Consider the following 66197-nt stretch of genomic DNA (forward strand, 5'->3'; position numbering starts at 1 on the left):
AACCACGGGCCGGATAAAACCTGTTCGCGGGCCTGACTCGGCCGTCGAGCCGTATGTATGACACCCCTGTTCTAAGTCATAAAGTACAAGGTGGCTAACAAGACAGCTAATGAGAGTACACTATTCACCACATAAAGCCCTCTTAAAAACATAAAAAACCCGCCAACAATACTCCTTTTACATTTCCATCCATCCATTTCCTACCGCCTATTCCCTTTGGGGTCGCGGGGGGCGCTGGTGCCGATCTCAGCTACAATTGGGCAGAAGGCGGTGTACACCCTGGACAAGTCGCCACCTCATCGCAGGGCCAACACAGATAGACAGACAAGACAACATTCACACTCACATTCACACACTAGGGCCAATTTAGTGTTGCCAATCAACCTATCCCCAGGTGCATGTCTTTGGAGGTTGGAGGAAGCCGGAGTACCCGGGGAGGACATGCAAACTCCACACAGAAAGATCCCGAGCCCGGACTTGAACCCTGACTACTCAGGACCTTTGTATTGTGATGCAGACGCACTAACCCCTCTGCCACCGTGAAGCCCCCTTTTGCATTTCATGAAATTAATAATAAAAAGTATTTGCGATATTGTTATTATAAGAGCTAAAGCAGACAAACTTTTTAGTGGTGCCGCAAACTAACTTGTGCTGCTATATTAACGTATTTAGCTGGTGAGCTGCTGCATCATCTCTGAGTTGGTAAAAGTAATTCTACAATACAAATCCCGCCTCTCACCTGCGGTTGTGACCATTTATTGAGAGATTGGTCAACTTTGAAATTCAAGTTAGATTTGGAGTTGGTGAGAACGACGCAAAATGACACTCACTCCTTTAAGGCACTTTTTTTAGACCGCCGTAAGGATTATGATTAATTCTTTATCTAAACGGGAAGATATAAACATCCAATCCGTCAGAATTCCATTGAACACAGATATTGTACAGTAAGTGATTGTTTTATTATGTTTGTGTGGAAGTCTCTTTCTTCCAGGTTCTTCGGACCACCAATGCTCCTTTTCAGGTTTTTAGACACTGTTTTATTTAACAGATAAAGTCTCTTTCGTGATTTTCAGCAAGTGTCTTTGGTCTGTCTGTCAGTCTCGCTCTCTCTCTCCTTCATGGCTGCTGCCTTTAACAGAGCAACATGTGATGAGATAAATGCGCCCAGGTGGGCCACCTACGCACCTGTCGCTGATCTCAAAGCTGGTCCTGGCACACCCCGCTTCGCTGCAGGTCTGCAGCCCCCCCCCCCCTATTTGTAGTTTGTATTTCTTGTTTAGCTCGAAACAATGCTGCTACTTGCTGGATCTGCTAATCACTTTGTTTCTAAAACATGTCGCTCAACCTCCGTTACCTCCCTGCTTGACACTCAGCATCAAGGCTTGGAATTGGGGGTTAAATAACCAAAAATTATTCCCAGGCACGGCCACCGCTGCTGCTCACTGCTCCCTTCACCTCCCAGGGGGTGATCAAGGGTGATGGGTCAAATGCAGAGAATAATTTCGCCACACCTAGTCTGTGTGTGAGACAATCATTGGTACTTTAACTTTAACTTAAGTATATTCAGGTTTGAAAATATAAGGTTCTGGATCAACATTTGTGCCAAAGTAGCCTTTGTTGTCTCTACGGGATATGCCATGATTAGTAGTGTTGTTGTTGTTGAAGGGAAAAGCAAACATTGTGATGCGTCTGTGAAATTAATATGTCCACATATGTACGTATGCTTAAAATGAGAAAAATATGTCAATATTACATACTATTATGAATATGCCTATTCCTACTTGACATATACACTTAAAGTGTCTATATAAAACGATGATGGAGGCTTTTGGATGTTTTCTAGAGTGCTCTATTGGCGGTACAGAGCTGACTTTTGTTAGCGTATTTTTACAATTTAGAATCCATAAAAAAAGGAAAACGTGTTCTTGTTTGCAGAAGGATTGATTTTGCAGTTCGTCTTTAATAGTCGATACCTTATTTTTACACATTTGACGGTCAGATACGTTTTAAGTAGTACAGTTGATCAAGATTTTCTCATGGAAATAATTTGACCCCAGAACAGATCAATTATATCGCTATTATTCCTATAGAGAATACTAGAAATCTGACCTGTTTTGCTGTATTTTTCTCCCTGCTCACCAGCGCTCTCTTTTTTCAGGACTACACACTGTTGACGGTGACAGTTTTCTACTTTCGGATGACATCTGAACGGGACAAAAAAAGCTAAATGTAATCCTAGCAGATCTCGAAAGAGAATAAACATTGTTTTCTTAGTCTACATGCCTATGAAGTTGTGTACTGTTGTTGTGTTGAACAACGTCACTGAATCATAATGTTATGCTTTCAATTCACTGCTACAAATTAATGTGTGCAAGAAGATTAGATGAAAGATTTGCACACATGAAAAGATCTTTGTAGCACACCCACTCGCTCTGCAGCGAGAACTAAACAACTCTGACCCACTGCTGGGTCTGGCCTTGAGAAACACCCTCAAAAGACACTCTTTGGCCTTCAGGCCCTCCTCCGCAATTCAGGGGAGGATTTCACGCATGGTTTTGTGGCAGGACGTTCCCAGAACATTACAAGACAAAAGCACACATTATTCTGGCAAACATTATAATTCAAGTTAAGTAATATATAAAATACATCACTTGTTTGTGTAGCTGCTACTCAGAAATATATGAAAAATTGTAAAAACTCGACTAAGATGTCATTTTTTTGATCCCCAAAAAGTTTGATCCCCTCTAAGTCAGAGTGACTTGACACTTCTCATACAGCTTCAATGTACTCTACAAAAAATATATGTTATGGGCAAAATCACCAGGGACTTTGGCACACACCTTAGGGCAGTGGTTCTCAAATGGGGGTACTTGAAGTATGCCAAGGGGTACGTGAGATTTTTTTAAATATTTTCTAAAAATAGCAACAATTCAAAAATCCTTTATAAATAGATTTATTGAATAATATTTCAACAAAATATGAATGTAAGTTCATAAACTGTGAAAAGAAATACAACAATCCAATATTCAGTGTTGACAGCTAGATTTTTTGTGAACATGTTCAATAACAATTGATTTTAAAGATTTATTTTCTTGTGAAGAAATGTTTAGAATGAAGTTCATGAATCCAGATAGATCTCTATTACAATCCCCAAAGAGATTACTTTAAGTTGATGATTACTTCTATGTGTAGAAATATTTATTTATAATTGAATCACTTGTTTATTTTTTAACAAGTTTTTTGTAATTTTTTATATCTTTTTTTCCAAATAGTTTAAGAAAGACCACTACGATTGAGCAATATTTTGCACAGTTATACAATTTAATACATCAGAAACTGATGACATAGTGCTGTATTTTACTTTCTTAATCTCTTTTTTTCAACCAAAAATGCTTTGCTCTGATTAGGGGGTACTTGAATTAAAAAAATGTTCACAAGGGGTACATCATTGAAAAAAAGTTGAGAACCACTGCCTTAGCCATGGGGGACTGACAAAGGTGTGTGTGTTAAATTTGAGCGAGATTAGTTGAACAACATGACTGCCATAAAAGTATGACAGCTTTGCAAGTACATAGCAACTAATTCCTTGACCATTTGCTGAGCGATTCTAAAATTTATAGATAAATAAATGATAAATGGGTTGTACTTGTATAGCGCTTTTCTACCTTCAAGGTACTCAAAGCGCTTTGACACTAATTCCACATTTACCCATTCACACACACATTCACACATTGATGGAGGGAGCTGCCATGCAAGGCGCTAACCAGCACCCATCAGGAACAAGGGTGAAGTGTCTTGCTCAGGACACAACGGACGTGACGAGGTTGGTACTAGGTGGGGTTTAAACCAGGGACCCTCGGGTTGCGCACGGCCACTCTTCCACTGCGCCAAGCGTTTATTCCTAAGCATTTTGACCACAAGGGGGCGCCACAAATGTTATTTCATAGTCATGAGTAGAGGGACGAAATTTGAATTTCAAAAGTGGTACACTGGCAGGTGCACAACTGCCTTCCATGCGGTGGGCGTGGTTTGAAGGTCTGAGATCAGTGGTGTCCAAAGTGCGGCTCGGAGGCCATTTTTGGCCTACAGATCGAGTTTTGTTGGCCAACATCATGTTGTCGGAAAAAACGGTAAAAAAAAAAAAAAGACCTAATGAAATTAGAAAAAAAGCAGAACATTTTGTACAAAATTTGAATTTTTTTTTATAAAATATATATACAGTTGTGGTCAAAAGTTTAAATACACTTGTAAAGAACATAATGTCATGGCTGTCTTGAGTTTCCAATAATATTACAACTCCTATTTCTTGTGATAGAGTGATTGAAGCACATACTTGTTTGTCACAAAAAACATTAATGAAATTTGGTTTTATGAATTTATTATGGGTCTACTGAAAATGTGACCAAATCTGCTGGGTCAAATGTATACATACAGCAACATACATTATCAATTCTGGAGCTGTAGAAAAGGTATTATCAAATCAAATTAGCTTCATGGCATGGCCTAACTTCATGTGACTGATTATGATTGACGACACCTGTTGACTTCTCTGAGCCCGTTTAAATAAGGCGCATGTGATGCAGTCATTAGACTTGGTTACAACTGTGACAATGGGAAAGTCAAAGGAACTCGGCACAGATTGTTTGTAAGTATAAAGCGCATGGCACAGTTTTGTCACTGCCACAATCAGGAAGAAAAAGCAAGCTATCACCTGCTGCTGAGAGAAAATTGGTCAGGATGATCAAGAGTCAACCGAGAACCACCAAAAAGCAGGTCTGCAATGAATTGGAAGCTGCTGGAACACAGGTGTCAGTGTCCACAGTCAAGCATGTTTTGTATCGCCGTGGACTGAGAGCCTGCCATGCAAGATGGAAACCCTTGCTCCGAAAGCGACACCTTAAGGCTTGTCAAGTTTGCTGCTGATCACATGGACTAAGATAACACATCCTGGTAGAAAGTTCTGTGGTTTTATGAAACAAAAAAAAATTACTGTTTGGCCACAATACTGAGCAATATGTTTGGAGAGGAAATAGTGTGGCCTTTAATCCCAGGAACACCACACCTACCGTCAAGCATGGTGGTGGTAGTATTGTGCTCTGGGCCTGTTTTGCTGCCGATGGAACTGGTGCTTTACAGAGAGTAAATGGGACAATACAAAGGAGGATTACCTCCAAATTCTTCAGGACAACCTAAAATAATCAGCCCTGAGGTTGGATCTTGGGCGCAGTTTGGGTGTTCCAACAGGACAATGACCCCAAACACACATCAAAGGTGGTAAAGGAATGGCTAAATCAGGCATGAATTAAGGTTTTAGAATGGCCTTCCCAAAGTCCGAACTTAAACCCCATTGAGAACATGTGGACAATGCTGAAGAAACAAGTCAATGTCAGAAAACCAACAAATGTAGCTGAACTTCACCAATTTTGTCAAAAGTGGTCAAAAATTCAACCAGAAGCTTTTGGATCGCTACCAAAAGCGCCTTATTGCAGTGAAACTTGCCAAAGGACATGTAACCAAATATTAACATTGCTGTATGTATACTTTTGACCCAGCAGATTTGGTCACATTTACAGTAGACCCATAATAAATTCATAAAAGAACCAAACTCCATGAATGTTTTTTGTGACAAACAAGTATGTGCTCCAATCACTCTATCACAAAAAAAATAAGCGCTGTAGAAATTACTGGAAACTCAAGACGGCCATGACATTATGTTTTTTACAAGTGCATGTAAACTTTTGACCACAATTCAATATATATATTTATACAGTGGGGCAAAAAAGTATTAGGTCAGCTACCGATTGTGCAAGTTCTCCCACTTAAAATGATGACAGAGGTCTGTAATTTACATCATAGATACACTTCAACTGTGAGAGACAGAATGTAAAAAAAAATACAGGAATTCACATTGTAGGAATTTTAAAGAATTTATTTGTAAATTATGGTAGAAAATAAGTATTTGGTCAACCATTCAAAGCTCTCACTGATGGAAGGAAGTTTTGGCTCAAAATCTCACGATACATGGCCCCACTCATTCTTTCCTTAAAACGGATCAATCGTCCTGTCCCCTTAGCAGAAAAACAGCCCCAAAGTATTCTTCTTCCTCCAAACACGACAAGTTGAGTTTATACCAAAAAGTTCTATTTTGGTTTCATCTGACCACATGACATTCTCCCAATCCTCTGCTGTATCATCCATGTATCCATTTTGGTATAAACTCAACTCGTCGTATGGTACAATATGGAACAATACAATCAGCAAGAGAGGATGGAGCTAGACCGTTTAGTATTTTATATGTAAGTAGTAAAACCTTAAAATCACATCTTAAGTGCACAGGAAGCCAGTGCAGGTGAGCCAGTACAGGCGTAATATGATCAAACTTTCTTCTTCTTGTCAAAAGTCTGGCAGCCGTATTTTGTACCAACTGTAATCTTTTAATGCTTGACATAGGGAGGCCCGAAAACAATACGTTAAATTAATCTCGACGAGACGTAACGAACGCATGAATAATGATCTCAGTGTCGCCGGTGGACAAAATCGAGCGAATTTTAGCGATATGACGGAGATGAAAGAAGGCCGTTTTAGTAACACTCTTAATGTGTGACCCAAATGAGGGAGTTGGGTCGAAGGTAATACCTAGATTCTTTACCGAGTCACTTTGTGTAATTGTTTGGTTGTCAAATGTTAAGGTGGTATTATTAAGAATACAAAAATAAATGCATTGAGATTGATTCATATGTTTTTAGAGACATTTACTAGGATAATTCTGGGAAATCCCTTATCTTTCTATTGTGTTGCTAGTGTTTAAGTGAGTTTAACTGTACCTGATAGTCAGAAGTGTACGTCCACGGCCAGGTGTTGACGCGCAGTGTCTCAGGGAAGTCGACGGCAGCTGTACGGGAGGCAGAAGCTCAGCTTATATCTGGTAAGTGGCGACTTTTTAACCACAATTTTCTCACCGAAACCTGCTGGTTGACATGTATCCATGTCCGCTGTGATCTATAGGAAAGTTTCACCTCCGTGAATTTTAAACAAGGAATCACCGTGTGTTTGTATGGCTAAAGGCTTAAGCTTCCCAAATCCGTCTTTCTACTTTGACTTCTCCAATATTAATTGAACAAATTGCAAAAGATTCAGCAACACAGATGTCCAAAATACTGTGTAATTATTCCGTTAAAGCAGACGACTTTTAGCTGTGTGTGTGTGCAGCGCTCATATTCATAACAGTCCGTGACGTCACGCATACACGTCATCATTACGCGACGTTTTCAAGAAAAAGGGCCGGGAAATTTAAAATTGCAATTTAGTAAACTAAAAAGGCCGTATTGGCATGTGTTGCAATGTTAATATTTTATCATTGATATATAAACTATCAGACTGCGTGGTGGGTATAGTAGTGGGTTTCAGTAGGCCTTTAAGAACCACTGCACTAGGGTCAATTTAGTGTTGCCAATCAACCTATCCCCATATATGAACATGTTCTTTAAAAACTCACTAATTGCTATTTATCTATAATATAGATAAATAGCAATTATGGGGGCGGTGGAAAGATCTGGGGGGGCGGTGAGGAAGAAGGGGGTGGTAGGGGGGCGGCAGTCCGAAGTCGAAGTCAGAAGTTCGAACGTTTGTTTGACGATTTGTACACAACACGTGCAGCAGGACGAGTCAGTGGACGACGCATCAGGGTCCGGTTACCACACGCCGCTCTGGCCCAGTCAGATCCGACAGCATAGACTACAAAAGCAAAAGCTCAGGTTTGTAATTTCAAGCTTTTAATGTTCAGAATTTTATCTTATAATAAAAACCGCATTCTGGCGGTCAACATCATGTTGAGTTCAAGTCAACATGAAATTGGGGACTCGCCAGAACGTGTGTGAGACAATGAAGGTTACTGGTGGAATGTTTATTTACCATTCTATGTTGCTGAAACAGTTAAAACTGCTAAAAAATAAATTGGTTTACTAAATTGGGTTTTATTTGTGAAATACACATTTGTGTTTAACCTTTCTCTTTTCAAATTGCAGCATACCAGTTTGGGAACCATTGATCTATATGAACACCGTATATTGTACAGTACATATATTGATCCCTTTAGCATTTTTCCCCATCAACAGTAGAGAGGTAGTTGGAGGCGTGGCCGCCCCTAAAGACGGCCCGTGATTGGCCGGCCGCTGATACGCACGTGCCTTACTCTATTTATACGGCTGCTGCTCGCAGAGTTCTCAGGCGCGAGCTTCTGCCTGTAAAATCAGCACCGTGAAGTGTTGTCGCTCCCACAAAACTGTTAAACAACTGACTATATTGTAGAGGAAGATGACGGAGAAAACTAAATGTTTGTTCTTTTTGCTGCAACTTTGCACGGCTCGACTCTTGCTCGGGGTGAAGGGTAAGTACTTAGCCCTCCCACACACACGCACACGAACACACAGACACACACACGCGCGCGTTTTTTTGTTATGGTTAGATACCGTTTAAATGACTAAAATGACTCCTCAAGCTAGTTTGTTGTTTTTGCTGTTGTGTTCTTTTCACTTATCATATCTTAATCCTTCTAAACGTTGTTTGTCATAAAGTCGAGTGGTAGCAGTTTTTTTCTCTCAAGCGACACGGCTAATTTAATAATGTGAGCTTCCGGTCGCGTGTGGATGAGAGGTTTGATGGTCATTGTTTGGCTCGGAAAAGGCATAATCAAACATTGAGTTTTACAAACAAAACAAATAGTCGCATTATAAGTGACATGTATAATCCTTTGTAGTGTTTTTGTAGTATACGGTGTTAGAATGTAAACTTGAGGGAAATTGACATTTTATCGTGGGACCTTTTGGGGTCACATGACCTGCCATTATTCTTGTCCAGTGTTAACGTCATGCCATTGGCGTTTTGGTTTTGTTGTCCCCTGAATGCACCAAACACATGTAGGGCGATGGACCATAAAAGGGAAAAATGGCCTGATTATTCTTTCTCTTCCTCTCCTGACTTCTTTTTCCTCCTCCTCCTCCTCACGCACACAGCTTACAAAACATATGCATGGAATGAAACAATTTTTTTTATATTAATACAAATAGAAACATCAGATGATGTCATTTTCCAGATTTGTACTCATGATCAAATAAAAAACGTTAATAGTTGTACCTCAGATTTAAAAAAAAAGAAAATCCAGCAAAAATACCACAAATGTGGCTAAAACAACAGTAAAAGACGTCAAGCGTTTTTAAAATGTGGTCTTTGGAGAATAATGTAGTCTTTGGAGAATAATAACATGGTTGAAGCTTCCCCTTTTGCGAGGGAAACTGATTTTCTAGAGCTTATTTGGTGGTTTTCTGCTCACCCGCAATTTTTTGCTTGCTGGATGAGCTTAGAATCAATTTATTTAGCCTATGAAATAACTGAAGTTTGCTAAGCAGGTTTGGGAAAAAAAACTTCATTTGTTTTTCTAGAACTGCCCTGCCTTTTGAAACAACACACACACACACACACACACAAACCCTGCAATTTACAATAAACGTCTTATGATGGGGTCAAATTGGGTTTTAAGATAAGAGGGGCTAGTCTAATGTGTATGGCTCATGATTGGTCTCATTTGGGAGCATTTCAAATGTCACTTGTCTCCAAATTTACTCATAGCTTATGGTACTTTTTTCATCTTCTTTTCTAGTTTAGTTATTCATCACTCTACAGTGGAAAAGGAAAGTAAACATCCAACCATCCATTTTCTACCGCTTGTCCTTTTCGGGCGGTAGGTGGCGTACACCTTGGACAAGTCGCCACACCCCTATTAAGATACAATGTGTTTACAATGCAAAACAATTGGAACTGGATATGAGTACCAAAACCGGTACTTTTTTGACCACCGACCGAATCCCGCTGGTCCTACCAGATACTGATTCACCCAAAATTTGACTGTGCCATGTTACGGTACCTGGGTTGCGCATGATTTTCACGCTCTCAAGCACTTGACGATCATATGGTATGGGGGTGGATTAGTGCCCAAGGCATGGGTAACTTACACATCTGTGAAGGCACCATCAATACTATAAGGTACATACAGGTTTTGGAACAACATATGCTGCCATCTAAGCGCCGTCTTTTTCATGGACGCCCCTGCTTATTTTCAGCAAGATAATGCCAAGCCCCATTCAGAGTGCGGGTACTTTCCTGGCCAGGCTGCAGTCCAGACCTGTGTCCCATCGAAAATGTGTGGCACATTATGAAGCGTAAAATATGACAGCAGAGACCCCGGACTGTTGAACGACTGAAGCTCTACATAAAACAAGAATGGGAAAGAATTCCACTTTCAAAGCTTCAACAATTAGTTTCTTCAGTTCCCAAACGTTCATTGAGTGTTGTTAAAAGAAAAGGTAATGTAACACAGTGATGAACATGCCCTTTCCCAACTACTTTGGCAAGTGTTGCAGCCATGAAATTCTAAGTTAATTATTATTTGCAAAAAAAAAAAATAAAGTTTATGAGTTTGAATACCAAATATCTTGTCTTTGTAGTGCATTCAATTGAATTTGGGTTAAAAAGGATTTGCAAATCATTGTATTCCGTTTGTATTTACATCTAACACAATTTCCCAACTCATATGGAAACGGGGTTTGTAGAATTCCATTGAAATGGATGGATTGCACACTTTTAAATAGATGCTGCACCACTAAAAAGTAATTCTTCATTGATGCACATTTTGCTGTAATTCTTTTTTGGGCAGTAGTCTTGTACTCCAAATGTGTCCGATTGCAAGGCCATTTTTTGTGAACTTGCCTCCTTTAGTTCACCTCACTGATTTTCAATTGGTTTTAGCTTTTTTTGAAACCTGTACTTTCTTCTGATGAAGCCATTTGTTTGTGCATTTTGATGTCATGTTGTGTCAGTCAGTTTGGTCCATGAACTAAATTAGCCCGATTTCTCAAATATCCATCCATCCATTTTCTACCGCTTGTCCCTCTTGGGGATAGTTTGGCTCTAAATAGGCATCCTACAACCCATGGAAACACCTTAATCCGATCGTGTTAGGTTTTTGAAAAGTCGGACTAACACACCTAGATAATGAGGTTGGAAACCAGATTTCTCGAAAGGATGTGTGCTGCCAAAGGGGACTTCTTTGTATTTCCCATGTGCCAGTCTCAACACGCGGGATATAACCCGGAAGCAGATACTATTCAATTAAAAACATATTAGGCAACAATTGTAATGAAGAAGGGCTGTTTATTTGCTTTACGAATTAAAAGAACATAACAATTTGAAGTCCATCGATGGTTAGGAAAAAAAAGGCCGATTTATTCAAGAAAGAAATGTGGAATGCCGGCTTTATTCGAACTCCCGGACGAGATATGAATGATATTAAAGAGAATGAAGCAGGTCTTTTACAAGGCAAATAATAAAGTGTACACAAACCTTCACACTGCGTGTGTGCACTTCAAACTGATTTAACAATAACTATTTTCCACACAATTGATAGTCCAAAACAATAGCAAACGTCATCTGGAACAGATGACGTTTGCTATTGGGGCACGAACAGTATTTTACTTTTGAATTTAAAACTCCTTCCATCAATCCACAAAGTCTCATGAATGAACTCCGAGACATTCAAAAGTTTTGTTTCCATGATTCTTTGTCCGAAAACTGTCGCCGGTCTTTCTTTGCTTAGAATCTGTATCCGCTCCAATACGTTCTTGGTAGTCGCTTCACGTTCGTAGTGCAATCTAAGATCATTTGTTGATGCTGTCTGTGATTTAACATCAGAATAGCCATTAGAAGCACCAAATATTTGTAATTTGAGCCAATATTACAGTGGACATCGGCCACAACAGAGCTAGACCCTTGTGACTTTAGCCACAGTTGCCTCGTGTGACATCATAGGTCAACCAGAAAAGCCAAAACATTTATCCGACAAAATAAGCTCCCCCCAGTGTACAGGAGGTACACGGAGTATGACCAATAATCGCATTAGAAAGTGTGCATGGATACTTACATTTCACATATGGGTGTGAAAATCCAAAAAAAACAAACTATTTGAGAAATCAGACTAATTTAGTGCACGGAAACATAGTGACTGTCATGCAAGCAAAAATACTGTTTTGTATTGAAGAACTGAATTGTTTTTTGGCCAAATTAATTTTGGCTGGAGAAAAAAAAAGTCCAAAGAATGATTCTGCTACCACAATGATTCACGGACTGTGGGTATGGTGTTAATATGCTGATGCTTTGTAAGCATGTTCTTGAAGGGCAAGGCCTGGTGAAATTTTTGTGGAGAAAAAAAAAGTATAGTGTCCCAAAAGCATGGAGAAAAATGTGGTTCACCATTTAGGGAGTTTTATGATAAAACACCAGCTTAATGGTAGCAGCTTCACATTTACTGTACAAAGTGATGCAGTATTTAAATATTTGTCTTGAACCATTCGTCCCTACAGTCTTACAGAGTTTCACAGGGGCATGGAGAGTAGGTGCGGTCACAACGTCTGACCTCAGCGTTGAGTCATATTTTAGACTAAAGCCAACACAGACATGTCAGTAAACCTCCTACAGCTCATTGGGAGCTGTGCTGTGCTAAATGTTTACAAGGTGTAAGCTGTTACTGACTAAAAAGCGTCAGTTTATCTAACTGGGATGGAAAATGGTCTTCTTTGTTGAGTTGTTCATTTCCACCAACAAGACCTCATAAGGTATTCAAAATGAGCCCCGGCTGAATATAACCTGACGCCTGGCTGGTGGTCAGCCATGACTTCCTGTACTGTATGTTGACTAAAAAGTGTAAATAGGAACTGTACCTCAGTTTCGTCTTAATGAGAACTATATTGGATGTGGTGTGTTTCCATTTTGATGTCCTGGTTGTATGTTTGATGTACTCCGAGGTTTCCTTGTGTATGAGTGGTGGTCTGCATCAGTGATCTCCAATTTTGTTTCTGTGGAGTCTTGTTTTGGTTGTGTTAAATCTTGGGCTGTATTCACACTGCAGGGTAGGATGTCCAAATTTGGATTTCTTTGAAGGTAAAACATTGCAAAAAAAAATCTTTTGTCTTATGTCGACATCCCACTGGGTGAGTTTTTCCATGCCCTTATGTGGGCTCTGTACCGCGGATGTTGTTGTGGCTTGTGCAGCCCTTTGAGACACTTGTGATTTAGTGCTATGTAAATAAACATTGATTGATTGATTGATTATGTGAATGCAAACTGACCCACATGAGGTCACACGTGCTGCAGTGTTTACGGAAATAAATATGGCTTTACTTCTAGTCTGTTTTACTCCTGCGCATTTGTGGCAATTTCAAGGATTTTGTGCATTCAAAGTCAACATTTTTTTAACCAAATAATTGCACATTGAAAATTAGGAAGGAAAAGGGCAAACATTTTGGCACTCGCAGTTTTCGTGTGGGCGAGCAGTCGGCGGCAGGACTTGTGGAACATTTATGTGAGTTATACTATTTATTTAGAAACTGTCCATTTTGGCAAAGAATTACGACTCATTATTATTTGACGTAGTGGTCGGATGTGTTCAGACTGCAGTCGCATTTGATACGTATCTGGTTTGTACCCACATAAAAACGCGGCCTGGGTCAGATTTCCAAAATCAGAATTGCACTGTTTACATTGACATCAAAAAATCGGATTCACGTCAGATATGGGCAAAAAAAATCGAAATTGATCTGCAGTGTGAACAAGGTTTGCACACAAACAACGTATTAAATCAAACTTCAATTTAAAATGACAGACCTATAACTGTCCCCGTGCTAGCCATGTAACAATTACTTGTGTTAATGATAAACAGCGCTAAAACTCCTGACGGATAGGATAGGATAGAGTTTATTTATCTTACAATGGAAACATTTTGTGGTTGTGGTGCAAATTTTACATTGAGTAACAAAAGTAAAACGAAATAAAACTATAAAAAAACTAAATTGACAAATAATCCACAAATTCCGGACTGTATGCCGCTACTTTTTTCCTACACTTTGTATACCCGGTAGGGGTGTAACGGTACGTGTATTTGTATTGAACCTTTTAGGTACGGAGGAGTACCGAACGAGTTCCACACGAACATATGAAGTAGCCGCCTATGCTAAAGTCTTAACAAGCTGCTCTGCTCCGTTCTGTCTCTGTCTGTACACAGCACCCCGCATTGTCCCTCCCACACAACCATCTGATTGGTTACAACCGTAGCGGTAACAAGCCAATCAGCAGTGCGTATTCAGAGCGCATCTAGCCAGCGCTTTAGCGTCGAGCAGATAGGTCTTTAGCAGGGGAGCAACGGACTCTCCCCAAATTATACTAAACACTTCCAAGTGAACTACTTTCTAAACATCACTATGAGCCGGTTGACCTTCAAGAAACAAACTGCAGCTCAGCTCACTCACAGTGCTGGTTTGAGGTGAAGGCTAGCTAGCTTTTAGCGTAACGTTAGCTAATTTTGCGGTGTGTGCGTGTGTGTGTGCGCGCGTGTGTGTGTGTGTGTTATGGACAGTGTTGATTGAGGTGTGTTGAAGCAGCAAAAAAGGACATTATATCAAATGAAGAGTTTCTGTCTCTGAAAGTGTATATAATAATGTAAGTGCAAAATAAAGCCTACATGAACTCCATGTGGTGGTCAGGGATGAAAAGTCTCGCCTATTGCTATTGTACTATTTTTTTTTTAGCTATAGTTACATTAATCATTAGTAATGTAGCAGCCTAGTTTTGAATTGCAGGGTCCCTGCTATCACATGTTGATACGAATATAACATTTACATAATAAAAATCAACTACAGGCTTCCCAAATGCTGTAATAAATTAGGCATGATGAGTTGACTTGAAACTGTTTAATGTTGCATTTTTTATATGTAGAAGAAAAGTTGTCATTTTACTTCATCCAAGCAACAACTTGAGGCAGTTTAATGTGGATTAACGTGGGTAGAATTATTATAGTGTTCTAAATGTTAAAAGGATCAAACCATTGTTTACAAATTTGGTAAATAAATAACCAAAACATTTATATTTTGTTGTTTTCTTACTGTACCAAAAATGAACCGAACCGTGACCTCTAAACCGAGTTACGTACCGAACCAACATTTTTGTGTACCGTTACACTCCTAATACCCGGCAAATGATAAAACAGTGCGGCTAATTTATGGATATTTCTTTGCTGCACAAAACACACAAGGAATATGGTGCATCAGCATTAGAAGCCATAAAACCAAATGATAATATTCGGGTTGAATTTAGTTTTCTTGTCTCTCAATTTCAGTGTATTCATTGGGTGATGTCACAGTACAACCCTTGATGTATTTCATTCGAACACAAGTCAGACTACAGTTTTAGACCTTCACACTACAGGTCAATTTAGATTTTTTTCCCCCACATGTGACATGTATCAGATTTGTTCAAGTCGGTGTGTATGGTACAATTCTGTTTTTTTTGTTTTGTTTGTTTTTTTAAATCCGGCCCAGGCTCCTTTGCTTTGTGGATTTGAATCAGATATGTATTGTATGCGACTGAAGTTGATAAGGTTTAATTACATGAGAGGATTTCTTGTATTTCTTATGACTCCAACCACAAATCTGTTTTACCCATCCATACATAAACACAAATGTTGTGTTTGTGTGAACATGGTTTAGATGAGTCATTCCAAGTCATCTTTAATCTGTGATAAAAAAATCTCAATTATCATAATTATCTTCACTAGGGAAACAGTTATCGGGAAAAGAGAGGGATCCACCCCTGCTAGAATTTAAAATGGTTTCCTTAATCAGTGTTTCAAAGGAATATAGTCTAATTTAGGCCTCTTAATTAATGTCTAGTCTGCCATGTTGAATAATTTACGCTCTTCGCTGGATGCATTGACTGAATGGATATATCGGTAGAGAAGAGATGTTGTGGCACCATCCTGGCCTCAATTTCATTCAGTGACAGCGCTTCACAGCAAAGCTTGTTTTGTTGATGATGCGTGGCGCCCCGAGTGTATTTTTAGCAGCTCGGTCTCATGTTTTCTTTTTTCTTTTAGAGCTGCAGCAGATGGTTGTGCAGTAGCGCTTACAGATTACACAAAGCTCACCTGCATCTGGAGCCCTGCTGAGCCTGCTAATGGCCCGGCTGGGGTTACTTGAGCCTATCCTTGTATCCTCATTCACTCCTGCTTGATGCCTCGCAGATGTGTCGATTTGAATAAAAGGCTACCGGACTGAATCGTGTTACTCGCCCTCTTTTTTTTTCTTCTTTTTTTTTTTTCTTAGGAAAAAGAGAATAGCACAGGCTCCTTGCCAGGATCTCCAGCATGCAAGTTTGTGCATGATGGAAGAGAGGGCACAGGGTTGAGGCCTCAGCATGCAAGTTGTGACGTAACCACATCAACGCATGCAGCAACCATAGATGGCCTTAGGATCTTTCTGTGTACGCGCGTATTCCAAAATCTGTTTTGGCCGCTGGATCTTTTAGTGTAACTTGCTATGGTTGGAACAGTATCAATCAAATAAAATTTTGTAGGCCATAATTATGCTTTGGTGCATATCTCACAAACCTAGTGTATAAAACTGCTTTAATATTTTTTTCATTGACTTAACGGTAACAAAAAACCACACTGCGTCTTTTTGCTTGCGCGCAGACTTTGTTTGCACTAGTGATGTGTCTTTCTCCACGCCTGGGCCATTTATGTTTTTTGGAACTTAGAGGCGGCCCAACAACTCTCCTCCCTTCTGATAGGTCACTTTTTGAATGCCCGCTGTTTCCTGGTCAGAGCCAATCTAAGGAAACTGTTAGAGTCAAACTGTGAAAAAGAGTTGTTTTTAGATTCTGAGGTTTACAGCAGTGGTTCTCAAACAGTTTTCACCGAGTACCACCTCAGAAAATACTTGGCTGTCCAAGTACCACCATAATAGCAAACATTAAAATACAGTACCGCAGTAGGCCTACGTATTAATTAAAAACAAGGCATCTGCAAACTTTTAAAATTACCTTAATTTGTATCCTGTCATCGATTTGATAAAATATTTTGAATAGTATTTCATGTTTTTATTATTTTTTTGTTTTGACTATTTTGTAAAGTACTATGTTATGTTATGTTCCACATGTAGTTAATTCAATGTTTAATAGATGTGGTTTCCCATGGCCTTCAAGGCATCATCACTACTTGTAGCTTTCTCTGCCTATGTTCGTCTTTGTTTACATGTGTGCTGCATTTTTATCGGCTGGGATGCTGGGAAAGGGAAGATGTAAGCGGAGAATTTGGAGAACAGCAGGTTCCCACATCTGTTGAATAAAAAATTTACGGCGTAAGATGTTTCTATTTGTGTCTTGTTTATTTTTGCGTCACTACGGCCTACAGTAGTCAAATTCTAACGACTTCCATTGAAGGCTGATAAACCTTTGATAACAGCTCGAGTCACGTCATTACAATATTTAGATGATTCTTTGGCGTTTTAACCAATGTTCGGAAAATCGTTTTTACACAATTACAACGCCGTTAGTTTTTCCAGTAACAAGTAAGCTATCAATCAATAAATCAATCAAAGTTTACTTATATAGCCCTTAATCACAATTGTCTCAAAAGGCTGCACAAGCCACGACGACATCCTCTGCTCAGATCCAACATCGGGGCAAAAAACTAAAACCAACGGGAACAACATGAGACCTGGGAAGGGACTGCATATGTGGGGACTGTGAACTGTGACATAATGTCTGTTTATTTGCATGATATCAATGTAGAAATATACTAAACTTCTACTCCATACATCATCAGTCTGATTTGCATAAACTACATGAACTGTGAAATACGGTGAAAACACAAACTACACGCTTCTACAGGAACCTCTAGTTCCAGGAACCGGTGGAAAAAGGCCTATTGTCTAGCGCTTTTGGTTGCTCTTCCTGTTTTGTGTGTTCAACTGCAACATTTTCTCCTGTCTATTCCACCTGTTTGCCATTATGATTTGCTCCATTTCGTTCAGCTGGCGTGACCTTCCAATGTCGGAATATTATGCTTTGTGGACACTGTCTGTTTCGTGTGTGTGTGTGTATGCTGTTCGTTTGTTTGTGCTACAGACAGAACATGTTAGTCTTTCAGAGGTCAGTACACTGACTAGCCTTACGGTATATGTTTTCTTTATGCTTCAGTGCTTTTTCCTAGCTGCACTTGCATTTTGTTTTGTCACAAATGAAATACTTTTTACCTGCACACTGCCTCCTCCTGTCTTTCCACATCTGGGATCACATTAAGTTGTTAAATGGTCATTTTTAATAGGTTGTTGTGTAAAACATGTATATTAAAGGATAATATATACTAATATTGGGGTATGTAGTCTAAAGAAGGGACACACAACAGGTTCCCTCTGATTGGTTCTGCCTACAAGAGAGTAGGCGTTTAAAGGGCGCGAGGCTCGGTTTGGAGAGTGGCCATTCCAGTAACCTCAGAGTTCCTGGTTTGATCCCCACCTACTACCAACCTCGTCATGATCTTTGTGTCCTTGAGCAAGACACTTCACCCTTGCTCCTGATGGGTTGTGGTTAGGGCCTTGCATGGCAGCTCCCGCCATCAGTGTGTGAATGGGTGAATGTGGAAATAGTGTCAAACCGTTTTGAGTACCTTAGAAAAGCGCTATACAAGTATAACCCATTTACCATTTAAATGGAAGGGAGTGGTATTCAGTGCCAAAAGGGTGGATTGTCACGCGAACGGAGAAAAACACATTGCGAGCGCAAACAGACTCTGAGCCCAGTGCGTTTTTTATGCTAAAGCACAGTTATGACGCCGTACTACGTGGATTGGAAGTATTGCACACCTTTTAACCAACACAGTGTTATACCTATTTGAACCTATAACCAAAAGGCCAGGATAGACTGAGCTACTGTTGCTTCGATTAACCAATTAACTTTAGGTTTGAACTACAACCTTTTCAGGTATAGGCGCTTGAATCTTAATTCACACACAAGTTTCATAAAGGCTTGGATGTGTTTGGTCTGGGTGAAAAAGAACTGTAGATTTTTAGCGGGTCCAAGTTCCCCCCCTGCACTCACAAAAGGACAAAAAGTTCCTCAGACACATCTTAAAAAATCTTGTAGAAAGTTTTTGCAGGAGCAGCTCTTATAGCTGTCAACTCTGCATAGACCTGGCGTCCCAACCCTTCTTCCTCGGTATCATATGACTTCCGAGTTCACTCATGCCTACAATATTAAATTGTGCAAAGTCTTGCACCGGGCCAAGACCTAGACCGTGACTCAGTGTGCGGGAGGAGAGCACAATGCCCTGTGGGAATGACTTGTTCTGCCAAACACAACCTCTCATAACTTCCCAATCTGTCACTGCGATTAAAATCAACCAAGGCTCTGGGTGAGGTTGTTTTTAAAACCGCAAAGTTTAACTTAGAATTTGTAGGACAACAGTCATCCTTTGTTTCTTCAGGTGTAAGTAACTAAAACACAACAACACTGAAGTTTAGTTCAGAATCTCGTATGCTAGACGGTCAAATACTTTTCCTGTGTCAGTTATCTTGGTTATTTCCTTTTAAACCATCACTGGCATCACAACTCTGATTTTCCAGTTGGCTTTGACCACCGTCTCGTGGCTGCCCGCCTTGACTGATGCGTCACGAATGCTTCATGAAATCCACATGGACTTTTATGGCTTATTAATCTCTCTCAATATTGCCACTTTAGCAGGAAACAAGGGGTTGGTCCTTCCTGGAGACAAACAAAACTTTGGGATAAGGGTGTGCTTGTGGTGCAACAGTTGGGACGAAAACAGCTTGAAGGTTACAGCGCTCCATAAGACAAAATATCCAATTGGAGGTGCAGTCTATTGACTCAAATAGCCTTGTCTGGCTGTTCATCTAAATGGATTACCAGGAATTATATCAACCCATGTTTTTGACTGTACCTTATTTTTAACAGCAGATTTAAATAGAACTGCCAAGTCAACCGGCTAATTACTGCATGTCCATTTGTAATTAGATTATCTCATTCACTACTGCTGCGTGCTGGCAATTACACAATAGTACTGTCAATTTAAGAGCTTAATTGGTTCCACGACCGAATGCTTAGCTTAAAAAGCACAAATCAGCGCCTCTCATTGAAATGAAATTGAATCATTTTTAGTTTTTAATGTGTACGTTGCACACAGATGTCTATGAGTGACGGTCCGGAGAGGTCAAAGTTGGCAGCAACCGGTAGGGATGGGTATTTTTTTGGCATAACCTGAATCCCGCCGATTCACGTCAAATCCAACTGTGCCATTTTAAGATACCTGGGTTGGGTGTGACGTCTTCGACACTTGGCGAGCATTCCAGCAGTACTGAGAGTGCAACTGGTAATGTTGCGATTTTCAGTGCCAACAAAGAAATGAACTCAAAACTCTCCAACCTAAGCCAAGTAAGGCTTCACTTTTCCAAAAATGCACTAGCTTGATGCTAAAGAACATTGACTTTGCTAGTGACATACTACTGATTACCTTTATGTTTTATGTTACATGGCGATTTCAGCACCTCCTAATTTGTTAATGAGAACTACAAGTGAGATGCACGTTACAATTAAATACCTTGTGTGTAATAAGTACAATACTCACAGTATTAACACGTTTTAGGGCGCAACACAAGACTAGACCTCAAAGACTGAACTGACTCGCCAACACCATATAACTTCTTGGACATGCAACTGTAATTGAGACTCAGAAATGTTATAAAGAAATAAAATATGTAACTACTGGACAGACGTAATCATCTATTTTTTTTATGTTGCAATAAGAAATCAGATTTTATTATCATAAACAATAAAACAATTTTAACACAAAAATAAAATACTGAAATTTGGTACCGTTGGGTACCAGTACCAAGAATTTGTACCATATCTGTTCAAATGTGAATGATACCGATCCCTTAGCAATAGTAATGATCGATTTGTCCAAAAGTTTGTAGATTCAGAAGACCGAAAGAACTGAGACGTGCCGGGCACGCCATCTGGCAGCTTCTCCATATTTTCATGGACAAATGTCTACAGTTAAGGTGTTGTTTTCATGCCGAGATTGGATTATGTTTTAAAGCAATGCAGACTGACGGGGCTGTACTCGGGCTGCCATTTTGGTCAGTGGCGGAAACATTGATTGATAAATGGATGCTGAATCAGTGCTCACAATACTGAACAGCATTATCTGATTGGTTTGGTCTCCTTTAGGGATATCTGTAGTTGATTTAGCCATGTTTATGCCTAAAAAGTATAAATATAGGCCAAAAATATGCTTTAAAAAAATCCGCGATAGTGAAGCCTCAAACTTCGAAGTACGATGTGAGTTTCGACTGTAATTATTTTGCAACCTGCTGACTGACTCCTGAGAATATCCTGTCTGAAGCCTCGATCAAGTGTAAAGGTTTTAGTGCATTTCATGTTTGTCCTGAAATGTCACCCTAAAAAAGGATATCGCTAACTTTTTGTAAGTAGTGTATACTGTTGAATATGCAAGTGTGTGTGTGTGTGTGTGTGTGTGTGTGTGTGTGTGTGTGTGTGGCGAGAAAACACGACAATATTCAGGAGTGAGAACAACACAACTCTTAAACCTGTTCCTACAAATAAATACATACTTCTGCAGTGTTTTCTTTAAGTTGTGGGGGCTCAAGTTGTGAGAAAATGAGGCCACGGCTCATTTTAGCATATTTTGCAGACACTGCAACTCAAACCATCAATTTTATGCTTGTGGGCCAAACCTCAATAACAATGATCTAAATGGTAATTGTTAACTTGGCCTGAGCCTGCGTGATTCAAGCTCCCACTTCCTGTACTTCCTCTGTATAGTTCCAGTCTCAATAGGCGAGGTGAAAAAAATGATTAGCACTGAATCTGAACTCTGCTGTTTTCCAAACAATTTTTTTTTACTTTTGAAAGCTGCCTGATAAGTTACTAAGTGCCAAATCACACGCCGCCTGCTGAGAAGCACGTGAGTGGCTTGCTGCCAGATGGTCTCGTTCAGGCAGCGCCGAAGCCCCTGGAACCATCCAGCATTGGTGTTTGCTGTGTTTACAGTGACAATGTGTGCCGGATTTACTCAGCTGTTCTACCTGCGACATTTTGTCTCTTCTCCACTCTTCAACACAGCAGGAGCATTGACCTGATGATCCACTAGTAGAGGAGTAACATCAGGTTATTCTTTTAAATATCACAAGGTGCCAAAAAAGTAGATTGAAAAGAATAAATCCTGCTGATAAAAACATCTGTTTCAAAATGCTAAAGCAGAGGTGTCAAATTTGTTTTCATTGAGGGCAATATTGCAGTTGTGGGCTGCTTGGAACAGTGAATGAATTCAAATATATAAGCATTTGTGTCATGATGTCATTACACAATTGCTTATGCATATGATTGTTTTGTATGTTCATCTAAAAAAAATAAACAATTGTATGTATAAATGTTTTTTTATAGCCCAGTGATTTCTACAGCATACTATTGTATATTGAATAGCAGTACCACAGTTTATTTTTGCAACTCATAGCTCAGTTGCCTAAGTTTTACTGTAAAATGTCGCACTTACAGTATATTACTGTAAATGGAAAAACGGTACACTTTTTTTTTTTTTTTTTACAGTATATTCTTGGCCAATAAGCTGCCAGTTTTGGTTCCTTAATATATATGGTTGTTGTTTTTACGTTGTATTACTATAAATGGAAAAAACAGCACCACATTTTTTTATGGTAAAACACCGCTTAGTCGCTGTAATTTTACCCAAAAATCTGTTGTCATCTTTACAGTAAGTCTATTGTCATCTTCACAGTATACAATCTGATGTATAACTGGTTGTAAAATCATAGGTCAGGCAGACATTTTAAGAATTTATTTTAATTTGAACAAAAAATACCTGGAACGTATGATTTATTGCCTTACTCCAAGAGGATTCAGAAGGCCCCATTCGTCACGGTTTACCTGGCGCATGAAACATTCCCAATTGAGGTGGTGCGTTCTCCACAGCATTAGAGTGTTGAATACCTTAAATGTGCTGTGTGGCAATTCCAATTTTGACCAAAGTGTCCGTTGCTATGTAGAGTAGCGCTGTCCATCATTTTCAGAAGACTGCACTGCAAAAATATTAACCAACCCACCTTCTTCTCACGTGAGATCCACCCAGGAATGGGGCCATATGAATCTCTTCCCTACCGTTATATGAACGTTTAAAAGATGTACAATTGCTTGCAGTACATGTATTTTTGGACAGAAACAACAAATAAATTTAGTAAGAAAAAAAAAGTGCTTGTATTATTTCCAGGTTTTTGCGGGCTGCACAAAATGCGTGTTGGGCCAGGTTTGACCCCGGACTTTGAGTTGACACCTTTGTGCCTGAGTGATAACTTGTATCTGATGAGCAAAATAACTTCATCTGTATATGCATTTAGCAGCTACAGCCAGGGGGTAATTTATTTGTATCTGCCAAGCAAAATAACTATCTGTACTATATATGCATTTAGCAGCTACAGCCAGGGGGTAATTTGATTTTTTTTTAAGAGACAAGAAGTGCCCAGCGATGTAGTCGGATGTATACTCCGTAAATAAATACAGTGCATTACAGTGCAGCCCAGCCTTTAGCTAGTGGTAGTCATGGTTAGCGATCAACTGGGACCTTAAAACTGATATACGTAAAGGACCCTGATAATCGTCTACTGATACACACCATATTTGCAAGAATTTTTCCTCCTAGTTTTTGCAGCAGCCTTCTATCGCTTCCTGCTTAGCTATCTTACGCCATAACTGTGCCCTCTGCTAGCTGCTGCCGGGTAATAAAGCAGGCTGACAGGTTCATCCCTATCAGTTAGTTTAGTTTTTACAAGGGACTAACGTACATTTAAAAGAGCCAAATAGATCTAGAAAATTTAGTTTTCTCCCCATCTGCCCAACAACAAAACATGCCAATTTCCTTGAAGCACTTTGTGGATAGTATTTAATCTTAATTAACTGATTTCATTATCTGGGCACGACCGTTATACTCTTCCTACAAGAGTCACTTGGTAACCCCAAACCTTCCCTCTTTCCCTGTAGGTGATAGCTGTAAAGTGAATATTTGCTCTAATGGTGGAACTTGCGTGACCAGGGAAGGAGATCCCTCCATTTGCATCTGCCCTGATGGCTTCACTGGAGAGACGTGCAATGAGAAGGAGACAGGTGAGCCCAAAAACACACCAGGGTCCACCTGCACAATCTGATGATGTCTTTATCAATATTTGACCAGTTCATTAACAAAACAAAAAGTAATTCATTTTTGATTCGTCTATTTCTTCTCTTTCACAAGGTCCCTGCAAACCCAACCCGTGCAAGAACGATGGTGTGTGCAGCGCGACGGGCCACTCCCGCCGCGGCGACGTTTTCAGCGAGTATGTCTGCAAGTGCCAGCCGGGATTTGAGGGCGTCCACTGCCAGAACGGTGAGTTTGTGCACCTTAACCATCACAAAGACACCGCATACCCTCTTTTTTTCTTTTTTTTTTCTTTTTCTTTTTTATAACCTAGAAGTTTCATGAAACCCCTGACATCCCTTGTACTTGTAAATTAAATAGAACAGAGGTGTCAAAACTTTTTCACCCTGAAAAATCAATTATTATTAATTTTCAAAACAAATAAAATATAAATATATTTTTTACCTTTTAGGGCTCCCCTCAAGTTTGGTCCCGGGGTCCCGGAAGGATCTCGGTCATAAAAATGTTAAACAAAAGTGATATATTAATATTTTATTTAAAGCTTACATCTCTAGATAAACTTCAGATCTGTCGATATGAAATATGTTTTTTTATGTTTTATGCAATTGTTTTGAAAACCCTGTTTTTATGGCTTTAACACAAAATATGCAACGTTTCTCCCCCCCAAAAAATCAGAGTGGAATATTGGATGTGAAGTAATTGGAGACTTAAAAAGGTCGATAATTCCTAACATTGATTCTAATAGATTATTTTTTCAGCAATGACAGTTAAAAAAAAAAAATCCCATTAAGTTAAAGTGCCAATGATTGTCACACACACACACACACACACACACTAGGTGTGGCAAAATTTTAATAATTGGGCATCCAAAAAGTGTTTAAAAATTGTCATACATTTTTTTCATTTTACTTTCAACACTTAAGTCTCTAGATCAACTTCAGAGCTATCTGTCGATTATAAATTGTTAGTATTGTGTTATGCTTTTTTGTTTGTTTTATGCCCTTTTGATTAAAGAATGGCATATACACAAATATGCAATACTTTATTTCCAAGTAGAATATTTGCTATGAAGAAATTGGAGCCTTGAATAGGTTAATTCATGACATTGCTTTTGGATCATTAAAACGAAAACAGCCTGCATGGCAACTTTATTAGAGTCAACATTGTAACTTTTTTTTGTAACACTTCACTTAATTGCTCTTTTATTCCACTTTTATTTCATTTCTATATTTTTTTTTTAGAATTTAGAGTTTTAGAATCTGCTATGTTGGTAAAATAGCCGCAAATAACCCCGGCGCCACACTTTGGAATACCTTTTGGAAAAGAGCTTTTGTCATCTCCTTCCAAAAACAACAATGCCACCTCTGTTATCTGCTTCCAATAAAACTATCAGATTCCAAAATAACAACGCATCTTTTGTCATCATCGAAAACTATGATTCACCGCCCCGTGGACCTTCCGGTTAATTGGAAGGGTGGCGTGTTGGCCATAGCTGTACCAAAATTGCATTGTCACTGTTTTAAGTAAATTAACCAGTCAGCACAAAAGTGGTGACTGTCTTTGTACGTTCCTGTGTGAAATATTGCAAAATAAGGGTCCCTTTTTAGATCTTTATCTCGTTCACCCTGCGCTACATTTACATGTCACCAGCTTGGTTATTTCAAGGTCATCCTGTCACACCGGTAGCAACATGTTCTGCACTCCCTCTGAATGTCTCCAAGACGCACACACACATAGAGATCGACCAACATGGTTTTTCCAGGGCTGATGCTGATACCGATTAGTAGTAGTCAAGGAGGCGAATAATCAATATTTGGAGTCAATATTCAATTGCAAGGGCAGTGAAACTGGAGTTAGTGCCGGTGCCTCACTAAAAGGGTCCTGGGTTCGATTCCCGGGTTCAGGGTCTTTCTTTGTGGAGTTTGCATGTTCCCCCCGTGACTGTACTCCCGAATGCAGCCACGACTCTAAGATGGTCAAGCGGTAGAAATGGATGGATTAATTTGCAGTAAAAGTTAGCTTAACATGAGTAGTACACGTCAGTAAACAGCTGGACAGAGCTTTGTTGTTTTGTTTTAAAAATGTTTTTAGGAAACATCGGACCAGTAACAACATAATGTTATGCAGCACTAAAGTGTGGTTAATTTAGGAGCATCAACATTTGCTAATATCCTGGAAAATTGGTAAAAATATGGGATTTTAAAATCCCATATTGTTGATGCCTCTTACATCACAATATCTCACCATATACTTAATGTTATATAATTTTGTAGCATTTATGGATTTAATACATTGGAAGGTTTCCTCGTGAGGAACCCTGAAAAATTGCGAACATTTAAATGAAACCAATTCTCGGCTCCTTCGCTTAGCTTACAAATAAGACACTTTTCAAGCTCATTCCTGGATGTTATGGGAAGTATGAGAATATGTGAGCTGCTGCCTGCTCTTCTTTATTTATTTATAATAAGTCTCATATTTGTCAATTTAAACAAAGTTTACATTTTTGGCAGAAATATATTTTCTGTCATCTACATGTTCATCCATATCTGTCGTGTTGCTTGATCGGATCACGGAACATGGAACTTGCGTTGCTCCTTTATTGAGTGTTCCGGACAGAGGCTTGTCCAGCGACTCGATCGCTGCAGTAGCTAAAACGGGATCGGGAAGACTCCAGAAAAGAAGGACATGAGCTGAATTTCCTAGCAGAAATTTAAAGTTTGGACCAGTTTGCAGAGGAGAAAGGGGCATGAAAGCAGCTGAGCAGACCGGAGACTAATTCCCACAACAACTCAAATATCACATCCATCCATCCATTTTCTACAGCTTGTCACTTTCGGGATCAAGGGGGCGCTGGAGCCTATTCTACTACACCGTGGACAAGTCGCCAATTCATTGCACGACCAGCACAGATTAGACAGACAACCATTCACAATCACATTCACACAATATCAAAACATATTTTGGGAGAATTATTGACAAAATGAATATTTTTTATTCCTAAAAGATTTTTTAATCGTTTTAATTTTAAGAGTGGCTTTAACGGAATAGGGAACTTTTCTCATGCATGGAAAATATGCTGGTGCTTGAGAAGTGGTTATTACTATCTACTTCACAATTTTTATTATTTTTAAATACTAAATACTGGTGTCGTATGTGTATTTATTGTACCCGCTGTTGTAGTTTTTTTGTAGTTGTAAAGAAAAAAGGTAGATACTTATTTAAAAAAAAAAAAGCCCCATACTGATACACTTCATAATGCCAAATATCTGCATCTATAATCGATCCCTAACCCACACGCACAGGCAGATAGTTTCTATTTGCTTGACAGGCTGCAGAATAGACTCTAAGGATGCAATACGTGGCACTTAATGGGACTTGTTGTGTTTTACCCTTTTCCTCCTTGTAGGTGTCGATGGGGCGGATTTAAGCTCAAGAAAAGGTAACCATAGCAATGAACCTAAAGAGAGAGAGAGAGAGAGTGTGTGTGTGTGTGTGTGTGTGTGAGTTTCCTGTTGCATCGTTGCTCTTTAATATCTAGATCTGCTCTCTTGCTTGCACACAGAAGCCCAATGCGCCGCTTGAAGACTAAGACTACCGTATTTTTCGGACTATACGGTGCACTTAAAATCCTTTCAATTTCTCAAAACTTGACAGTGCGCCTTATAACCCGGTGCGCCTAATGTACAGAATCATTTTGGTTCTAAAGCCGCAGAGCTTAATGGATTGTACTGTGAGTCATCATAAGAGTTTTATTATAGTGTGTGTATAAGGTAAGACATATTATCTCTAGGGGTGTAACGGTACACAAAAAGTTCGGTTTGGTACGTACCTCGGTTTAGAGGTCACGGTTCGGTTCATTTTCGGTACAGTAAGAAAACAACCAAATATAAATTTTTTGGTTATTTATTTACCAAATTTGTAAACAATGGCATAACATACATACACACACAGGGTCCATTGCCAGGGTTAATACATATATAAAATATATAAAATAAAAACTAAATAAGTTAAGGCTCAGAATAGTTTCTTAACAAAACCTTTCTACATATAAAGTGCTTTTTTTTGAGTGATTGATTGAAACTTTTATTAGTAGATTGCACAGTACAGTACATACAATTGACCACTACATAAATGCTAACACCCCAATAAGTTTTTCAACTTGTTTAAGTCGGGGTCCACGTTCATCAACACCGCCCGCCATTTTTTGTAGACATGTTCCATAAATATTGATGTTAAAGATTCCTTTTTTTGTGAAGAAATTTTTAGAATGAAGTTCATGAATCCAAATGGATCTCTATTACAATCCCCGAAGAGGGCACTTTAAGTTGATAATTAAATCACTTGTTTATTTTTCAACTAGTTTTTAGTTATTTTTATATCTTTCTTTCCAAATAGTTCAAGAAAGACCACACTACAAATGAGCAATATTTTGCACTGTTATAAAATTTAATAAATCAGAAACTGATGACATAGTGCTGTATTTTACTTCTTTATCTGTTTTTTTCAACCAAAAATGCTTGGCTCTAATTAGGGGGTACTTTAATTAAAAAAATGTTCACGGGGTACATCACTGAAAAAAGGTTGAGAACCACTTTTATGAGAGTAGCGTATGTGTGTGTGTGTGGCCCTTTTTAATATGTGACGTCAGTGAGTGTCAGGGAGCGGTAGAGCGCAGGAGTGCCTAGTGTTTTGTTAGATTGGCTGTGTGCAAGACCTCAATAAAGCCACAATTTGTAACTAATCGCTGGACTCTTCATTTACCCTAGAGTCTGGCGCTGTGGAGACCCACTGCCGGGTAGACTGAAGGGTTGCGCGCGCAAGGGAGACACTAAGGGAGCCGGAAGCAGGAAAGGTGCAACACATGTTTGACGTGTTGTCAGAAGCAGCTGCTGAACAATCTTGACAAACGTCCGTCCTCCATTGTTGTATCGCGCAGCCAAAGTGTCCCCAAACGGGAGATCTTAACGAGGCAGGAGGGTCTTCCAGCTCTGGCTTTAACATGTAGTCCTAGCCTGCTAGCTGCTAGCATGTCTACTCGTTCGGTACACCTCCGAACCGAAACCCCCGTACCGAAACGGTTAAATACAAATACATGTACCGTCACACCCCTAATTATCTGGCGTTTTGTTTCGCAATATTATGCAAAAGCAACTTTTCTTACCTTCTGGTACATGCTGATTTGTATTTGGGATCTGCATAAATCCTGGAAATTCACACGCATCCACCATTGTAGTCTGTCGTCGATAAGCTTTTTCTTTTTCTCTATCTTCTTGTTATGGGACATTCATCCTCCGCTGTTGCCATTTTAATATAAAGTACTGTCAGTAAACTCGCCATGAAAGCGCTAAAACATACTGGTGTAGTGAGTTTAATCATTCACCCAAGGAACTTTAATTATTAGAGGGTTCCGGTCGGAAGGTTTTTCACAGGACACATTTCCGGTGTTGTTATTGCACTAGAGAGCCATGGATGAGGAGATGCTGTTCCGTTTTTGATTTAATTAAAGTCTGAATGTCATTAAAACAGTAACTACTTCCACTCCCATCCTTGCACGCTACACCGCTACAACAAAGATGACAGAGAAAAGACGCTGCTGAAGGGGAGCCACGTAAATAAGACCGCCAACAAAACGGCGCATCCTGAAGCAACTGTCAGAAAGCGGCTTGAAGATGGTCTGTAAAACATAATTTATGCAACATTTTGACCAAAGAACCGCCATTAAATGTTATGTAGATCACAAGGAAGTGTTTTGCACTTAAAAAAATTAAAAAATTAAATGAACCGTTCAATGCGTTAGTGCACCTTTTGTATGAAAATAGACCTGAGTAGACCCACTCATCGGCAGTGCGCTTTATAACTCAGTGCGCCCTATGGTCCAGAAAATACGGTACTTCTAAAACCTCCATTCAACTATGAATCGTAATATTGCCCAGCTCTAAACTGAACACCTTCATAAATACTTACCTAATGCGTTTGCCTGAAGGAATGAAGTAAAATATGCATTTACTTTCATATCCACAGCCAAATCTTCCCCACGCATTCTGAAAAAATCCTGGAAATTAGTTTAATTATTTTGTGTGTACTCCCCTTAACTAGCAATAGCAGAAACCCCCCTTTTATAATAAATCGCAGACGGAAAAAGCATATATTTTACCTCGTTGGTGTTCTCTTGTTATTAGACAGGGGTAACCATCAGTGTCATTAATTTGAGCACAACCTTGTGTACATGAGCAGAGGGTCCCCTCATCCTTTTTGTGTCCTCATTGTGTTGTGACACTTTAAGTGCCATCTCATGAGTGTTTGTGTGTGGGCTCCAGGCAGACAGATCCTGCTTTGTCTCTCTCACTAGGCACTAGGGGGGGGGGGGGGGGCGTAGTGTATTTACATTGTGACTCGCTTCCTGGTGTTTAATCTAATATACGGACCAGCTTTCATGTTGGGACAACACTAATTGGATGTCATCATTGTCAGATACTTTGCATGATTTAGGTGAGGATAAAAAAAACAACACATAAATGCACATAAAAAACATGATTGGGTTGTTACTGCTGAGAGACGTGGCGGTGACCTCCCCATAATTTGTGTTCCGCACACCCGTGGGCATACACACTCGCTGCTGTTGCCAGGTGGAAAAAAATTTAAGCGCGTAGGCGGAACAGGGTATTAAGTCCTGATAATCTCAGACTGGCTTTTAAGGGCCAAACTGCAAGTACGGCAGGTGCTCTCTGCCAAATGTCTCCTAAAAGCCTTTTTTATGGCAATCAGGGGTAGTAATGTGTGCAGTGCTGGGGAGGGGACACTCCAAAAAAAATGTTAAAAGCTGCCATTTGCACGTTCTTGACTGCGGCCTCTCAATGCAACATTTTTAAAAAATGTTTTAATTTTTTTTTAAGGTTATTCAGGAAAGTTTCCACTACTGTGCAACATTATTATTTTAACTTAGATTTATATCGCGCTTTTCTAGACACTCAAAGCGCTCACAGAGAAATGGGACTCAACATTCATTCACACCTGGTGGTGGTAAACTACATCATAAGCCACAGCTGCCCTGGGGTAGACTGACGGAAGCGTGGCTACCAGTTTGCCCCTCCGACCACCACCTTTCATTCATTCATCATTCATTCACCAGTGTGAATGAATGAGGAATTTCTAACATTGTCTAAATTTGAACATGTGTTCCCAGGATGCACAATATTTTCTTTTAAACTGTGACATATAATTTGCTGCTTTTCAAGGTTGATACCAATAAGAAATAACTCATTTATATCTATCATTTTTAAAATGTAGATTTAAGTGTAGTTTGTGCCCACCCAGAGGTAAAAAGAGTCAAAGTTGGATTTGACAAGGTGTACTTGTCGATCTGTCCTGACAAAAGCTAGTATCTTCAGTTATGGTAAAGGTCTGGTATTGCCATGGACTACGTTAACACTGCAGGCCAAAGTGTCCCAAATTAAATTTTTTCAAAATCAGATTTTTTTCCAGTGGACTGTTTACACTGCTAATAAAATGTGATCTTTACCAGACTCTTTTTTTTTTTAAACGCGGACAGGACCCAATGTAGCCCCAATGTGGTTTCGATGTCACTTGCATGCGCAGTTCGATAAAGTGACATTGTCTCACAAGATGTAGTTTCTCTTTAAATATCTTTCTTCAAAATGGCCTTGCAAATATATGCGTTGTCTTGTCTAATCATAAAAGATCCAGACGAGGCGTGTTGGCTGAGTTCTTAAAGTTTACTCCACAGCGTGCTAACCAATACCATCAAGCTGCCGGCATGCCTGCATTTAACAACTTAAAAGGGGCTACTGCATGCGCTTCACTACTGTGGCATGCTGGGTAATGGAGTTCTTATGTTACCTAGCTCATAACATCACTATATTATCTGCCTTAGGCCACCTGGAAGGTCTTACTGACAACAACTCATGATCTGATTGGCTATCGCAACTGTCTGTCAAATGTTTGATTCTAAAGGTCTCGGGCAGATTTCGTAAAGCATGGCAACATAAGCTAGCTGTATTCTGATTGGATAAAAACTCTATAACCCAAAAACAACAGCGCTGGAAGGAGCATAATGTAACATGTAGAGAATATGAATACTTTTAGATATTTAGGGAAATTAAATTTAAAAAATAATTTGTCTTTAATTATGATCATGATTTCTGGTTACGTTAGACCAGCAGAGAAGGCCATGCTGGCCCTGACGGCACATCACTGAATAAAGGGTATTACTTAGCAATGGTGATCATGTATTTTTTCATGAAAATATGTTGATGCTGATCGGTGGGCGATCAATCGGCACGTTCCTACAATTAGTCATCGAGTCATCTCTGGCAATCTTTCTGCACTTTTCAAACCGGCCCAGATTTTTTATTTTTTTTGTTTTGTTTTATTTGCAGCTGGCTTTTGAGCAGCGTCTTTAGCATCAGGCGTTTCCCTTGGGCTTTTTTAAAACACCGTTATAGCGATGCTGACACTTTTAATGACTGATCCGGTTTGAGGTGTTGAAGCTCAATGTTGTTTTTCCGTCTTTGCGGAATATCTGCAGAGCTTTGGGTGAAAATACCATATAAAATGTCTTCCTCTGAAACCGCAAAGTACTCCCACGCAAATGACGCCATGACTGTTTACGATGAGTCAGGCGAAGTTTAAAGAATGGCATGTCTGAGAAAGGGAGCGCTTGATTAACTTGCTCTAGACCACCTAATATCGACTGATTGGAGCGTTCATGGGTTTTTAATTTTTGTCGTAAAATACAATGCATCTTGTGGACCAACTTTATCATGCGTGGTGTACACCCTGTCCAAAAGCGGTCCATGTTTCCCTGTCCTGGCTGCTCAGTACAACATGACAAAGTCAGTGCATTTCCCTGCCTTTTAGGAAATGTGACTGGGTTTCATTTGGAAATTGTTACGTGTATACTGGAAAAAAAACATTTTTGTGGGGAGCACTTAAAATTTAAAAATTATCCAGTAAAGTAATTGAAGTACAAACAATAACACTCCCAAATGGCCATGACCGGGCACACATCTTTGCCCTGGATGCTCAGTATAACAGAAGAATAACTTTAAAAGTGAGGTGTGTGAAGTGAACATGTGAGAACACTTTAAGAATATTATTTAAGTGTAAAGTTTTGTAAGGGTGGCAGTTTAACTCTGGAACCGATGTCAAAGTGACTGGGAAGTAATATTATATTTTACCACCAGATGACGCCAAAAAGCATGAAGGGATGACATATATTTAAGTAGGTCAAAGGTAAAGCATATTTCAGGACACAGTGAATTATTTGAATTCACCACCAGAACCATAACTAGGTCAAAGGTAAAAGTCATCTTAGAGCGTGTTTAATTTCACTAAGTGTTATTCCTATTTCCATTAGTTCCCGCTGAAGAAAATGGTTTCAAAGAGATACAAAGGTGGTGCCCTGGTTCGGACACAGACATCACCACATTCCTTTGTGATCTGTTTAGCGCAGGGGTCGGTAACCTTTTTGGCTGAGAGAGCCATACAAACCAAATATTTTAAAAAGTATTTCCGTGAGAGCCATATAATATTTTTTTTTAAGACTGAATACAACTAAATGCGTGCATTTTTATGTAAGACCAACATTTTTTGAGTATAATAAGTCTCTTATTCTTCTTAATAACACTGTTATTCTGAAGATAGCCAATAATAAATAAAATACTTCTTACCATTAATGCGACTTCTTGAACAGGTGCGGTAGAAACCAGATGGATAGATTAAAATGCATGAGAATGTTTTATATTTTTAACTTTATTTTTGACACTGCGATTACCAGCAGAATTATTCATTACTTACCGTGTTAAGCAATGTGAGCAAAGATTTATCTGAGAGCCAGGTGCAGTCATCAAAAGAGCCACATCTGGCTCTAGAGCCATAGGTTCCCTACCCCTGGTTTAGCGCATCCAAAGGCTGATATTTGTTGTATGAAAGTGGTGTCAGGGTCTTGACCTCACGGCTATAAGTCTTCAAACATAAACATCGGTGAATGTCCGCATGGTGACCTTCCCTCAGCACCCGCCATAAAACTTGACGATAAATGCACATCTCCGTAGCTGGTCCGAAGAGACTCAAATCTGTCGTTCATTTGTGCTAGTAACTCTCAAAGTGCTATTATAACACTTTCTGCGTCATTCTTGTGTCCCTTAACCTTAACTATCACCTTCAAAATAAACTTCCACCACAATGCAATTTTTTAAAAAGCTTGCATCCACCAATTACATTTTACAAGACATTTTGACCCCCAAGGGGGTTGTTTTTAAAATCTATTCATGTCCTGACAGACGTATTTACAGTATGTAATCTGGATGCACGGTGCACACTACTATGCATTTTGGCGTCTGGAGCAATCGTGGTCTAGAGTCTCGACTGCAGCCCTACTTAACCGTAGCAGCAGTGGCCGTGTTGATTAGAGATGTATAATGTTCTTATTTTAATGCCGTTTGTGGGTGGAAGAACCATGAATAACTTAGTGTCAGTGCAGTTTGCTACAACTTAACTGTATAAAATAACTTTCTGAGCATAAATTCACTTACAAGTATAATGTTATGCATCTTTATACAGGCATAGAGGTACAGTATTTACTGTGCATTTGATAAAAAAGTGTTTATGAATGAAACATTTTGGGTGAGCACATTCACTTGGATGCTTTGTTTGCACTGACCCCTCCTCTGATTGATAAATGGATTAGATTGTGCGGGCCAATCCTCTTCCCACTTCCTTTTTTATTACTGGTAAGGGGACTGGTCCCAAACCGGCATTTTCTAAAAATGTCTGACAGTTTTATCCAGCAGCTATGTGCTGTCTATCCCATCCTTCAAACAGGGCCTTATTCTACATTCTACATTTCAGACCATATGTTTGAAAATGTTGCACGCTTGTTCCGCATCAAGTAGAAGTGTCATGAGATTGGTGTATTTTTAACTTTAAATTAATTTTCATACCACTCCTAAATCTTGTAAATCAGGAATAGTCAACTGGCTAAAATTAAATGTTTTTTTTAATTTACTTTCAGGTCAATGGTAATGACTTTTTAAACACCAACACTTTATCAGTGCGGTGTCAATACAGCCATTGAGTGTGCCCCACACTCACTGAAGCGCCATTTACCCATTACAAATGTATTGCATCTTGTACAACAGTAGACAATAGGGGTGTGAGTCTTTTGGCACCTAACAATTCAATCCTGCTTCAGATTCCTGGGATGATGTTTCAATTCAACACAATTTGAGATTCAAACAAATTCTCGCAATGCAATATTCGCTATAACAATTACAGTGAAACTTTTTCAAAACCACTTACAAGTTACAAAATCTCTTTCCGGTTGCATGAAGATGTTTTCTAATATCGTATTTAAAAAAAAAAAAAAGTATAATTATCATTAAAAAAAAGAAGAAAAATAAAGAAAGTGTGTGTGTAATAATAATCACTATTTGGATGTGAGTAGATTTACTTGTGTACACTAGTAAACCGCTGCCACTGCTCACTACCTTTTTAAAGATTTCCAAATTGTGTATATAAACTTGATTGAGGCAACCTAGCAAATATTCTTGTTTAGGGGAGCTAAACACCTACCACACAGTTACTGCTGCTCTGCTCTTTTGACGTCACGGACAGCTGATTTGAGAACGAAGCACACTTTCATGCCAGATTCACAAATCCATCCATCCATCTTCTTCCGCTTATCCGAGGTCGGGTCGCGGGGGTAGCAGCCTAACCATTCTCCCCAGTCACTTCGTCTAGCTCTTCCCGGGGGATCCCGAGGCGTTCCCAGGCCAGCCGGGAGACATAGTCTTCCCAACGTGTCCTTGGTCTTCCCCGTGGCCTCCTACCGGTTGGACGTGCCCTAAACACCTCCCTCGGGAGGCGTTCGGGTGGCCTCCTGACCAGATGCCCGAATCACCTCATCTGGCTCCTCTCGATGTGGAAGAGCAGCGGCTTTACTTTGAGTTCCTCCCGGATGACTGAGCTTCTCACCCTATCTCTAAGGGAGAGCCCCGCCACACGGCAGAGGAAATTAATTTCGGCCGCTTGTACCCGTGATCTTATCCTTTCAGTCATGACCGAAAGCTCATGACCATAGGTGAGGATGGGAACGTAGATCAACCGGTAAATTAAGAGTTTTGCCTTCCGGCTCAGCTCCTTCTTCACCACAACGGATAGGTACAACGTCCGCATTACTGAAGACGCCGCACCGATCCGCCTGTCGATCTCACGATCCACTCTTCCCTCGGTCGTGAACAAGACTCCTAGGTACTTGAACTCCTCCACTTGGGGCAGGGTCTCCTCCCCAACACGGAGATGGCACTCCACCCTTTTCCGGGAGAGAACCATGGACTCAGATTTGGAGGTGCTGATTCTGTGAAGCGGCCGGAATGAGAATCAGATTCTCAAATATTCATTCAAATATTATCAAATGTTTAATGTTTAAGTGTTTTACTCAATATAGAAAAAAAAACTGTACCAAAGTTGATTTTACATTAAAAAACTCAGTCGGCGGAACTTAACTGTAAAATGTATTGTCATTTAAGTCTACTATTTAAATGATTTGTTTTGAACTCATAAGTCGAGCAGATATTTAAGTACAGTATTTATCTTTATTTTAATAAAACAATATTTTTGTAATACATATTACTATTATACTATTATTTTGATAATATTGAAATTAAAAAGATATGCAATTGCATGCACTACATGATTTTTTTAATCTCAAAAGCGAAAGAACAAATATATTTAGTAAGAAAAGATAAAGAATGTTATTGATGTATATAATTTCCAGGCTTTCATGGGCCACATAAAATAAAGTGGTGGGCCAGATTTGTCCCTGGGCCTTGAGTTTGACACCAGTATTGTGCCAGCTGGGGTATATATAGCCAAACAGCAGTGTAGATTTAAAATCAAAGGTAACAACCAATTAGTTTAGTGTGATGAAGTCTTAGCACAAGTGTCAAACTGTGGACCTCTCTGTCCACATTTTAATGTTGCTCATTTCCATCATGACTTCTGCGTGGATAATGTGTATGATTGAAAACGCAAAGCGCTATTTGCAGAGACGCCATGTGGGTGGCGAGACAATTGTTTACGTGGAACAAACACTACGTCTGTTTGTCGGCATATTTTTGTGCCCACGAAAAAGCGTCAGAGAGTTGACAAGCGGTATAAATGGATGGATGGATGTTGCCAAGCATTTCATATAGCTTATTGAGTTACACCGGAGCAGTGGTTCTTAACCTGGGTTCGATCAAACCCTAGGGGTTCGGTGAGTCGGCCTCAGGGGTTCGGCAGAGGTTAAAACACACCCGACTCATCGTCTCAATAAAAAACTTCTCCCTATCGGCGTATTACGGATACGGCAACAGCAGAAGTTACACTGATTTGCAGGTGTGTAATTTGTTGTGAATTTATGCAGTCTAGTGTGAGTTTTGTGTCGGTTTTGTTTGAACAAGGTGATGTTCATGCACGGTTCATTTTGTGCACCAGTAAAAAAAAACATGGTCACACTTTAGTATGGGGAACATATTCACCATTAATTAGTTGGTTATTAACATGCAAATTAGTAACATATTGGCTCTTAACTAGTCATTATTAAGTACTTATTAATGCCTTATTCGGCATGGCCTTTTTATAACCCTAACCTTCTAACCCTAACCAAATAACTCCAAATTAAGTCTTTGTTACTTAGAATATGTTTCCCTAGTGTCCAAAAACCTCTAAATTAAGTCTTTGTTACTTAGAATATGTTCTCCATACTTAAGTGTTACCAAAAACACATAACTTTGTCTTGAATGTGAAAAAAAACAACATTTTATTTTTCACTAAGAAGGGTTCGGTGAATGTGCATATGAAACTAACGGGGTTCGGTACCTCCAATAAGGTTAACCACTGCACTGGAGGCTCTGAGAGCTGGGGGAGGAGAGGATTTGTCAATGGTGCCATCCGGTGGTGTTAGAAGAAGGTGCAGGGATACTCATACTTGACTCATTTGCAATAAATGTGCAGCACCATGTGTCAAGAGGGCTTTTTATATTTTGGGCGTCTGCTGGATGTTGTTTCTCTGTGACTTGCAGTGATGACCTAACCGGTTGACTCGTTCTCCTCCTAGAAGGCACACACTGTACTTTTGATTTGAGTCATATTATAAATATAAATCGCCGCCCTGCTTATTTCCCTCAGCCTTCCAGCTGCAGCCTGGTTAGCATGACAACGACTGACCAACCCCTGTTTATTTCTCTTCCGCTTCCAACTTTTAATCTGCTTTTGCGGCCCGCCGACAGCATCCAAGCAACGTTCTGTTTATTGTTTATGTGGTGGTGATATGCATGTGTCGTGTGTTGCTAGACGTCAACGACTGTGCCCGGCAGCCATGCCAGAACGGCGGCACCTGCAGGGACCTGGAGGGAGATTTCAAATGCCAATGCCCGTCGCCTTTCGTGGGCAAAAACTGCCAGCTGCGTAAGTGCGCACACTCAACAGCTGTGTTGACCCACTTCCTGATATCACAGCGAGAATAAAACTTTGGCCATGTAGGTGCTACTACCCTAAAATGTAATGCTAGACATTAGGGGCGTAACAATAGGTTATAACATTGATTCGATTTTATTTCGAATTTGTGGTTGCCGATGTGATTCAATCACGATATATATATTTTTAAAACCGAAACGATTTAGTGAGTTGAAACCGATTCAGTAACTTTTTAACAAAAAAATCCACAAGTGTGACCGTTAATACTGGATACTGGACACTGCAGATTGAGATTCCTATTTTCCCGTTATCTTTTTGGGGAATTAGTGTAGATTACAGTGGTGAAAATCACCCAAGATAATTGCCCATTGATCATGTCATTTATTTACTTTCCTCCTCAGCGGAGGGGTGGATTTACACCACACTCACAAAATTTTACATTGCAGTTCTTTTAGGCAGATAAAATGGCCTTAACTCCAAAGTAAGATATTTAACATTTTCAGAGAAGGACTTTCAAATCCTCTTAAGGGGAACTGCATTTTTTGGGAGAATTTTGTCTATCATTCACAATCATCATGAGAGAGGAACTAAGTAACTATTTTTCTAGCATAGTAACACATCGACGTGCTTAGGTATTAGCCGTAGAAGGTAACTATGGCGAGAGATAAGATAACTTTTACGTCAACACAAAACGCGCTTGAGTTTGTAATGCACAACCAACACTGCCATAGGACAGCAATCTGTATGGACCAATAAACATGAACAATTACAGTATCTGTAAAGAATTACCTCACATTTCATGTTTTGGTTGTACACAGCTAGCCAGACAGCGATGTACTGTAGTTGTAATAACACGGATGACGTGCCGCGTTTATCATGGTCAATATTAAAGTGACTCACTATGGACAGTTGTCTGTTTGGTCCTGCCGGCCGTAGTTGTTTTTTGTAGTTTATTTGAGGGAATCACGTCATTTATGTTGAAATAGCTTGTCTCCAAATTCCACATTTGCAGCTTCTAGAAGCAGTAGTTCATCTTCCGTTCATTCAGCTGTTACTATATTATATATATACTTGCAGTGTTTACACAAAACGTTGATGAAGGGCTTTGAAGGCTACAATGGTGACTCCCATTAGCCGCATTTTCCAAGTGTTTATCATTTTAAAATCCTAATTAAAAAATGTGATCTTGTCTCTCATAATGATTTGTGAACAATAGGCTACATTCCCAAAAAAGTTAATTACCCCTTTAATGTCTGTGCACTCTTTTTGTTTAACGAGGGCAGCCCTTCCTCCTCCCCGAGTCATGCCGCTGAAGTTGAAGTTCCTCCACCATGTTTTCCAGAGGCAGAACATTTGCTCGTAGTACGAACGGAAAAGTTAACATTCCTTTGCTCACCATGTGCCAGAGTTTATAGTCCGCTCCTCCCCGTCTGCCCCACTTTCGTTTTGGCTAGTTGTTGCCTGTTGCTCAGTCTGGAGCAGTCAGTGTGTCTGGTTAGCATATCATGTTAGCTCAGAGAAGGACTCCAGTGTAGCTGGGTCAAAAAGTCTGAAATTGTTGCTGGCTTTCAGCTTTTTTTAGGTTGCCATCTTGGATCTTTACACATAAGTTTGCGGTCTTTGAATATTTCAAAAGTGCTAATAACAACTTTATATAAAGTCTGCTCTTCTTAATGGCATGTTTTTATTTTCTAGTATCGATAAAATTGATTAATTACCTTTTTAAATCAATGTTGTGTGTGCTAATATTAATGGTTTTTGATTATAAAATCTACTTTTTAGTTGTGACATTTAAAAATTAGCTGATTATGAAAGCTGCTGTCCAGTTGTTATACCTTATTTTATTATTATTATATAATAATTTGCAAATATGACAAAGTTACAATTACAGCTAGAGGTCCAAGACATTAGATAGCAATAGGGTATAGTTTATGGTGGTGTTTTTTGTTTTGTTTTTATTGCACCCTAAAAAATGTTTATACTGTAAGTATTGTACTACGGCTGTGTGATTGTAATGTGCATCTTTGATATAGTTTTCCCTAACGAATTTGGAGGTGTTGAACTTGCCGTGTGGAATTGCTAATGTTAATCAGTAATATATACCAATGTATATTAGCATCAAGCTAACGCATTTGCGTTGAGTGTTTTTTGAGTCAATTTCTTTGTTGGCATTGGAAATTGCAACATTACCTAGAGGTAGTTTGGTTGAGTCCGTCCCTCGTGCTGCTGGAGTGATGGCCAAATGCCGAAGTGCAAAGAGTCGGCACATCATACACAACCCAAGTATCCTAACAAAGAACTGTTGAATCGGTGCGGGATTTGGTACCCATTCCGAGTTGAATGTACTCAGTTTTGATTGATATGGACAAAGTATCAATGTAACAATACTCAGGAGGTATGTATTTCCACATTTAGTTTTATACTGCCAATGGATCTTCAATAATTTGCCACATTTGTTGATTTTACCACACTCTTTACACATGATTTTATATAGTACTGCATTTAGCAAGCAATCCTCACCTTACTCTGACCTGTTTTGCCCAAAAAGGCTGCATTTCCCTGCTCGGCATGGAAGGAGGAGGCGTGGCCGAGTCACAGATCTCCGCCTCTTCAGTCCGCTACACCTTCCTGGGCCTGCAGCGCTGGGGGTCGGAGCTGGCACGCCTCAACAACAAGGGTCTGGTGAACGCCTGGAGCCCTGCCCCTCATGACAGGAACCCTTGGCTGCAGGTTAGACCTTTTAAACGACGCCAGTCCACTGGCTGTTATTCACGGCCTGTTTTTTTCAGGTCAACATGCAGAGCAAGATGCGCGTCACGGGCATCGTTACGCAGGGCGCCAGTCGCGTGGGAACATCCGAGTTCATTAAGGCCTTCAAAGTGGCCTCCAGTCTGGATGGCAAGACGTACACCACATACAGGACTGAAGGACAGAGGAAGGACCAGGTGAGAGGATGCAAGCAGCTATTCAAAAGTAGATAAGAGTCTAGAGCCGGGATTCTCAAACTGTGGTACATGTACCACGAGTGGTATGCCAAATAAAATGATTGTTTTATTTTTGCATATTTAAAAACTGCTACTGTTGAAACCATGTGCAATATTACATTGGAAAAAAATATTAAATATACATGTTAAATAAAACCTCTGCCTTGTTTTTGATAAATACTTAGGCCTACTACGCTACTGTATTTTAAAGTTGGTCATTATGATGGTACTTGGAGAGCCAAGTGTTTTCTGAGGCGGTACTTGGCGAAAAAAGTTTGTGAATCACTGTTTTAGAGAGAATATGATATAACAACTGTTGGTATGTAGCAGCCAGGCTTACACAAAGGGAAGGTGGATTGGTCCATTTATCGATAACGTTGATACCGAGTGTAGTATCAGTGTATGATCAATACTAGAGTGGTTCGATCAATATTTTTATTTTGTCCTTTTTGTGAAAGTTTACAAACTCTGGAAATAATTCTGTAGACACAGGAGGACTCTGAGGTCCGAAACAAAATCATTTATATGAGTGGTAGATGGTAGTTTTGCTTTTGTTCAGTTGTCCAAAGTGCAGCCCTATGGCCGTTTGTGGCCCACAGCTGACTTTTTTTTTTAACTGCCCATATCCATCCATCCATCCATTTTGTACCGCTTATTCCCTTTGGGGTCGTGGGGGGTAGGGTTGTCCCGATCCGATATTTGGATCGGATCGGCCGCCGATATTTGCCAAAAAGGCTTGGGAAAATGCCGATCCAGATCCAGTTTAAAAAACAAAATCCGGTCCGTATTTTCTAACGCACCAATTTAGATAATACATTCCACTCTTCTGCTGCTCCCTACGCTCCGTTTCGCATTTTCCAGCACACTTTCAACACATCTGTGTTCTAACCGTTCGGACGGCCGTGTGAATTAAAAGTTACAGTAAAAATGGCAGCTGTGTGGGATTATTTTACCCTACAAAACAAAAAAGATGAAGAGGTGGAGTGCAAAACATGCCACAATAAAGTCAAGCGTGGTGGTAAAGCTGTAAGACATTTTAATGACTTTTGAGAGTAAAAGGCTTTTTAGCACTCATCATTGATGAACACAGGAGCAGGCTGACACCTGAGCATCTTGAAGTGATCGTCATTGTTAGAAAGAATCTCCCCATTATGCTTGGACTTCATTTGAAAGGAGTGTGTTGATAGTTTTTTTGTATTTTTTTTAAAGTTTACACTTGTTCAAGAGCAAGTATTGATGCTGAGTTATAGACATTTTATCCCACTCAGGTTGTTTGTGTGTTTTGCTTTTTTTCAATAATGTTTACAGCATTATTTGCACTTTATACTGTTCACTTTTTTACTGTTTAATGATGCCATTTCAATTTGTCCTGTATAATATTTTCTATTTTGTGTTTATCCTTGAATACCAACCATTGTGTATTATTCAAACTCACCTAATTCAGCTGGCTAGTTGTTATCAAGAGTACTAATACCCTTTGCAAACATGAATCTGACAACTTATTAAGCTAAATAATGAGGTGGCGACTTGTCCAGGGTGTACACCGCCTTCTGCCCGATTGTAGCTGAGGTAGGCGCCAGGGCCCCCCGCGACCCCAAAAGGGAATAAGCGGTAGAAAATGGATGGAACTTTAAACTTTAATACATGCTCGGATAGGCCAGTATTGGTATCTGATCGGAAGTGCAAAAACGATATCGGTATCGGATCGGAAGTGCAAAAACCTGGATCGGGACATCCCTAGCGGGGGGCCCTGGTGCCTATCTCAGCTACAATCGGGCAGAAGGCGTTGTACACCCTGGACAAGTCGCCACCTCATCGCAGGGCCAACACAGATAGACAGACAACATTCACACTCACATTGGATATAGAGAACATACAAACTCTTTATTTATTGACACAAAAATATTGATATTCAACGACTTGGTGCATTGCAAACAGCTAAAATGATATACAAAACAAACTGATACCGTACAACAATTACTTTTAACAAAAGAGTGGAAATATTACTTTAGAGGAAAATCTAATTTGAAACGTGTATGCATGTAGAACACTATGTAGCATCATTTTCAACAACACTTGTGAATTTGGACTAATTTCATTAACCACACATTAAGTTAAAAGGTGATACATGTTATTTCAGCATAATTATGTGCGCCAGAAAATGTGTCCCCAGTTACAAGTACAACACTAAATGTACAGATTATCAAAAGTGTTTGAGTATAATGTCACAGGTTATCTTGCCAACATCTTTGACACTAAAGGCATAAACGTAAAAATCCACATTTTGATATAATATCACTAATAAGCAAACATGGAAGTGTTGACACACGGCACATAGCTCCGCCCCCTCTGAAGTCGCACGTGCAAAGAATTGCTATTGCGACATCTAGTCATCAAAAGTTTCTTTCATTCAAAATTACAGCTAATTTTTGTACTTGGCAAACTCATCTCGCGGTTTAAATGCTGCATCACTGTTTGAGGGCCTGATCTGGCTGGCAAACACTGATGCAGCATTTAAACATGCAAAAAAGGTTAGTGTTGGTTTCGATTTGACAGAAATACAACACAGGATTATAATTAAAAGAAAAAAAAAGAAAAAGGGGGATCCACAGATTTATAAATGCAAACCCACATGTTGGGCTTCTCCCCAAGCAAGTCCGAGCTTTTCTTCCTGTCACTCACCTTCCAATGACCTGGAAAGATGCAACTGCCAGACAGAGAGAGTGTGTGGCATTGTCTCAGAGATCTCAAAGAAATATTGTTAATTTATTGTCATTTATTTATTAAAAAAAGTTGGGCTCTTAAAAAGAGAGGCTGTCTTACATTTTACAGTATTCGACAGATGCACAGTAACAGTAGCAGTTTGACTCCTTCCTCTGCTCTCCTTTTTAGATATTTGTTGGAAACGTCGACAACGACAGCACAAAGACCAACGTGTTCGACCCGCCCATCATCGCTCAGTACATCCGCATCATCCCGGTGGTGTGTCGTAAGGCCTGCACCCTGCGCCTGGAGCTGGTGGGCTGCGAACTCAATGGTAAACACACACACTGTCAGCGGATGTTTGTTAGCTTTTCAACTTCCACGTGGCTTCATCATTTTGTGGATAATCCAGTAAGCCAAAAGATGACATCACGCCTTAATTAGGACTGGTTTCAAAAGTATTAATCAAACACACATGATGAGACGTTACAACATAAGGATGGTGATGCTTCTAAATGCTGTCTAAATATTCAACATCCTGCTTAGTTCTTTCAAGTGTTTTTGTGCGTGCGTGAGTGCGTGTGTGTTCATCATTTCACCGCTGCTTGTGTTGCCTGCGCATGTGAAGAACTCACATTCCTCATGTCGCTGCTCAACTAGCATGTCCGTGTCTATTCTGCTTCCATAATTTCTACATGGCTGCTAGATTTGTGCCAGTGTGTTGGGAGGTTGGGGTAGCAGTGCGCAAGTTCATTTCAGAACAAACGCAATCTTTTTATTGTTTTGCAATAGTTAAGAAACTCTCGCACTAGCGCTACATACAGTCTTTGAAAAAAGCGATGTAGGGGTAATATCTGGGGTTTGCTTTGATCATTTGACTGATGATCGTTATGATTCATCATTCAGCGGTTAATAGTTTCTCTCAGCATTCACATGTATTGTCTTCAGGAATTTGGCAATTGCAACTGTTTTGCAACTTTTTATGCTCGCTTATGAGCAACAAACGCAGTGAAAAAAATATTTCACAACCTCCTTCCTTCTAGACCAGACCTGGGCAAATTCAAGCCCGGCGGCCCCTTAAGTGTTTCAATCTGGCCCTCTGTACATTCCCAAATAATTTTTTTTAGATCTTTAAGATCGAAATTGTAGTTACCATTATGATGTGCAGTGATGTTTTTCAACTGACTAAGTCTGAACTATACAAAGCATTTCAATAGTTAGAATCTGCGCTTTTGCTTTTATATACTACAAATCCCGTTTCCATTTGAGTTGGGAAATTGTGTTAGATGTAAATATAAACGGAATACAATGATTTGCAAATCATTTTCAACCCATATTCAGTTAAATATGCTACAAAGAAAACATATTTGATGTTTAAACTGATAAACATTTTTTTGTTTGCAAATAATCATTAACTTTAGAAGTTGATGCCAGCAACACGTGACAAAGAAGTTGGGAAAGGTGGCAATAAATACTGATAAAGTTGAGGAATGCTCGTCAAACACTTATATGGAACATCCCACAGGTGTGCAGGCTAATTGGGAACAGGTGGGTGCCATGATTGGCTATAAAAGCAGCTTCCATGAAATGCTAATTAATTCACAAACAAGGATGGGGTGAGGGTCACCACTTTGTAAACAAATTGTCAAACAGCTTTAGAACAACATTTCTCAACGAGCTATTGCAAGGAATTTAGGGTTTTTACCATCTACGGTCCGTAAAATCATCAAAAGGTTCAGAGAATCTGGAGAAATCACTGCATGTAAGTGAGGATATTACGAACCTTTGATCCCTCAGGTGGTACAGCATCAAAAATTGACATCAGTGTGTAAAGAATATCACCACATGGGCTTAGGAACACTTCATAAAACCACTGTCAGTAACTACAGTTGGTCGCTACATCTGTAAGTGCAAGTTAAAACTCTACTATGCAAAGCAAACCCATTTATCAGCACTACCCAGCCTCACCGCCGGCTTCGCTGGGCCCAAGATCATCTATGATGGACTGATGAAAAGTGGAAAAGTGTTCAGTGGTCTGACGAGTGCACATTTCAAATTATATTTGGAAACTGTGGATGTGGTGTCCTCCGCAACAAAGAGGAAATTAACCATCCAGATTGTTATCGGCGCAAAGTTCAAAAGCCAGCATCTGTGATGGTATGGGGGTGTATTAGGGACGGCGTGGCGCAGTGGGAGAGTGGCCATGCGCAACCCGAGTGTCCCTGGTTCAAACCCCACCTTGTACCAACCTCGTCACGTCCGTTGTGTCCTGAGCAAGACACTTCACCCTTGCTCCTGATGGGTGCTGGTTGGCGCCTTGCATGGCAGCTCCCTCCATCAGTGTGTGAATGTGTGTGTGAATGGGTAAAATGTGGAAGTAGTGTCAAAGCGCTTTGAGTACCTTGAAGGTAGAAAAGCGCTATACAAGTACAACCCATTTATTTATTTATTTATTAGTGCCCAAGGCATGGGTAACTTACACATCTGTGAAGGCACCATTAATGCTGAATAGTCCACACAGGTTTTGGAGCAACATATGTTGTCATCCAAGAAACGTTATCATGGACGCCCCTGCTTATTTCAGCAAGACAATGCCAAGCCACGTGTTACAACAGCGCGGCTTTGTATTAAAAGAGTGCGGCTACATTCCTGGCCCGCCTGCAGTCCAGGCCTGTCCCCCATCGAAAATGTGTGGCGCATTATGAAGCTACTTTGGCACGTGTTGCAGCCATGAAATTCTAAATTAATTACTATTTGCAAAAAAAATCAAGTTTATGAGTTTGAACATTAAATATCTTGTCTTTGTAGTGCATTCAATTGAATATGGGTTGAAAAGGATTTGCAAATCATTGTATTCCGTTTATATTTACATCTAGCACAATTTCCCAACTCATATGGAAACGTGGTTTGTACCTTTCAGCATTAATGGTGCCTTCACAGATGTGTAAGTTACCCACGCCTTGGCCACTAATACACCCCCGTACCATCACAGACGCTGGCTTTTGAACTTTGCGCCTATAACAGTCTGGATGGTTATCTTCTCTTTGATCCAGAGGACACAAGGTCCACAGTTTCCAAAAACAATTTGAAATGTGGACTTGTCAGACCACAGAACACTTTTACACTTTGTATTAGTTCATTTTAGATGAGCTCACGCCCAGCAAAGCCGGTGGCGTTTCTAGGTGTTGTTGATAAGTGGCTTTCGCTTTGCGTAGTAGAGTTTCAACTTGTACAGTGACAAACTGTAGTTTCTGACAGTGGTTTTCTGAAAGGTTCCTGAGCCCATTTGGTGGTGTTCTTCACACACTGATTTCGTTTTTTGAGGCAGTAACGCCTGAGAGATTGAAGGTCACAGGCATTCAACGTTGGTTTTCGGCTTTGCCCCTTTTGTGCAGTGATTTCTCTGGGTTCTCTGAACCTTTTGATGATATTACGGACTGTAGATGGTAAAATCCCTAAAATCCTTGCAATAGCTCGTTGAGAAATGTTGTTCTTAATCTGTTCGACAATTTGCTCACGCATTTGTTCATGAAGTGGTGACCCTCGCCCCATCCTTGTTTGTGAATGACGGTGCATTTCATTGAAGCAGCTTTTACCGTATTTCCTTGAATTGCCGCCGGGGCGCTAATTAATTTGAAACCTCTTCTCACTCCTGCGCTTACCAAAGGCATGCGGTAAAAGTAAGCATGCGCTAATTCTTTTAAAACCTCTTCTCACTCCGGCACTTACCAAAGGCATGCAGTAAAAATGTGATTGTGATGTAAGGATAACATCATGAAACTCACATTAAAAAAAAAAACTTTATTATGGTCTTACCTTTTACTTATAAATTAAATCCATGCCAGCTCCTTCTGATCAAAAGAATCGATAACTTGTTTATAGAAGTCTTCCATTTTTTTCTTCAGTTTTAAAAGTCTCTCTGTCCCGATGGAGATCTTCCTTTATTACCTCCTGCTTTGATTGAAAGTCCAGTTTAGAAAACTGCTATCAGACCGCTGCTATCAGTTAGCTCGGCTCCTCGAGTGCGGGCGACGACAGAATTTTCCTCGGAAAACTCCCCCTCCCGTTCTGCTCCGTGGGTGATCTCTTTATCCCACTACTGCCAACATGAAGTGTTATTGCAAAAAATAATACACTGGGTGTTTAGGACTGGAACATGCTTTATTTCAGCCCGGTTGTCTACATAGCCAGCATAGGTGTTACATCCCAAAAGGTCCGTCGTACATCCGCCGCGTCATATCCGTGCCAGCACAATTCACGTCACTCATTTCACTTCTTCTGCAGCCGAATAGTCGCAAGAAGGATCACTAGCGCCCTCTACCACCAGGAGGCGGGAGTCATTTAATGACTCATATTTGACAGACGCAGCTACGGTATTGTGACGGTCTCAAGCCGTCGTCTTGCGGGTTCCCAGGACCACCAAAGAAGGACATGGCTTGAGTAGTTTGACTTTGTTTATTTTTCAATAAAACCTCAGTCCAGGTCGCTCTTCCGCTCCTCCTCTTCGCTCGCTCGGCGTCTCCTTGCCGCCATCTTGGGCCGGGCTCCAGCGTGCCCCGCCTGTCTGTCGAACCGTCGGCTCCACAGGTATATTGATAAAACATAGCTGCTTACTGTTCTTTTTAGCATAGCTTGGACCTTAAATCCTACTGAATAGCTCTTAATCTTCTTCCCTTTATGCGATTTCAAATTATTGAAATCAGCCTCCTCCATTTTGAAAATGATGACAGGTGAAGTGTCACTCGTGACATCACGAGTTTGACCCGGCGGTAATACTAAGCATGAGCTAATTATTTTGCGAAGCGAGTTTGACCCGGCAGTAATTCAAGGCAGGCGCATACTATATGCCCTGCGGCAATTCAAGGAAATACAATATACCCAATCATGGCACCCACCTATTCTCAATTAGCCTGTTCACCTGTGGGATGTTCCAAATAAGTGTTTGAGCATTCCTCAACTTTCTCAGTCTTTTTTGCCAATTGTGCCAGCGTTTTTGAAACATGTTGCAGGCATCAAATTCCAAATGAGCTAACATTTTCAAAAAATAACAAAGTTTACCAGTTTGAACCTTAAGTATCTTGTCTTTGCAGTCTATTCAATTGAATATACCATATTCTTACTAAAAGTGCTTTTAAACTGTCCAAATTCTAGCAGCATTGCTATATTTTGGACAACAAAAACTATTGTAAGACACTTATTGAAGATTGATGAACAATTATTATAATATGGGACCTTTTAATGCATCTTTTTTAGAACTGCTATAGCATTAAACTGCCTGCTACAATATTTTTTTTGATGAATTGCCAAGCATGTTGAAAGCTTCACATCTGCTCCTCTCATCATCATCATCATTTCTGCTGCTTCACATTACTGGCTGGCCTGTGCCGCTTCTAGTTCTTCCCCTGTCTATCATCCTGTTTTTTTTCTCTCTCTCCATCTTTCCTCTTCTCCGTCTCCTCTTTTGCCTGCTTTCACGTTCACAGTGTACTCAAACGCTTCAGGTTGCTCGGAGCCAATGGGCATGAAGTCCCGGCTGGTGTCCGACCACCAGATCAAGGCTTCTAGCACATTCCGCACGTGGAACATTGACGCGTTCACCTGGCACCCCCACTACGCCCGGCTGGACAAGCAGGGCAAGACCAACGCCTGGACCGCCGCCGGCAGCAACAAATCAGAGTGGCTGCAGGTAGGAGGAGAGACTGTGGCCTTCCTGCTGAGGCTGCTGGGCTTTTAAAGGGAAGACTTTGTGTGCTAAGGTGGACCTGGAGTCTCCCAAGAAGATCACCGGAATCATCACGCAGGGAGCCAAAGACTTCGGCAACGTCCAGTTTGTCTCAGCGTTCAAAGTGGCTCACAGCAATGACGGACAGTCCTGGACAGTACTGAAGGACGAGACGGAAAACACGGACAAGGTCAGTTTTTTTCTACCTACAGTCCGGCCCACTACAGTTTACTGCGTTACTCTTTGGAAGGGTGTTTTAGGGTTCTCAACTGTTATTTTAGATATGAGTTTTTGCTCCTTAACACAAAGTATGCTGTAGTATCATCAACTTTATCAGGATTGCCTACGTGTTTTTGTGGTTGTGTTAAAATTCATAAAACATGTACATTGAAAGGAAGTGCCAATTACCTTTAATGTTTCAGCATAGGACCGACAGTCCTTTCTTTGGGCAGTGAACTTTCCCTGTTTTTTGAACTACAAATTTTGCCCAAAAGGAGGGAAATTAATTGAAATCTCGATTTTGGCTTCTCGTGGTCAAAATAATTGGAAAAAATGATGAGTACAAATTCCTGAGCATGTAACGGTCAAACAGACAAGTGAGCGTATGAGTGAGAAAAAGACCACGTCTACTAGATCAGTGGTTCTCAAATGGGTGTACGTGTACCCTTGGGGGTATTTGAAGGTATTCCAAGGGGTTATGTGAGATTTTTAAAAAATATTCTAAAAATAGCAACAATTCAAAAATCCTTTATAAATATATTTATTGACTAATACTCCAACACAATATGAATGTAAGTTCATAAACTGTGAAAAGAAATGCAACAATCCAATATTCAATATTGACATTTAGATTTTTTGTGGACATGTTCCATAAATATTGATGTTAAAGATTTCTTTTTTTGTGAAGAAATGTTTAAAATTAAGTTCATGAATCTAGATCAGTGGTCGGCAACCCAAAATGTTGAAAGAGCCATATTGGACCAAAAATAAAAAAACAAATCTGTCTGGAGCCGCAAATAATTAAAAGCCATATTACATACAGATAGTGTGTCATGAGATATAAATTGAATTATGAGGACTTAAAGGAAACTAAATGAGCTCAAATATAGCTATAAATGAGGCATAGTAATGCAATATGTACATATAGCTAGTCTAAATAGCATATTAGCATCGACTAGCTTGCAGTCATGCAGTGACCAAATTTGTCTGATTAGTACTCCACACAAGTCAATAACATCAATAAAACAAACCTTTGTGCAATTATGCACAACGTTATAAGTTTGGTGGACAAAATCAGACAGAAAAAGAAGTGGCATAAATCTCGTCGGAGAAATTTATGCATGTAAACAAACTAGGATGAGTTCAAGGACCGCCAAAATTAGTTGGACAAAATGGCGCTCGCCAAATACTCGAATCAGTGAAGCATGTTTAATATAAACAGGGTGCTTTATAGCAATTAGGGAGGTTTGTGTCATGTTTGTCCTCCTAAAGAAACCAAATTAAAACAAAAAATATATTTTTTGCCCACATTTCCGCATTTCATATATTTTTGAAAAAGCTCCAGAGAGCCACTAGGGCGGCGCTAAAGAGCCGCATGCGGCTCCAGAGCCGCGGGTTGCCGACCCCTGATCTAGATGGATCTCAATTACAATCCCCGAAGAGGGCACTTTAAGTTGATTACTTCTATGTGGAAAAACTTATAACTGAATCACTTGTTTATTTTTCAACAAGTTTTTAGTTATTTTTGATATCTTTTTTGCCAAAAAGTTAAAGAAAACCACTACAAATGAGCAATATTTTCCACTGTTATACAATTTAATAATCAGAAATTGATGGCATAGTGCTGTATTTTACTTCTTTATCTCTTTTTTCAACCAAAAATGCTTTGCTCTGATTAGGGGGTACTTGAATTAAAACATTGTTCACAGGGTATACATCACTGAAAAAAGGTTGAGAACCACTGTACTAGATGTTCACTTTTTTTTTACTTTTTGTTGACACAGCGCTAGTATGCTTAATTAATAATCCTTAAATGCAACAAAAAAAGTGAGACATCCGTTTTAGAGTAACCTCAACAGTCACAGAATTGACCAATAAAATGGAATCTGATTTAAATGCAGAATACTAGGGAAATTCACATAAAGGTGAGTGAAATGCTATCGTTGTGAGGACAAGGAACATTTGTTTGACAAAATAATGTGTCTGGTACTGCTCATTCAGTCCCGAAACACTCAACCACCCTGTCCAGAACCAAACAATGTGAAGACGGCTACTTGAAACAGCGACTAAACTACAAAGCTAATGCTAGCAAAAGTTGAGTTGTTTTTAACAACATCATGGATATAAGATCAATGCACAAACAAAACAGCAGTCCCAACTTGAGAGCTGCTCATTTTATTATTTTTAAACATCTTCGTCGTCTGCGGTCTTCGAACTCAGAACAGCACGCTTACCCCTTCACAATAACAGTGCTGTGCGTAACATCTGGTCCGACTGTACTGACAAAATAAAGGTCACAAAAAGTACCTCACATACAATGTACAGTATTTAAAGCACTCATTGATGGATTTACAAAATCGTGGTTTGACCTAAAATACTGGTCAAAATTGTCCACAGATGTATTGTACCAATAAATGTGAAGATTTTCAAATTTTTTTTAACAAACTCTCATACAAAAAGCTCACACTATATGGGGGTAAAATAGGTGTGAAACCTAAAAAACGCAATTAAAAAAAATTATTTAGATTTTTTTTTTTTTTTCATGTTGCTATTGTTTTAAATTATTCGTTGTTACTATTATAATTTGTTTTACTTGTTTAAGAGGCTGCAGCGTCCCCCACATTCTGAAAGGGACAGGCGGTAGAAAACTGATGGATGGATGGATTTGTTACTTTTTGTTCTTTTAAATTATATTCAACGTAGATATTTGGTGGTACAATAAATACTAGGGCTGTGAATTTTTGGGAGTCCCACGATTCGATTCAATATCGATTCTTGGGGTCACGATTCGATAATATATCGATTTTTTTCGATTCGATTCAATTCTCGATTCAAAAACGATATTTTTCCGATTCAAAGCAATTCTGTATTCATTCAATACATAGGATTTCAGCAGGATCTACCCCAGTCTGCTGACATGCTAGCAGAGTAGTAGATTTAAAAAAAAAAAGCTTTTATAATTGTAAAGGACAATGTTCTTTCAACTGATTGCAATAATGTAAATTTGTTTTAACTATTAAACGAACCAAAAATATGACTTATTTTATCTTTGTGAAAACATTGGACACAGTGTGTTGTCAAGCTTATGAGATGCGATGCAAGTGTAAGCCACTGTGACACTTTTGTTCTTTTTTTTATCATTTTTATAAATGTCTAATGATAATGTCATTGAGGGATTTTTAATCACTGCTATGCTGAAATTATAATTAATATTGATACTGTTGTTGATAATATTCATTTTTGTTTCATTACTTTTGGTTTGTTCTGTGTCGTGTTTGTCTCCTCTCAATTGCTCTGTTTATTGCAGTTCTGAGTGTTGCTGGGTCAGGTTTGGTTTTGGAATTGGATTGCATTGTTATGGTATTGCTGTGTAGTGGTTTGTTGGATTGATAAAAAAAAAAAAAAAAAAAAAAAATCGATTTCTTTAAAAATGAGAATCGATTCTGAATCGCACAACGTAAACGATTCGATTCGTATTCGAATCGATTTTTTTCCCACACCCCTAATAAATACTGTTTTCAAATTAATCAATAGGTTTTTAATCATGATTTCAATACAACTTGAAATAATTGTGATAATGATTTTTGCCATAAACGTCTAGCCCTACTTTGTGGACACCTCCATTGTAGTCAGTACGCCATTTGTAGCTCGTCGTCTAGTTTCAGAGTGTTACCTGTAATTCTCTGACAAAACGCTCCACGCTGTGTTTTCTAAAGAATCGACTCGGTGAGCAGCCATGACATTTGTCAACTATTGAAACAACACTCGAAGAGAAAGACAGTATTACATAGAACTGAAACTAATGAATAATGATACGTCCCCACCGTTTTTTGCAAATGTTGATCTGAAAGCGGAGAAGACGTTCTTAGGGTGGACTGTGTGCGCCCCGTGAAGGAGCCGTACAGGATATAAAAAATAAATAATGTCCTCCAAGCCCACCAAATTTGGGTTATTTTTTTCAGAGGGTTCGGAGGAAGCATCACTTGAGAAAGCGTATGCTTAAAATATTTTGTACCTTTTACCTTGTCTAGATCTTCTCCGGCAACAGCGACAACAACGTGCATAAGAAGAACCTCTTTGAGCCGCCGTTTTACGCCCGATACGTGCGCATCCTGCCGTGGGAGTGGCACGAGCGCATCACCCTGCGGATGGAGCTCCTGGGCTGTGACGAGTAGCGGACATGTTCGCCTCCTCCCGCCTCCTCTTCATTCTCTGCTCTACCTCCATCAAACTACACCAAGTTCCTCCACTTCTTCTTCCCAACCACCTCCTCCTGCACTGCCTGGCTCTCAGCCCTAGAGGGCAGCAAACACCGTCAATCGGAGGGAGGAGGGAGGTTCAACACAAAGCCCACATGTCTGCTGTTTCATCCAGCTGATTATTAACCACTTCATCATGAGACCACCCAATAGTAGCTGCCTGGACTTAGAGACCCCCAGCTGGTGATGTATATACAAGTTTTTACTCTCTTATTCTACGCTTTTTTTTGGATGGATATTTGCCCGCATCATAAACTTTTTTTTGGCGCTTGCAGATTGTTAGTCTATGGGGGTAGTTTATCAAGCTGTCAAAGCGGGGGCCAAACTTATGTGAGGTTTTCAGAATTACTGTAAAACATTTAAATATAAAAAATATATATATATATTAAAAATATTAAAAAAAAAATGTGTTGTTTAAAATATATATATATATATATATATATATATATATATATATATATATATATATATACATACACACACACACAGTGGGGCAAAAAAGTATTTAGTCAGCCACCGTGTGCAAGTTCTCCCACTTAAAATGATGACAGAGGTCTGTAATTTTCATCACAGGTACACTTCAACTGTGAGAGACAGAATGTGAAAAAAGAATCCAGGAATTCACATTGTAGGAATTTTAAAGAATTTATTTGTAAATTATGGTGGAAAATAAGTATTTGGTCAACCATTCAAAGCTCTCACTGATGGAAGGAGATTTTGGCTCAAAATCTTACGAATCATGGCTCCATTCATTCTTTCTTTAACACGGATCAATCGTCCTGTCCCCTTAGCAGAAAAACAGCCCCAAAGCATGATGTTTCCACCCCCATGCTTCACAGTAGGTATGGTGTTCTTGGGATGCAACTCAGTATTCTTCTTCCTCCTCCAAACACGACGAGTTGAGTTTATACCAAAATGGATACATGGATGATACAGCAAAGGATTGGGAGAATGTCATGTGGTCAGATGAAACCAAAATAGAACTTTTTGGTATACACTCAACTCGTCGTGTTTGGAGGAAGAAGAACACTGAGTTGCATCCCAAGAACACCACACCTACTGTGAAGCATGTGGGTGGAAACATCATGCTTTGGGGCTGTTTTTCTGCTAAGGGGACAGGACGATTGATCCGTGTTAAGGAAAGAATGAATGGGGCCATGTATCGTGAGATTTTGAGCCAAAACCTCTTTCCATCAGTGAGAGCTTTGAATGGTTGACCACATATTTATTTTCCACCATAATTTACAAATAAATTATTTAAAATTCCTACAATGTGAATTCCTGGATTCTTTTTTCACATTTGGTCTCTCACAGTTGAAGTGTACCTATGATGAAAATTACAGACCTCTGTCATCATTTTAAGTGGGAGAACTTGCACAATCGGTGGCTGACTAAATACTTTTTTGCCCCACTGTGTGAATGTATATATATATATATATATATATATATATATATATATATATTGTAAAACAATTTGTTGTTGTAAAAAAATATGTATGTATGGATAAATTATTTAGCTGACGCTACCAAAAAAAGACTGTCTTATGCTTGAGTTGATTGGTGCTGCTGTTAGTTTAGGTGCTGACTGACATTATCACTGCTGTGAGTTGATTCGTCTAATCTGTTTAGAGGGACGGCGTTCAAAAGCAGTTACTGACAAAAGTATTCTAGCAGCTGAAACATTTCATGTGAATAATTCCTCACCACTTTGTTGCCATTTTTTATGTTTGCGGTGTCGTGCGTACGTAGTAGTGATGCACTCACTCTCTCGCGTGCGTCGTGTATCTCCCTACTCTTTGAACCCCAAGTCGCGGGTATGAGAGTAGAGCGTTCTGACTACCGAGCTAAAAGCCCGGACTATCAATTCTATAGCCAGCACTGCTCTTGAAGTTGTCAGGAGTGAAGTTTACTGAGGAACACATGGCCCAGCCGCACTCGCGGGCCTCCGTTACACATACGGGAACAACATGGAGGTAAAGAAAGAGTTTAGATTAAGATAATTATTCACGCTGTCCTCCACTGGCGAGCGAGCAGACTCCCTGCTGAGAATAACTAGGAAAGCTGATAAAATCCTGAACCAAACCCCCCTTCTCCCCGCCGCACCTTCCTCCGTCACCTCGCCTTTTCCGCACCATGAATTATGAATTATGGGGTTGTGCAATATTATGCCGCGTTTGCTTTGGATAACGATGCGAATTAATTCCGCGCGCAGACCAGATGGCGTAAAAAATGCATGAAGGGGGACTGTCGTCAATGTCAAACACTGAACGACGCGGCAGGTGCGTCCACGTATATCATAAATATAAATACATCATGTAAATATCTTTTTTCCCCCTCTTCTTCTTTCAACTTGGTATTGATGTCTATCTTGGTCCTCTTTCCTGCTATAAGGATCATTTGGACTGGATCTCAGTCATGTGTTTTGAGGCAAATTCTTTGTATCGTTCAAAACAATTAAATGAAAATAAATGTTTAAAATGTGTTTCCGAGGGGCTCTTTTTATGTTGTTTATTTCTCAGGCCAAACTGAGCTGTTTTCATTTGAAAAGATGCAAGATCAAAAAGGCCACAAAGCACTGAGAGCCGTTTTGGCTGCTTAGTGTTTAACCAACACCCGCATCCCCCGCCCCACACCTCCCCCTGGGGCCAAATTTGCCTTTCCATCATCGCACAGTCCTGAAGGTATCTTCTCAGCCTCATTAGGACGTGAAGCTCACACATTGCTAAGTATGTAAATTAGGGATGTGACAATGGGGAAAAATTCATATCACGGACGCCGTACCTGCATGTGCATGGAAACTCTCTCACAACTGCAAATCGGTACTCATCATTCACTTAAAAGAGCCGTTCAGAAGACTTGATTCGTTCACAAACATCACATCAATCACTCTTTCTCGGAGAGCACAGCCTGTATGTTCAGTGTGCACAATTACACAGGCGATGTGTTTATATATACACGTTCTTGATTTTTTTAACTGGGATATACAAACCCCCGTTTCCATATGAGTTGGGAAATTGTGTTAGATGTAAATATAAATGGAATACAATGATTTGCAAATCATTTTCAACCCATATTCAGTTGAATATGCTACAAAGACAAGATATTTGATGTTCAAACTGATAAACTTTTTTTTTTTGTGCAAATAATCATTAACTTTAGAATTTGATGCCAGCACACGTGACAAAGAAGTTGGGGAAAGGTGGCAATAAATACTGATAAAGTTGAGGAATGCTCATCAAACCACTTATTTGGAACATCCCACAGGTGTGCAGGCTAATTGGGAACAGGTGGGTGCAATGATTGGGTATAAAAACAGCTTCCATGAAATGCTAAGTAATTCACAAACAAGGATGGGGCGAGAGTCACCACTTTGTAAGTAAATTGTCGAACAGTTATAGAACAACATTTCTGACGAGTTATTGCAAGGAATTTAGGGATTTTACCATCCACGGTCCGTAAAATCATCAAAAGGTTCCGAGAAGCTGGAGAAATCACTGCAAGTAAGCGATGATATTACGGACTTTTGATCCCTCAGTCGGTACTGCATCAAAAACCAACATCAGTGTGTAAAGGATATCACCACATGGGCTCAGGAACACTTCATGAAACCACTGTCAGTAACTACAGTTGGTTGTTACGTCTGTAAGTGCAAGTTAAAATTCTACTAAGCCAAACCCATTTATCAACAACAAAAAGGAACATCGCTGGCTTCGCTGGCCCGAGCTCATCTAAAATGGACTGATGCAAAGTGGTAAAGTGTTCTGTGATCTGTCGAGTCCACATTTCTAATTATATTTGGAAACAGAGGACGTGGTGTCCTCCAGAACAAACCGGAAAATAACCATTTGATTGTTATAGGCGCAAAGTTCGAAAGCCAGCATCTGTGATGGAATGGGGGTGTATTAGTGCCCAAGGCATGGGTAACTTACCACATCTGTGAAGACACCATTAATGCTGAATGGTCCATACAGGTTTTGGAGTAACATATGTTGTCATCCAAGCAATGTTATCATGGACGCTCCTGCTTACTTCGGCAAAAACAATGCCAAGCCACGTGTTACAACAGCGTGGCTTTGTAGTAAAAGAGTGCAGGTACTTTCCTGGCCCGCCTGCAGTCCAGACATGTCCTCCCTTCGAAAATGTGTGGTGCATTATGAAGCGTAAAGTACGATAGCGGAGACCCCGGACTGTTGAACGACTGAAGCTCTACATAAAACAAGAATGGGAAAGAATTCCACTTTCAAAGCTTCAACAATTAGTTTCCTCAGTTTTTATTGAGTGTTGTTAAAAGAAAAGGTGATGTAACACAGTGGTGAACATGTCCTTTCCAACTAATTTGGCACATGTTGCAGCTATGAAATTTTAATTTAATTATTATTTGCAAAAAAAAAAGTTTGAGTTTGAACATCAAATTTCTTGTCTTTGTAGTGCATTCAACTGAATATGGGTTGAAAAGGATTTGCAAATCATTGTATTCAGTTTATATTTAAATTCAACACAATTTCCCAACTCATATGGAAACAGGGTTTTGTACGTTAATGTGTCTTGTATTCATGTTAGCATGTGGGTCCCTGGGTTATGAAAAGTGTGGCTATTAAGCACAGTTTTTCGATAATTTAAATACTAACCATGATACGGTAATACTAACCATCAGAAATGTTAACGCGGTTACGAATAATACCAATTGTTACATCCCTTATGTAAATACATTCATGTTTGAATTATGATATAAATTCAGTTATCTTGTACTTGTTAGCAGACTACATCCTGGTTGGTGGAGGAGAACAAACAAACAAGCGGTGCCTCTTCTGCTGTTGCCAACAAACGGTGAACATAACTTCTGTATTTGCCTTGTTTTTGTAATCAGCTCCTGTTGTACAACGGAATACAATTGACGAATAAATCTGTAAAAGGTCCTTTTGTGTAGTTTGGGTTCAACCTCACGTGGGGGGTGGCTCTTTGATCGTCTGCTTTTTAACCCCAGCCCACCTTTTTATTGACTATTTATTACCCAGCAGCCTCCTGCAGGGCAGATTAACTGTTAAGGACCCGTGTGACTTTAGAACGTCAATCCCACGCTCCCACACCGCATACAGAAAATGTAAGGACCCGGAAAAGCACCTGTGTACAGACTTTGTCGGTCTACTGTATATCTTTCCTTCTCGATTTCGACTAGAAATCGAATCATTTTTCTATAAAATTGTTATAAGTGCACCTCTGCATAAAATTGTATCCTTATTAACATTGAAAAAAGGAAAGGAATATGGATCAACTTACAACAAACAACTCTATAGACAAAATGTTTTAGTCCGTAACAAAATATTGCAAGTCCATCAATTTCACCTAAAATTAAGTTTTTTAAAGTACAGTATAAATTTATTTAAACCATTTGATACTGATACTGAAAAAAAAAAACATTCAATGAACTCAAATAATGATTTAAATTGATCAGCAACATTAACTCTGGAGCACAATATATTAACACTTTAACCTACAAAACAAATATGAAAAAAAAAAAAAACATTTTTTTTTTTTTTTATCAAAGTGAGGAAGTCAGGATTATTGATGACAGTGAGCATGTTTTGTAGCGCAATGTTTTTCGAAGTGGGGTTTGAAGCATGATACCGATAAGTGAGACGCGTGACGTGAAAGGCGTCATACCGCCCTCTACTGGATACTTAACACAATAAATATAGATGTGACGTTCGCGAACCAATAGAGTCTTCTGAACGGCTCTTTTAAATGAATGATGAGAACCGACTCCCTTTTCGGAGCTGTTTTCCATGCACATGCAATTTTGTGTTGGCAATATGAAGGTCCTGGGTTCGATCCTGGGCTTGGGATCTTTTTGTGTGGAGTTTGCATGTTCTCCCCGTGACTGCGTGGGTTCCTTCCAGGTACTCCGACTTCCTCCCACCTCCAAAAACATGCACCTGGGGATCGGTTGATTGGCAACACTAAAAAAAAGAGGGCCCTAGTGTGTGAATGTTGTCTATCTGTGTTGGCCCTGCAATGAGGTGGCGACTTGTCCAGGGTGTAGACCACCTTCCGCCCGAATGCAGCTGGGATAGACTCAAGCACCCCCTGCAACTCCATAAGGGACAAGTGGTAGAAAAATGGATGGATGGATGGATAATTACTTGCAAATACAGTATATGTGTGTAAATGTGTGTATATGTATGCAAGTGTGAATGTGCATGTGTATATATGCATGCATGTATGTGTGTGTGTATACATGTATAGATACACATGGTGTGTCTGAATGTGTATATACAGCAGGGGTCGGGAACCTTTTTGGCTGAGAGAGCCAAAAAGCCAAATATTTTAAAATATATTTTCGTAAGAGCCATATATTTTTTTTAACACTGAACACAACTAAACATGTGCATTTTTAAGTAAGACCAACATTTCTAGAGTATAATAGGTCTCTTATTCTTTGTAATAACATTGTTATTATAAAGCTAACTGTGGAGGGGGCGTGGCCTGTGGACCTGCAGCGACAGGTGCGTAGATGGCCCACCTGGGCCTTGCTATCTAATCACCTGTCGCTCTGTTATAAGCAGCATCCAGGAGGAGAGACTGGGTTGGGGCTGGAAATACTATTGCTGGAAAGCAACTGAGAGACATATTGGAAAAAAACAACAACAATATTGTAACCCTGAAACAGGCTCTCATGTCGGTGCTTGGGGGTCTGAAGAACACCCAGGAGGGCAATCCCCACACTAACCAATAATAAATAAATAACTTCTAACCATTAACGCAACTTCTTGAACAGGTACGGTAGAAAACGGATGGATGGATTAAAAATGCATGAGAATGTTTTGTATTTTGAACATTATTTTTAACACTGTGGTTACAATTGGAATTATTCATTACTTATCGTGTTAAGCAACGTCAGTTCAGATTTATCAGAGAGCCAGATGCAGTCATCAAAAGAGCCACATCTGGCTCGCGAGCCATAGGTTCCCTACCCCTGGGGGTACATGTGTGTGCGTTTATAAATGTGTGTGTATATATAAATGTATATATGTATGTGTATACATGTATAAATGTGTGTATGTATAGAGCAACAATTTAGCAAATCCTATTAGATCCATTTTACCTGACTTTTACTAGGTTTTATTTATCATTTAGAATGCATACAAAAATAATTACATGTGTTCTTGTCTTACATATGTGTTGTGAATGATAAACTTTTTTTTTTTTAAAGTGCAGTTCCCCTTTAAGAAAAATTCAAATTATTGTTGCAATAGTAAAAAAAAAAATAAAATAAATGTTTACTGAATTTCACTGTGGGGATTAGAATTAGAGTGGTAGAACATAAATGTCACTATACTTTTTCTCATGTAGTGCATGATTACTTTCCAAGAAATTATTTTTGGCAGCGTCGTCTTAAAAGAACTCTTCAAATCCCCGGACGATCGCATTCCACGAATGCTGGGACTCCAGTTGACGTGCGAGGTATGCATAGTGTGTGATCCAAAGTAAATCCCCAATGTGGATGTTTGAATGAGGTGGCAGCAGCTCTTCTTCCTGCGGCAGGAAGCTGGACGCACGCTCTCATGATGAGCGAATCATCCTGCAAAAGTCAGCAGCTACTTGGCGCGCTGGCCTCCCTGGAGATGGGAGAAGAAGGAAAAAAACCCCCCAAAAAAACAGTTTCTGCTCTCATCAGCCCAAAGCTGCTCATCATGTGACAGCTGATGAAAAGCACTTAAATCCATAATGGCTGGCTTTCTATTTTTGGATCACTGCTGCCTTTGTGACTAACAAAAGATGAGAAAATTGCAGTGATTACTGATCATTTTACTGCTGGACTCTTCCTCTCATCTGCACACACACACACAACTTCAGAGAAGTGTGTTAATGACTGTGTGTTGGCACATTGTGACACACACACACACACCTTCAGAGGAGTGTGTTAATGACAGTGCGTGTCTGCAAATTGTGACACACACACACACACACACCTTCAGAGGAGTGTGTTGATGACAGTGCGTGTTGGCAAATTGTGACACACACACACATGCACAGTGTCCTCATCTCTGCTTCTCTGTTGAGCTCCCATGTGACTTGTCCCTTCTTACCCAAATTACAACCTTCACCTCAGCCCTCATCTCCTGGGGGTGGGGGGTGCAGAGGGGTCACTGGTATTTGGGGCCCCAGGCGGCAAGCTTTCATGTGAGGCCCTGGGAAGACTGTGCAAGATAACGACACACACACACACAGACACACACGCACACACTTCAATGCTCACACAGTCATTGTGTGTTGAAAGCAAGAATTGAGCACATAACAAAACACTTACCTGTCTGCAACTGTTTGTCATTCTCACGCCCATTCTCATCCCAGTAATGTATTCCTCAAAATGATTGTCTCATGTCCATTCTCATTTGTTCAATTGTTCATTCTCATGCCCATTCGCATTCACTCCTGATTCTATTGTCGTTCCAATATTTTAATCCTCGTAATTATTGCCTCAAATCCATTTTCAAATTAAAATATCGTCTATCTATTCCCATTTAAAAACATACATGAATGTACGTGGATGTGTCGTTTTTAATTTTTCATTCTCATGCTCATTCTCATTACAATCTTTTAATCCTCAAAAGTATTGTCTGATATTCATTTTCATATAAGTATTGTCTCACATTAGTGTCTCATTGTTTTTAATTCTTTATTCTCATACCCATTCTCATTCCAATCTTTTATTCCTCGTAATTATTGTCTCGTATGCATTTTCATATCATAATCGACTATGTATTCTCATTTTAAAACACACACCGGTTTTGTACATTCATGTGTCGTCGTTAATTTTTCATTCTCATGCTCATTCCAATCTTTTAATCCTCTTAATTTTTGTCCGATCGTAATTTTCATATAATTATTGTCCCACATTAGTGTCATTGTTTTTAATTCTTTATTCTCATATCTATTCTCATTACAATCTTTTATTCCTCGTAATTATTGTCTCATTTGCATTTTCATATCATAATCGACTGATGTATATTCTCATTTTAAAACACACGCCGGTTTTGTAAATGGATGTGTCGTTTTTATTTTTTCATGCTCATTCTTATTCCAATCTTTTAGTCCTCATATCTATTGTCTGATATTAATTTTCATAAAATTATTGTCTCACATTAGTGTGTCATTGTTTTTAATTCTTTATTCTCATACCCATTTTCATTCCAATCTTTTATTCCTCGTAATTATTGTCTCGTACGCATTTTCATATCATAATCGACTATGTATTCTCATTTTAAAACACACACCGGCTTTGTACATTCATGTGTCGTTTTTAATTTTTCATTCTCATGCTCTTTCTCATTACAATCTTTTAATCCTCTTAATTATTGTCCGATATTAATTTTCATATAATTATTGTGCCACATCAGTGTCATTGTTTTTAATTATTTATTCTCATATCTATTCTCATTACAATCTTTTATTCCTCGTAATTGTCTCATATGCATTTTCATATCATAATCGACTGATTTATATTCTCATTTTAAAACACACACCGGTTTTGTAAATGGATGTCGTTTTTATTTTTTCTTGCTCATTCTTATTCCAATCTTTTAGTCCTCATAATTACTGTCTGATATTAATTTTCATAAAATTATTGTCTCACATTAGTGTGTCATTGTTTTTAATTCCTTATTCTCATACCCATTCTCATTCCAATCTTTTATTCCTCGTAATTATTGTCTCATATGCATTTTCATAGCTTAATCGACTGATATCTAGTCTCATTTTAAAACACACACCGGTTTTGTACATGGATGTGTCGTTTTAAATTTTTCATTCTCATGCTCATTCTCATTCCAATCTTTTAATCCCTCTAATTATTGTCTGATGTTAATTTTCATATAATTGTCTCACATTAGTGGGTCATTGTTTTTAATTCCTTTTTCACATACACATTCTCATTCCAATCTTGTATTCCTCATAATTAATATTTTTCTCATAAATTGTGTCATTTTAAAACACACCTGTGTTGTACATTGTGTCCATCCATCCATCCATTTACTACCGCTTATCCCTTTCAGGGGTGCTCATGGAGCCTATCTCAACTACAATCGGGCAAGTCGCTATCTCATCACAGGGTCATTACTTTTAATTGTCTCATGCCCATTCTCATTCACTCCTCATTCTATTCTCATTCCAATATTTAAATCCTCATAGTAATTGTCGGATTTTCATTTTTAAATAATGATTGTCTCATATCCATTCTCATTTTGAAACACACCTGTGTTGCACAATAGTGTAATTTTTTAAATTATTCATTCTCATTCACTCCTGATTCTATTCTCCTTTTCAATATTTTGATTATCATAATCATTGTCTCATATACAGTATCACATTCCAAAGTATTCTCAATGTTATTCTCCTTATAACTTTTTATTTCCATGTCTCATCCTTGTTTTCATCGAATGTTCTCAGTGCCATATATTCATTCTCCTCGTTCCCGTTGTCTAAAGACACGATCATTCGTTCTTATACTCCATTTTAATTCTCATTCAGTTCTCATTATGATAATGCTGTTGTCCGTCTGTGTTCTCGTAATCCTTATTCTTGCTGTCATACATTCTTATTTTGATAGTAAATCTCAAAGAATTATGATATTCATTTGGATTCTCGTTCTTTTTCTCATTCTTATTGTCATTTTCGTAGCCACCCAATTCAATTCATTGTTATTCTTATTGTTTTCAATCTCATTGAAATCATTTGCATACCTATTGTAATTCTCATGCATTTATTCTCATATTCATTCTCATTCTGCCAATTTCAAATTACTCTCATATTCATTCACCTGTTATGTTTATTTTTTGTTCTCATATTCTGTTCTAATTTTGGTTCTCGTTCTGATTGATAATGCCTAGATCTGTATTTTCAAAATCCCTCATCCATTCTTATATTAATTTGTACCATAATTTTAATTATAATCCCTATTAATTTATGTCTTATCCATTACAATATTATTATTCGCATGCTTGTTTTCAAAATGTACAATAACTCATTCTCATACTCATTGTAATTTCCATTGATTCACATTCTGTTCCATCTGCCCATCCATCCATTCATTTTCTACCGCTTGTCCCTCTCATGGTCGTGAAGGGTGAGTTGGGGGTGCTGGAGCCCATCCCAGGTTACACCCTGGACAAGTCGCCTAATGTAAATTCTCTTATTTTTCTCATCCCTGTATTCATTCTCATTGTCATAGCCATTCTATTTATCATTTTAATCCTTGCTCTCAATCTCATTCAAATAATTTCCATGTGTATTTTAATTCTCATGCATTTATTACCGTATTCATTTTTGTTCCATCGGTTCCGACTTATCTTCCTATTTGTTCTCTTACTGTCATGCTCATATTCTGTTCTCATTTTTGTTCCCATTCTGGCTATTGGTGCCTATTGTCCATGTATCTTTAGTCATCATAAGACATCCTCATTTCCTTTTAAATTCATTCACAGTCATGTACCATAACAGTATTTCTCATACCCCATATATTAATTTCAATTCTCATTCTCCTATTCACCCGAGTCAAATCCATTTTAATTCTCATCATCCATTTTTTGGGGCTCATTGACATTTCCCAACTTATTGTCAATATTCTATCTCTTATTGTCGTTCTCATGATGACGACAAAGAGGACCTTCTTGTGGTTGAGACCTTCTTCACGCAAAGGATGAGAATGGATGAGG

The 66197-nt window shown here is 39.3% G+C and overlaps 1 protein-coding gene and 1 long non-coding RNA gene across 5 annotated transcripts; both read left to right on the forward strand.

Annotated features, from left to right (window-relative positions):
• The first annotated feature begins 8202 nt into the window (after nucleotides 1-8202).
• Nucleotides 8203-54757, forward strand: LOC133549339 (EGF-like repeat and discoidin I-like domain-containing protein 3). 4 transcript variants are annotated; one of them, XM_061894640.1, is made up of 11 exons: nucleotides 8203-8386; nucleotides 23968-24090; nucleotides 24218-24349; nucleotides 27528-27560; nucleotides 38477-38590; nucleotides 41148-41329; nucleotides 41389-41544; nucleotides 44476-44620; nucleotides 49770-49972; nucleotides 50043-50198; nucleotides 54259-54757. In XM_061894640.1, the coding sequence occupies exons 1-11, from the start codon at nucleotides 8314-8316 to the stop codon at nucleotides 54400-54402; spliced, it is 1461 nt and encodes a 486-aa protein (XP_061750624.1). In that variant the 5' UTR covers nucleotides 8203-8313; the 3' UTR covers nucleotides 54403-54757. The 4 variants fall into 4 exon arrangements, with proteins under 4 accessions (XP_061750624.1, XP_061750625.1, XP_061750626.1 ...); XM_061894641.1 differs by having other exon boundaries at nucleotides 49788-49972; XM_061894642.1 differs by lacking the exon at nucleotides 27528-27560.
• A 502-nt stretch (nucleotides 54758-55259) lies between these two features.
• LOC133549340 (uncharacterized) lies at nucleotides 55260-59402 on the forward strand. The gene is made up of 2 exons (XR_009806065.1): nucleotides 55260-57212; nucleotides 59243-59402. It is a non-coding gene; the product is annotated as an uncharacterized LOC133549340 (long non-coding RNA).
• The last annotated feature ends 6795 nt before the right edge of the window (nucleotides 59403-66197 follow it).

Source organism: Nerophis ophidion, linkage group LG03, assembly GCF_033978795.1.
Source record: "Nerophis ophidion isolate RoL-2023_Sa linkage group LG03, RoL_Noph_v1.0, whole genome shotgun sequence".
Classification (NCBI taxonomy): domain Eukaryota; kingdom Metazoa; phylum Chordata; class Actinopteri; order Syngnathiformes; family Syngnathidae; genus Nerophis; species Nerophis ophidion.

Bases quoted from the DNA above. Each gene is read 5' to 3' on its own strand.
- LOC133549339 (XM_061894640.1), top strand. From the start codon at position 8,314: ATGACGGAGAAAACTAAATGTTTGTTCTTTTTGCTGCAACTTTGCACG. The intron at 38,591-41,147 runs GTAAGTGCGCAC...TTGCCCAAAAAG, and splicing joins GGGCAAAAACTGCCAGCTGC to GCTGCATTTCCCTGCTCGGC. The intron at 49,973-50,042 runs GTAGGAGGAGAG...TTGTGTGCTAAG, and splicing joins ACAAATCAGAGTGGCTGCAG to GTGGACCTGGAGTCTCCCAA.